The sequence below is a fragment of the Marmota flaviventris genome, chromosome Y, assembly GCF_047511675.1.
Source record: "Marmota flaviventris isolate mMarFla1 chromosome Y, mMarFla1.hap1, whole genome shotgun sequence".
NCBI classification, from domain to species: domain Eukaryota; kingdom Metazoa; phylum Chordata; class Mammalia; order Rodentia; family Sciuridae; genus Marmota; species Marmota flaviventris.
Window position 1 is genome coordinate 18,151,141 of NC_092519.1, and position 68,622 is coordinate 18,219,762.

Genomic DNA, 68,622 nt, shown 5'->3' on the forward strand with positions numbered 1-68,622 from the left:
CGGCGGTGCGGCCCTGGAAACCAGGCGGCCGCGGCCTACACGGGAGAGCCGCAGCCCCGGGCGGACGGCGGCCCGCAGGGCCCACATACCGCGTCCGCGCCGTACGCGGAGGGGCGGGGACCCGGGCCGAGTCGTGCGTCGGGTCGCTCTCTGACGGGCTGCCTGTGGGTCGCGCTGCGTCACGTGCCCGCGATGGGCGGGCGGGAGGCCGAGCCCGGGCCAGTTAAAGAGCCGAGTTCGCTTCCGGCCCAGCTCTGCCTGCGTGGTCTGCTACCGCAGCCGCTCTGGACCGCGGCCCCCTCCGCTGTGCTGAGGTCCGCGATGGGGACTCAGTCCCTCCCCGGGGATCAGGAGGTCCACTGGGGGCTCCTGTCCCTCCCAGGGGTCCCGAGGTCGGCTGGAGGCTCCAGTCCCGCCCGGGGGTCCCCGCGTCGTCTTTAGGGCCTCAAGTCCGGCCGGGGGTGGGGGTGGGGCAGAGTCCAGCCCTAAAGGCCCGGGATTTGAGTTGGGAGATCCGTCCAGCGAGAGGGGAGACCTGGCCACGGAGTTGGAATTTAGAAAACACCGAAGTCCACCTGGTCCCAAAGGAGCCGCCCTCCCCACCAGGCCGTGGGCACATCCAGCTGTCCAGGGCCCAGGTGCTGGAATTCACCGCTGTGGCCCCCTTTCCTCCTCCCTCCCGGGGGCGTGGGAGCTGGGTACCAGGATTGGGGCTGGTGGGTCCCTGAGACTGGCTGGCCCGAGAATGGGCGGTGCCTGTAGTGTGCTCCGCTGTGCCCACTGGTCGTCCCCCTTGATTCCCCGAAAAGAGCGGGTGTCAGTCCACAGTGGCCCCTAATTCTGGGCTGTCACAGTCCTTCAGACCCAAGGACTGGGTTGGGCTTTCTGGGTGACTTTATGTTAACTGTCACAGCAGAGAAGGAAGGAGCAGGCGGAGGACCGAATGGGGGAGAAATGTGGTCTCGAGGGCACGGGAAACCGACCCAGGAATGGGTGTGGGGCGTCGCGGGGAACCTGGGGTGCCTTGGGGCTCCCGGCCGAGTCCCTCGCACACTCGCTTGAGTTGATGATGTCGCGCGGTCGGTATCCTCCAGTTGCTGGTTCCCGGTGCCCTGCGCCCCGTGGCGAGGGCTTCAAGGAGCCCAGGCCAAGGAACCAGGGCTGCTGGCCGCCCAAGAGCGGGGTTCTGAGCGGAGGGCGGAGCAGGCGGGGGACCTGAGCGCCACCTGGCGGGAGGTTTTGGTCGTCACTTCATTCCAAGCCGTGATCCCCACCCGACCGCCTCGTTTCAGGTCTTGAAGCCGCTGTCGTTAGGTTCCAGAGCGCTGGCGTCCAGAAAGTGGTCCTGAGCCACTGGACGCCTGCACTAGGGGCCTTAAGCACTCCATCCTGCTGGACGCGATGGCACATGCGTGTAATCCCAGCACGAGGTGGGGGCGCCCCATCTCCCACACTCATGCCATCTCTCAGCCGCTGCAGTAAAGGGCTCCCATGGGTTCTGGAGTCCTGTCTGAAGCTGTCCCTCGGCCCACTGCTGGGGAGGGACTCCCGGGTGGCAGAGGCACTGGGCGGCAAGGATCCCCAAATCTCTGAATCCACTGCAGGCTGTAGTACTGGGCACGCAGTCCTAGGGACCAGGCAGCCAGGCTGGCAGACACGGCCCCGGACACTGGGGGTTCCCGGGATGGTGCCGTCCATCACAGGAGGGCACCTGGACACTCCCTGCTGCTCTCCTGGGCCAGGAGGCCCCAGGCGCCTGGGCTGCTGAGCTCTAGCAGGTGTGCCCCTCTGGGTGCTGTACCAGGAGTCTGGGTCGTGGCCCTGGGCATGGGGCATGGAGGACCCTGCCCACCCAGCCACACAGGCTCTGGCTTCCTGTCCTCTGAGGACACAGCCTTCATGGTCGAGGACATGACACGGTACTCGTCTCATCTGGAGTCCAGGTCTGGGCCTTCTGGAGGCCGTGGTAGGGAGCCAGGACATCAGAGAGGAACAGTACTGACCAGAAGTGCAGGCGATGTCGGGGGGAGCGGAACACGAGGATGGGGTTCACAGGGACCTCAGCAGGTGAGGCTGGTGGGGACATGGGGGGGTCTGCCATCTCCTGCCTAGGCCCCGGTTGCTGGCTCTGCTTGGCGTCCCTGCCTCGAGCCCCACGGGTGGGAAGGCTCCCTCTTAGGCCAGGGGTGGTGGGCCTCCCAGGTCAAGACCCCTGGAGTCTGGCTCCCAGCTGGACACAGGGACCTCAGGAGCATGGGGTGGGGGGCACTGCATGGTGTGGAGGCCCTGCAGGAGGCACCTGCAGCTGGTCACTGCCCTCCTGCCGGCTCCGGTGTGGACGGCCAGACCCTCCTCCCTTGAACACCTTGGCCTGGTGCTGGGGCACTGGCTCCTCCAGGGTTCCTCTGCCATCCTTCTCTGGGCATGTCCCCATGGGTCTGGGGGGGTCTTCTGACTGAACCGCCCACTCCACCCGTGAGAACACGAGTGGCCTCCACAGCTGCCCGGGGGGCAGAGGCTGTGGCCGCGGTCTTGGAGTGGACTCCTCGGGCGGCAGGCCAGCTGGGCATGGAGGGTGTGGCCACACAACCTGGGTACCACTGGCTCCCGCGGCAGCGCTGTCCCCAGCAGCAGCAGCAGCAGCACTGAGCTTTGCAGCCCTGTGAAGGACCCCGACCCAGGCGCTGACCCTGGGCGGCTGACCACACCCAGCAGGGGCTGAAAATCCTTAAACTCTTTATTCAAAAATACAAACGTGGCCGCGTACCACATGGTAAGCTGCGCTGCACAGCAGATGAAGTCGTCTTTGCACGCCCGTGTGCGCGCGTGACCGCACCCGCGGTGCGCGCGGAATGTTCGCGACCCACACGCTGGGGGAGGGGCGCTCAGCGCGCAGGCGGCGTCAGGGCGCGCGGGGAGGGGCGCCGTCCAGGGTGCGCACCCGGGCGCCCCGCGGCTGACCCTGGCCAGCGTCCGCGCCGGCGGCCTGGAGTTCTTGGCCAGTGTCAGTCCCTCGGGCGGTGGGGACGTGCGTGCGCCGTCAATAACCCTTGACGACCTCCGCGGTGAATAAATAAACATCATCACTCCGTACAAACGCACTCGGTGTCCACGACAGGACAGTTAGCCAACCCGGCCGCTGGGGACGGCCGCGAGGGCCTCACAAGGGCTGCAGGTCGTCGTCGCCACACGCGTACTCGTACAGGTCAACGTCGCCCAGCGGGGTGGGCACCTCGAAGAAGGGCCTCTGGGCCAGCGGGGACCGCAGCGCGCTCAGCTTCTGGTCCACAGGGCTGAGCTCCCCCTCGTACCTGCAAGGAGCGGCCGGTGAGGACCGCGGGCGGGCCGCCCTCTCCCGCTCAGGGCCGCCCTCGCCGGGGCCAGGTTCGCGCCGCGCTGGAGACCGCGGGTTCCGGTCAGCACCAGGCTCCCAAGGGGTGCGCGCACGGGGCCAGGGAGCCGGGACGTCCAGCCCGCAGCCCGCCCGGGGCCTCGGCACAGGAGCTCCCCCAGGGTGGGAACTGGTGGCCTCGGGTCTCCCCCAAAGCCTAAGGCAGCTTGTCAGCTGGTCAGTCCCTGCGAGCTGAAGAGACGACCCCGAGGTAGCAAGACGGTTTCCAGAAAGGGGGGTGACCCGGGTCAGCACAGGTGGCTGCAAGCTGCTGACCCGCACTTCCACAGCCAAGAGGCAGCAGCCGAGCACAGCCACCTGCTCGTGGGCACCGGGCTGCGTCAGGAGGGGAGGGTGGCAGGAGACACACAGGACGTGTCACTGGCCACAGCTGCTCCACAAAGGGAAGGGACAGGGAAGTATTGGGAGCAGGGACCCGAGGGGTCAGTGACCTGGGGGACATGGGGACACACAGCCCGGGAAGCAGAGGGCCCACAGGACAGGACTGGGCCTGCGGTTTACAGGGCCGGTCTCAGGAGCGCTCCTGAGGGTGGAGGACGCAGGCTGGACACCGGCATTTGACCGGCCAGGATGACGGATTCGCTGGCGCATGGATGCCCAGCGATCACCGCCCAGAGACAGGACCCCAGCGTCCACCCCAGGCATGGAGGGGGTCTCTGCAGCGGGAGCCAGGGGACACCAGGGAGGCGGCCCCCAGGGGTTGCTGAGAAGATCCCTGAACTAAAGACCCAGCCACCATGAGCGTGTGGGGTCACTGCGTCCTGCCAATGTCAGGAGTGACCAGGGAGGTACAAGCAAAGACACACGTGGGGACGGACAGACTCCTGGGGGGCAGCTCCCTGCAGTGCTGGTGCCTCATCCAGGTGCCACTTGGTGCCCCTGGAGCCCAGCCAGGTGCCCCAGGGACTTGGACTCCACAGATGGCCCTGGACAGCCAGGAGGGCCGGGCCTTGGAGTCTCCCACACACTGAGGGGCTGAGCCAGGCCCAGGGACCGTTGCGCCAGGGGACCTCAGGCGGAGCCTCAGGCTGCAGTGGGCACCGGGGGCAGCCCATGCAGCTGGCAGAGTGGCGTCGGCTTGCCCTGCCCAGAGCGCCCCAGTGCCCCCAACGGGGTGTGCCGGAGCCTCGGGCCTCAGGAGCTCCCATGCCAAGGCCAGCTGGGCCCCAGGACCGCCAGGAGGCCAGTCACCCAGACCCGGGGCGAGCAGACGGTGAACTGGGTCCAGGTGGAAACAGCCGGTGCCCTCTGACCTGTCCACCTGCCCGCCAGCCCAGGGAGAGGACCCGCGGGCTGCACTGGACTCGGCCTCCCCGTCCATTCCCCTGCCAACACGCACAGCCGCCATTCACCAAGGCCCGGCCGCAGGTGGGTGTTCCCGCTCCCGGGTGCGGCCTGATGACAGGAGTGACGGCCGCCTCGTGTCAGAGGTGACCAGGGCACCAGACCTCAGGGCGCCCCAGGGGCACGCGGCGTCAGGGCCCGGCGCCGAGGTCCGCCCCACATGTCCGACCACACAGGACGGCGGGCCCTGTCCCCTCCCACGCAGCCCGCGGCGCGGCGCTCACCCGTCGTCCCAGGGCTCCCCCGCGGCCTCCTCGGCCACCAGGATGTCGTACTCCTCCGCGGCGTACTTCTCCCAGTCGGACAGCTCGGGGCCCTCGCTGTCGCTCTCCTGCGGGAGACAGGGAGCCGTTGGGGTCGGGAGGCCCCGCGGTCAGCGGCAGCCGGGGGGCGGCCGCCCACTCACCCGCAGCAGGGAGGCCTGCTCTTTCTGCTCGTGGCCCAGGTACTTCTCGATGTTGAAGAAGGTGTCGAAGAAGACGTTGGCCACCTTGCACTGCTTGAGGTCGCGCAGGGTGATCTTGCCTGCCGGACAGAGGGACGACGGACGAGGGAGGGAGGGGCCTTTGGACACAGGCGGGGGGGGGGGGCCGAGGGCGCAGGGGGGGGGGGGCCGAGGGCGCAGGGGGGCGCTTGTGCCCCAGGCGCAGCCGGAGGACTGGCGCGGGCACCCGGCCTGCTGAGCCCCTGAGGCCCTGGGCCAGGCAGCCACCCGGACACCCCAGCCCAAGACCATCTGAGCTGTCCAGGACCCCGGGGGGCCTGCCCAGGGGAGCGGAGGCACTTCAGAGGAAGGGACAGCAGGCGCCTGCGCCGTCCTCAGAGACCTGGTCACCTCCAAAGGGTACGGGAAAAACCAGGTGGTGGTGCGGGGAGCCCTCCTCTCTCTAGGGAGCAGGGACCCCTCCTCTCTAGGGAGCAGGGGGTCCTCCTGTCTCTGGGGTGTGGGGAGCCCCCTCCTCTCTATATAAGGTGCAGGGAGCCCCCTCTCTCTCTAGGGTGCAGGGGGTCCTCCTGTCTCTAAGGTGCAGGGAGCCCCTCCTCTCCAGGCCTGGGTTTGAGGCCACCCCTCCTGCCCTGTGACCTCAGAGGACGGGGAGATGACAGGGCTGGGAGAGCTGGGCAGGACAGCTGGGCGGGACAGTGGACCTGGTGGTGTCCACACCAGGCAGGGCTGAACCCTGCACTCGAGCGCCCATCCCCAGTGATGGCACGTGCTGCCTCCTGGGACACCCTCAGTGAGGACCTGGTCCCAAGTCCACAGGGATGGGCCTTCCCATGGCCTCCTCGGGTGTCCACCCGTGCTGCACATGAGGCCCGGTGCTGGCACCTGGCAATGGGCAGCCCACCTGGGGGTCTCCTTGCAGGCCCTCCTGCTGTCCCTCCCCGGGTCGCCCCGCACGCCTCACCTTCGCTCTGCGGCTTGACCAGGTCTAGCATCTGGCACAGGCAGTCCTCGAAGGGCAGGGCCTCGATGGCCATGCTGTCCAGCCTGCGGCACTGCTCCTCGTAGAAGTACTCCAGCTCGAACATGGACAGCGCCCCGTCCCCGTCCAGGTCCATGCACCGGAACCAGTACTCGATGCTAGTGTTGGGGCCCGTCAGCGGGGCTGCCAGGGACACGCCCACCCAGGCCCAGCCTGACCAGGACGGGACACGCCCACCCAGGCCCAGCCTGACCAGGACGGGACACGCCCACCCGGCACAGGCTGACCAGGACGGGACACGCCCACCCTGCACTGCACAGGCTGACCAGGACGGGACACGCCCACCCTGCACAGGCTGACGAGGACGGGACACGCCCACCCGGCACAGGCTGACGAGGACGGGACACGCCCACCCGGCACAGGCTGACCAGGACGGGACACGCCCACCCAGGCCCAGCCTGACGAGGACGGGACACGCCCACCCGGCACAGGCTGACCAGGACGGGACACGCCCACCCTGCACAGGCTGACCAGGACGGGACACGCCCACCCGGCACAGGCTGACCAGGACGGGACACGCCCACCCTGCACTGCACAGGCTGACGAGGACGGGACACGCCCACCCTGCACAGGCTGACGAGGACGGGACACGCCCACCCTGCACAGGCTGACGAGGACGGGACACGCCCACCCGGCACAGGCTGACCAGGACGGGACACGCCCACCCGGCACAGGCTGACCAGGACGGGACACGCCCACCCGGCACAGGCTGACCAGGACGGGACACGCCCACCCGGCACAGGCTGACCAGGACGGGACACGCCCACCCGGCACAGGCTGACCAGGACGGGACACGCCCACCCGGCACAGGCTGACCAGGACGGGACACGCCCACCCGGCACAGGCTGACCAGGACGGGACACGCCCACCCGGCACAGGCTGACGAGGACGGGACACGCCCACCCGGCACAGGCTGACCTGGGGCCTACAGGAGCAGATGTGGGGGGGGGGGGGCCCGCATGCGCCTCGGAGGGAACCCGAGCTCCTACCTTGTTGGGGTCTTTTTGTCTTCCTCAGAGATCAGAAACCAGACAAAGTCAGCGTAGCTGATCTTTCCTTCCTTCTGGACTTTTCTACCTCTGTGTCCAGGATGGAAGAGAGGATGGTGTCAGGGAGGGAGGGGTGGAGGAGGGAGGAGGGAGGGGTAGAGGAGGGAGGGAGATGGAGGGAGGGGTGGAGGAGGGAGGGGTGAAGGAGAGAGGAGGGAGGGGTGGAGGGTGAAGGGGGGAGTGGTGGAGGAGGGAGGGAGGGATGGAGGAGGGAGGGATGGAGGAGGGAGGGATGGAGGAGGGAGGGATGGAGGAGGGAGGGATGGAGGAGGGAGGGACGGAGGAGGGAGGGAGGAGGGAGGAGGGAGGGACAGAGGAGGGAGGGGCGGAGGAGGGAGGGACAGAGGAGGGAGGGGCCAAGGAGGGAGGAGCCAAGGAGGGAGGAGGGAGGGACAGAGGAGGGAGGGGCGGAGGAGGGAGGAGCCAAGGAAGGAGGGGCCAAGGAGGGAGGAGGGAGGGGCCGAGGAGGGAGGAGCCAAGGAGGGAGGAGGGAGGCGCCAAGGAGAGAGGAGGGAGGGGCCAAGGAGAGAGGAGGGAGGGGCCAAGGAGGGAGGAGGGAGGGGCGGAGGAGGGAGGGGCGGAGGAGGGAGGGGCGGAGGAGGGAGGGGCGGAGGAGGGAGGGGCGGAGCGGGAGAAGGAAGGAGTGGAGGACAGGGAAGGAAGGGCGCGTGGGGGGCTTGGGGGCGGGACATGCGGGGTCCCTCCAGCCCTAGGAAAGGTGCTGCGTGCTGCCTGCTCCCTGTGCGCACAGGAGCGGGCTCCAGGCGAGCATGAGCAGGGCCGCGGGCTCAGGGCGCCCCAGGGGACGGGGCCTCCGGCGGGGCTGAGACACTCAGCGGTGGACCACACACGGGTGCCTGAGCCAGCCCTCGGCAGGACCCCCGCCGACAGGCGGCTCCCCTCTCTGACTGCGTGATGGGGCCCCACGGGAAGCGAGGGCCACGTCGGGAAGGGCGCAGAGCACTTGCACCCGCTCCTGGAAGTCACCCACTCTGGGAGGGCAGGGAGCTGAGGGCCACCGACCTCGTCACGGCGCCCGAGAAGATCCTGTCAATCATCTTGGTGGAAATGGCTGCAAGGGAAGAGTGGGCCGTGAGCACAGCTGCGGGTCTCCGGCACCGGCACCGGCACCGCAGCCGGTGCTTCCCGCGCTGTCCTCGAGCGCAGCCCGGTCACCGTCGCTGCCCATGGAGCCCATGCGCCGTGATGAGGAGACAAAGTCCTTCAGAGAAAACAGCACAGTGAAGCTGTCCCGAGTGCCCAGGACATGACCACACGCCGGGCAGCAGAGCACCGCCGACCCCACACACGGGAACCGCCCAGTCCTGCAGGCCGGAGGCCCTGAGGTCCAGGCTGGGCAGGGCGGGCTCCTCCCGAGGCCTCTCCCCTGGGCTGGCAGCCGCAGTCTTCTCCCTGTGTCCCCCCGGGGCGTCCCTCTGTGTGCGTCTGTGTCCTCATCTCCTCCTCTACGAGGACCCCAGTCCTGCTGGGCCAGGGCCACCCTGGGACCTCCCTGCACCCCACACAGCCCATTCTGAGGTCCTGGGTCAGGGCTGTGACCTCGGAGTTTTGGAAGGACAAAATTCACCCTTAAGAGGCATCATCTACGGGACAGAGAGCCCCAGAGTCTCCCCTGACCTCTAGGATTCACCCTGCTTGACCACCACCCCGACGCGGAAAGACAGGATCAACTCATGTCCTGCCCTGGTCCTGTGAAGGGACCTCGTGGGGAAGCAGGGTCTCTGCAGAGGGACTTAGTGGAGTGGCCTGAGATGGGCCCCTCCTGGGTCAGGGGGCCCTCATGCAATGGCCGTGTCCTCCCCAGAGACAGAGGAGGGGACACAGACCCAGAGGAGGGCCCCGTGGAGACGGAGGCAGAGACTGCAGTGAGGGGCCACCAGCCCAGGGCCACCTGGAGCCCAGGAGCTGGACAGGCAGGAGGAGCCCCTGGAGCCCTGGAGGGGGCTCAGCCGGGGACGGGTCTGCGTCCTCTGCCCGGGGGTTTTTGCCTGCTCCTGAGTGTGGGACCTTGGCCGGAGCCTTGGGGACTGGCGCAGCCCACAGGCGCTCTGCAGGCTAGTGGCCTCGGGAGAGGGGAAGGCCACAGAGGGGACGCCTCCCAGGCAGCTGGCCCGACGCAGCTGGAGCCCGGCCGCCATGGGCAGAGCTGGTGCTGCTGCCCTCACCTGCAGGCAGGCGCAGCCGAGGAGCGCGTGGACGACGGGCAGCGGGGGAAGGACCAACCCTGTGGCCACCAGGGGAGGGCAAGGCCTGCTGCAGCTCTGCCCCACTGCAGGTAGCACACCAGTCACCAGGGTCCTGAGGACGCCCTGGAATCTGACAACAGCGTCACCCTGCTTCACGACTGCAGCCCCGACTGTCCCCGAGCCATGAGAGGACTGGCCAGGGGCGTGGAAACAGGATGGGGGGACTCACAGGGACACTGGGCTCCGATCACCAGGAAGGGGAGGTGACCTGCACACCTGTGGGTCAGTGGTGTCCCTGAGGCTGATGACTAGGAAGGGGAGGTGACCCTGCACACCTGTGGGTCAGTGGTGTCCCTGAGGCTCTGATGACTAGGAAGGGGAGGTGACCCTGCACACCTGTGGGTCAGTGGTGTCCCTGAGGCTGATGACTAGGAAGGGGAGGTGACCTGCACACCTGTGGGTCAGCAGTGTCCCTGAGGCTCTGATCACCAGGAAGGGGAGGTGACCTGCACACCTGTGGGTCAGTGGTGTCCCTGAGGCTGATCACTAGGAAGGGGAGGTGACCTGCACACCTGTGGGTCAGTGGTGTCCCTGAGGCTGATCACTAGGAAGGGGAGGTGACCTGCACACCTGTGGGTCAGTGGTGTCCCTGAGGTTGATGACTAGGAAGGGGAGGTGACCTGCACACCTGTGGGTCAGCGGTGTCCCTGAGGCTGATGACTAGGAAGGGGAGGTGACCTGCACACCTGAGGGTCAGTGGTGTCCCTGAGGCTCTGATGACTAGGAAGGGGAGGTGACCTGCACACCTGTGGGTCAGTGGTGTCCCTGAGGCTGATGACTAGGAAGGGGAGGTGACCTGCACACCTGTGGGTCAGTGGTGTCCCTGAGGCTGATGACTAGGAAGGGGAGGTGACCTGCACACCTGTGGGTCAGTGGTGTCCCTGAGGCTGATGACTAGGAAGGGGAGGTGACCTGCACACCTGTGGGTCAGTGGTGTCCCTGAGGTTGATGACTAGGAAGGGGAGGTGACCTGCACACCTGTGGGTCAGTGGTGTCCCTGAGGCTCTGATGACTAGGAAGGGGAGGTGACCTGCACACCTGTGGGTCAGTGGTGTCCCTGATCACTAGGAAGGGGAGGTGACCTGCACACCTGTGGGTCAGTGGTGTCCCTGACGCTCTGATCACTAGGAAGGGGAGGTGACCCTGCACACGTGCGGGTCAGCTGCGTCCTCTTGAAGTTCTGATTACTGGGAGGGGGAGTAGCCCCGGTGACCGTCTGCGGCAGCCTGAGGGAGAGGGCACTGTCCACAGGCGCTTGTGGAGCTGGGACACCAACGTCAGGGAGCAAGGGGCAGCGGAAAGTGAAGCAACAGGGCAGGGCCTCAGAGACAGCGTCCCCTGCTGGACCCACGTCTCCTGGTTTGGCGGCGACCTCGGGTGAGCTAGCGCCTGTGTGAACCTCTATCCTAGATAACAGGGTCCACCTGAGGAGCAGGACTCCTCAGGGTGGGCAGGAGACCCCGGTGACCACTGGAGAGCAGGTGTCCTGGCCTGGGCAGCCACAGGAGCTCAAGGAGGGGCGGCTGGAGGCACAGCTGGGGACAGCACCCAGGCCGGCTCTGCCTGGGAACCCGACCTGAGGTTCCTCAGAGACCAACCACGGGACGGGGCAGGCCCCAGCAGTGACCAGGATGCAGGATGCGTGGCCAGTGAGCTGGGTCAGAGGTCTGGCCACTAGGAACAGGGGTGAAGGGCTGGGGCCACTGGGGATGGACCAGAGACACTGACGCCCGAGCAGCCTGGGGACAGGGGCTTTGAGGACAGGGGACAGGGACGGGGAGGGCAGGGCTGAAGGCTGAGGATGCCCCACTCCACCTCATCGTGCAGCGTGGCCCTCCTACACAGGGACCACGTGTCCCAGACACCACCTCCGTGACAGAGGCAGTGTCCTGGGTCAGGACAGCAGGCAAGGAGCACGCAGGCAGGGGGAGGCCAGGAGCGCAGGGCCAGGGTGGACGCCAGGCTCCCTGAGCCGTGTGCGGTGTCACCTGGGCCTGCACAGTGCCCTGCCCCAAGTCCTGCAGCCAGGCTCACCGTGGTCATTGTGTCGGGCCAGGTCCTGCGCGTCGATGAGGAGGTCGTGGTCTGTGTCCAGCTCCCAAAACTTGCAGTAGATGACGTAGAAGTGCTCGTAGGAGAAGTACTCCGTCAGCTGGTTGATGTCCGCCTCCTCCTCCAGCAGGGCCACGTTCTGCAAAGGACCAGGAAGTGGCTGAGCAGGGTCCTGAGGGGAGGAGCCTGCACGGGTGGGAGGGGCCTCCGGAAGATGGAGCAGTGGGTGGGAGGGGCCTCCGGAAGATGGAGCAGTGAGTGGGAGGGGCCTCCCGAAGATGGAGCAGCGGGTGGGAGGGGCCTCCTGAAGAAGGAGGAGGGTGGGAGGGGCCTCCTGAAGATGGAGCAGCGGGTGGGAGGGGCCTCCTGAAGATGAGGAGGGTGGGAGTGGCCTCCTGAAGATGGAGCAGCGGGTGGGAGGGGCCTCCTGAAGATGGAGCAGCGGGTGGGAGGGGCCTCCTGAAGAAGGAGGAGGGTGGGAGGGGCCTCCTGAAGATGGAGCAGCGGGTGGGAGGGGCCTCCTGAAGATGAGGAGGGTGGGAGTGGCCTCCTGAAGATGGAGCAGCGGGTGGGAGGGGCCTCCTGAAGATGGAGCAGGGAGTGGGAGGAGCCTCCCGAAGATGAGGAGGGTGGGAGTGGCCTCCTGAAGATGGAGCAGCGGGTGGGAGGGGCCTCCTGAAGATGGAGCAGTGAGTGGGAGGGGCCTCCTGAAGATGAGGAGGGTGGGAGTGGCCTCCTGAAGATGGAGCAGCGGGTGGGAGGGGCCTCCTGAAGATGGAACAGTGAGTGGGAGGAGCCTCCCGAAGATGAGGAGGGTGGGAGTGGCCTCCTGAAGATGGAGCAGCGGGTGGGAGGGGCCTCCTGAAGATGGAGCAGTGAGTGGGAGGGGCCTCCTGAAGAAGGAGGAGTGGGAGGGTGGGGCCTCCTGAAGAAGGAGGAGTGAGTGGGAGGGGCCTCTTGAAGAAGGAGGAGTGGGAGGGAGGGGCCTCCTGAACATGGAGCAGTGAGTGGGAGGGGCCTCCTGAAGGAGGAGTGGGAGGGTGGGGCATCCTTAAGAAGGAGCAGCGGGTGGGAGGGGCCTCCTGATGATGTTGGATGGGTGGGAGGGGCCTCCTGAAGGAGGAGCAGTGGGTGGGAGGGGCCTCCTGAAGGAGGAGCAGTGGGTGGGTGGGGCCTCCTGAAGGAGGAGCGGCGGGTGGGAGGGGCCTCCTGAAGGAGGAGCGGCGGGTGGGTGGGGCCTCCTGAAGGAGGAGCGGCGGGTGGGTGGGGCCTCCTGAAGGAGGAGCGGCGGGCGGGTGGGGCCTCCTGAAGGAGGAGCGGCGGGTGGGAGGGGCCTCCTGAAGATGGAGCAGCGGGTGGGAGGGGCCTCCTGAAGGAGGAGCAGCGGGTGGGAGGGGCCTCCTGAAGGAGGAGCGGCGGGTGGGAGGGGCCTCCTGAAGGAGGAGCGGCGGGTGGGAGGGGCCTCCTGAAGGAGGAGCAGCGGGTGGGAGGGGCCTCCTGAAGGTGGAGAAATGGGTTGGTAGAGCTCGTGAAAAGGGGCCCGGAGCCTCTTGTGTCTAGGGGACGGGCTCTGCTCTGAGGAAGGGGCGGCTTCAGAGAGAGGGCAGCTTCCTCAGGGGTGAGTGGAGGAAGTCTGCAGGGAGGCCAAGGCGCAGGGCAGGCACACATGTCGGGCCATGCCGAGGACAGGCTGGCCATGCTGGAGACTCTGTGTCCCCTGATGGGACTTGGTGCTTGGTGGCCTGAGGGTCCTCTGTGCCGGGGCCCGCACCCGGGTCCTCCAGCAGAGGAAGGAGCCCACCTCCCCGGGCGCACCTGCAGGAAGGTGCTCCTCCGGAGCTCCGTGCAGGTGATCCTCCCAGTCCAGGACCTGTTGACGGTGTAGAATATCCTCTGGATGACCTGCGGGAGGAGGACCCTCAGCACAGCACCGGCGGGTCAGGAGGGGGCCTGCGCAGGGCTCCAGCCACCAGCAGAGGGCGCCCGCCCCCACAAGTCAGGCGGGGCCTTTCAGAACCACAGGGGCCCAGCTGCCTAAGGGCAGAGCCTTGCTGTGCTGGGGCTGCCCTGGGGGACGCAGCAGGGCAGGGCTGTGCTGGACAGGGACGGAGTGCTGCCCGGGCTGCAGGGAGGGATGAGGAGGGCTCTGCAGGCCCAGGGCTGCGTCTGAGCTCTCAGGGCAGGAGGTGAGCTGGGGGCCAGGGCGGGACGGCAGAGGCTGAGGACAGTGCCAGGTGAGCCTGGGGTGAGAACCTGCGGAGACTTCCACAAACAGCCCGGCACCGTGCGGAGGCACACGCGGTGGCCGCGACCTCCTCCCACGTGGCACAGCCAGCCTGACCTGCGGACGGGGCTAGCTCTGCCCCAGGGCAGGGGCGGCCGCAGCTGATCCCAGGACGCGCCCCCTGCTCACCCCCGCCCTGGCGCTGCCACGTCTCACGCCCCGAGCCGCAGGCTGCCTCTGGAAATCCGGCCCCTCTGCTCATGGGCAGTGCAGACCCACAGCCCCGTGAGTGGGCAGCAGGGTCAGCTGAGCTCACCAGATGCAAGGAGGGCAGCGCTCCAAGGAGTCCACTCTGCCCCACCCACGACCCCCCCGGGGCAGACATGTCCCTGCCACCCATGGCCCCGGGACAGGAGACCTCACCACGTCCCTGAGCCCTGCCGGACACATGAGCACTGTCACCACCCAGAAGCCCGAGGCCAGCGGACGCTGCATTCAGGTGCTCCAGTGTCATGAGGCCACGTGCTGTCCCTCGGGGTGGCAGCGCCGGTGCCTGGCCCACAAGCTCGTGATTGATATGTCTGACTCTGACTCGGTGGCGGTCGCAGCAGGGGCGGGGCCGAAAGCCTGCGGGAGCCCTGGTCACCCCGCAGCTGCTCTCCCAACACTGGCCCGGCGAGGGGGGCTCTGGCGCTGGGACTCACCGTGGTGATGTAGCGGGAGTGGAACTCGGACGCCTCCTTCAGGAAGGACAGGCCAGGGTGCGTGTTCACCACGTCCTGCAGGCACAGGGACAGAATGAAGGCCGAGCCACCCAAGCCAGTGCGGTGCGGGTCGCCCTGCCAGACTCGGCCGAGCCACGCCAGGGCCGTGGGAGAGGCTGCAGGTCCACCCAGGCAGCCTGGCACCGCCTCTCACGACCCCGCGGGCTGCGGGGAGCACTCCACCTGTGGACCCCACCGGCTCAGCCACTCCCCACGAGGCCCCTCAGTGCCCCGCCCTCCACGGGTGAGAAGAGCCGGGCAGCCACGCCCAGGGAGCCAGCCCAGCAAGGAAAAGGGCCCCAGCAGCGGAGAGGAGCCCCAGGGGACCAACTGACCCTGCCCCGGCCCCCAGGCCCCAGGGACCCCAGGCCCAAGTCAGCAGTCCGCACCCACACGGAAGGCTCTGCAGCTGGGGATTCGTGGGGCAGCACGGGGCGGGGCCCAGGCCTGTGTGGGAGGAGCCCCAGGTGAGCGGCCTCCCCTGACCCCCAGGCCACACAGCCGAGGGGACCCACATGCGCAGTCCGCACCACACGGAAGGCCCTGCAGCGGGGGTTCTGGGGGGTTCCTGGGGCAGCAGGGGGGCGGGGCCCAGGCCTGTGTGGGAGGAGCCCCAGGTGAGCGGCCTCCCCTGACCCCCAGGCCACACAGCCGAGGGGACCCACATGCGCACTCCGCACCACACGGAAGGCCCTGCAGCGGGGGTTCTGGGGGGTTCCTGGGGCAGCGGGGGGCGGAGCCCAGGCCTGTGTGGGAGGAGCCCCAGGTGAGCAGCCCCGCCCCCTGCACTCCCAGGACAGCAGCCCACGGGACCCACATGCGCAGTCCACACTGCGCTGGGGGTTCCTGGGGCAGCGGGGGGCGGAGCCTAGGCCTGTGTGGGAGGAGCCCCAGGTGAGCAGCCCCGCCCCCTGCACTCCCAGGACAGCAGCCCACGGGACCCACACGCGCAGCCCACACTGCGGCTGGGGGTTCCTGGGGCAGCGGGGGGGCGGGGCCCAGGCCTGTGTGGGAGGAGCCCCAGGTGAGCAGCCCCGCCCCCTGCACTCCCAGGACAGCAGCCCACGGGACCCACATGCGCAGTCCACACTGCGGCTGGGGGGTTCCTGGGGCACCGGGGGGCGGGGACCAGGCCTGTGTGGGAGGAGCCCCAGGTGAGCAGCCCCGCCCCCTGCACTCCCCTGACTACAGCCCACCGGACCTACATGCGCAGTCCACACTGTGGCTGGGGGGTTCCTGGGGCAGCGGGGGGGCGGGGCCTAGGCCTGTGTGGGAGGAGCCCCAGGTGAGCAGCCCCGCCCCCTGCACTCCCAGGACAGCAGCCCACGGGACCCACATGCGCAGTCCACACTGCGGCTGGGGGGTTCCTGGGGCAGCGGGGGGCGGGGCCCAGGCCTGTGTGGGAGGAGCCCCAGGTGAGCAGCCCCGCCCCCTGCACTCCCAGGACAGCAGCCCACCGGACCTACATGCGCAGTCCACACTGTGGCTGGGGGGTTCCTGGGGCAGCGGGGGGCGGGGCCCAGGCCTGTGTGGGAGGAGCCCCAGGTGAGCAGCCCCGCCCCCTGCACTCCCAGGACAGCAGCCCACGGGACCCACACGCGCAGTCCACACTGCGCACTGCGGCGGGGGTCCTGGGGCAGCACAGCGGTGGGGCCCAGGCCTGCGTGCATCTGGACACGGTGTCCCTCCAGGTGCGACGCTCACCTGCAGGAAGGGGACGAAGTCTTCCTGCACCAGGTAGTTGCAGCCGGGGTTCATGAGCAGGTGGACGAATTTGGCGGCTTCATCGTGGCAGTTTTGCAGGATCCTGGGGACAGGAGGAGGTCTGAGCCACCCTCCTGCCCCAGACGCGGGGGTGGGTGGACAGAGTACAGATGAGCGAGGAGGCTGGGGTGGACAGGAGGCCGGGCCATGGATGCGCACCTGTGAATGACCCAGCTCCAGGGGATGGCTACTGGGGAGGAGGACCCAGGGACCCTGCCCCCTCTGTGCCCTCCCTGGCCGGGACTCACTTTCTCCACATGGCCACGAACTTGTGGACGGACACTGAGCCTGTGCGCTCCCCGCCGGCTCCATAGAAGAGAGGCCCCTTCCAGTACAGTGGGCAGCCGCAGGCCTGAGGGACAGAGGGAGCGGTCAGCGGGCCCTGGACACACGGCACACACTTGAGCAGAGAGGGAGGGCGCTGCCGCAGACCACGCAGCCCTCCGCCCCCAGGGAGCAGGGAGAGCTGCCCTTGTCCTGCCGCAGGGCGACCGCCAGCCCTGGGGGTGGGAGGGGTGGCGCTGGCTCCAGTGCTCGGTGCACAGTACCCCACAGCACACAGCACTTGGTGTCCCTGGAAGGAGCCTGGCTGTGCCCAGGCCCAGGGGCCCAGCAGCACACGCAGAAGAGCCCCACCTTCGGCTGACTGCCCCAACCCAACAAGACCAGCAACCACACACTTCAAACGCGGGGCTGCAACAGGGCCAGCCACAGCAGGGCACAGCACAGTGGGAGGCCACCTCAGGCCCGGGTCCCGCCTCGCAGCCGCAGGAGGGCAGCAGGGCCACAGCACGTCCACGGAGCTCTCCACACGGCCAACCCAGCACCGGGGGCCTGAGACCAGGGAGCCCTGCGCTCTCCCAGGACAAGCAGAACCGCAGTGGGCCGGCTGGGCTCCGGCAGGGCGCTTGGCCAGCGTGGCGGGCCCTGGGTCCCCCTCTCAGCACCCCGTAAAGATAAGGAAACAGAGAACAAAGGTCTTGTGTCCACTGCAGCTGAAACGGTAGAGATCACAAACGAGAAAACACACCAGGCCTAAGGGGCCCGGCGCCAGCCATGCGGCCACGGAGCCCACGCAGGGTGGTCGCGTGTCCAGCAGGCTGGCCTTCGGGAGGCTGGGCTGGCATGATGGCCCTCTTGCCCAAAGCCGCCTGGGCACAGAAACCGCCCCCAGCAGTAGAAAGGCCCCAGGGCTCCGCAGGCCCGAGGCCCCGGACAGCCCCACCAGGCACCGAGGAAGGGACCACGCCAGGCTCCTCCCGGTTCTGAGCAGCGAGACCCGAGGTCCCCACCTGTCAAGGACCCCAGCCTGCGAGAGTGCAGCCACCGCACCAGGACAAAGGGCAAAACACCTCCAAAAATGGCTTCTGCACAGAACGCGGAGCAGGAACCCAGAAGGTGGGGGACACCCTCATCCTGGAAAAGGGAGCTGAGGTCGGCAGGGGTGTCCCCAGGTTCCCGGGTTGACCCTCACCCCGGTGCTGCTGTGGGGGGGCTCTGGGAGGGCGGAGCTCCTAGGAGCAGCCCATGAAGAGGACGAGGGTCCTCACCAGAGACCCGAGAGCCCCCTGCCCGTCCACCATGGAGGACCCAGGAGAAGGCACCTCTGGGAGCAGGAGCAGCCTCAGCTGACCCCGGTCGGCCCCGCCTGGACCTCGGGCTGCAGCCCAGAGCTGACCTGTCCCTGCCTGCTGCTCTGAGCAGCCGCGGTCACTGGTGACAGAATGGCACGGACAGAGTCGTGACCCACGGAACCCACAGGTCACCAGACACAGTGCAGACTGTGAACACTCCGTCCCTGTGTCGTGACAAGAACCCAAGTCACCGTGGACGCTGGGCTGGACAAAGAAGCTGACACAGGATGGGGAAGGAGGGGACCGTCACCATCTGCGTCACACAGCGAGGACGGACAGCTCCAGAACAGCGACGATGTGCCGGAAGTAGTGACCATCTCCAGCACAGCTGCTGGACCCAGGAGGACAGCCACACAGATGGCCAGTGCCCCAGCACAGGGCTCAGCCACCAGGAAGGGGCATTTAGTCGAAGGCTGCTGCTCTGCAGTGCTGCGCACAGTCCTCCAGGGCGCTGCTGATCAGAGACGGACCGCGGGCCACCAAGAGGGCCCAGGACACGGCCCTCCCCGCACACAGGTCCACACCAGGCTTGGCGGATGACCCGCCCGTGTGAGCAGCACGCGAGACCATGGCCACCCAGAACCTGCAGCCTCAGACAGCCCAGGAGCAGAGCAGACGCGCGGGGCCCAACAACAGGCCCCGGGGGCCCAGCCAGGCCCCGGCCTCCTGAAACCTGCCCAGAGACCTCCAGCAACGAGGCCCAGATGGTTCCTGCCCAGGAGTGCCCACGAGACGGCTCTGAAGGCGTGCACCTCGAAGAACCTGCGCCATCCTCCTGCACCAGGCAAAGCAGATACCAGGAGGGGAGGGGCCTCATGCCACACCAGGTCACCAGCACCAAGTGTCCAGGTGCACCAGGTCACCAAGACTGCACCAAGCCAACCTGCAGGAGCAGTACTCAGCTCACAGCACCACGTGCTCACAGGGGAGAGGAGCAGCCTCAGCTGTACACCAGGTCACCAGGACTGCACCAAGCCAACCTGCAGGAGCAGTACTCAGCACGCAGCACCACGTGCTCACAGGGGCGAGGAGGAGCAGCCTCAGCTGTGCACCAGGACAGCATGACTGCATCAAGCCAACCTGCAGGAGCAGTACTCAGCACACAGCACCACGTGCTCACAGGGGAGAGGAGCAGCCTCAGCTGTACACCAGGTCACCATGACTGCACCAAGCCAACCTGCAGGAGCAGTACTCAGCACGCAGCACCACGTGGTCATGCAGGCTGCCCGTCAGCCTCTGTCGGTCACCTGCGTGAGTCACCTCCATCGGTCACCTCCGTCAGTCACCTCCGTCAGTCACCTCCGTCAGTCACCTCCGTCCACTGAGGTGTGAAAAGCAAGCGGGTAACCCTGTCCGCACAGGAGGCCCCAGGTACGAGCCCGCCTTCCTGACCGTGTGTGGCCGGCAGGAGGCTAGAGACGGGCGTCCAGCTGCAGGCAGCGCTGAGCCAGAGCCGAGGACACGCAGCAGCCACGTGCAACAGGGCCCCGGGGCCACGCCACAAATGGGCACCACCTCGGAGGGCGCCAGGAAGTCCCGGGCCCGCCCCCGTGACATCAGAAGGTGCTGGAACCGCGGGGCTGCCTGTGAGAAGCTCGCCTGCCTCCCACGTGCCCGCCAGGACCGCCGGACTCCAAGGCTGCCGGCCCTCAGGCACCCCACAGGCACCCCACAGGCACCCCGCCTCCCACGTGCCCGCCAGGACCGCCGGACCTCAGGTGTCCCGACTCTGATGCTGTCTCCCACCACTCGCCACGTGGGCTGAGGGGTCCCTGCTGTCCACCTGTGACGCTGGCCTCCTGCCCATCTCCTGTGCCTGGTGGGCTGAGGGGCGCCTGCTGTCCACCTGTGACACCTGCCCTCCTGCCCACCTCCTGTGCCTGGTGGGCTGAGGGGTCCCTGCTGTCCACGTGTGACGCTGGCCTCCTGCCCACCTCCTGTGCCTGGTGGGCTGAAGGGTCCCTGCTGTCCACGTGTGACGCTGGCCTCCTGCCCATCTCCTGTGCCTGGTGGGCTGAGGGGTCCCTGCTGTCCACCTGTGACACCTGGCCTCCTGCCCATCTCCTGTGCCTGGTGGGCTGAGGGGTCCCTGCTGTCCACCTGTGACACCTGGCCTCCTGCCCACCTCCTGTGCCTGGTGGGCTGAAGGGTCCCTGCTGTCCACGTGTGACGCTGGCCTCCTGCCCATCTCCTGTGCCTGGTGGGCTGAGGGGTCCCTGCTGTCCACGTGTGACGGTGGCCTCCTGCCCACCTCCTGTGCCTGGTGGGCTGAGGGGCCCTGCTGTCCACCTGTGACGCTGGCCTCCTGCCCATCTCCTGTGCCTGGTGGGCTGAGGGGCGCCTGCTGTCCACCTGTGACACCTGGCCTCCTGCCCACCTCCTGTGCCTGGTGGGCTGAGGGGTCCCTGCTGTCCACCTGTGACACCTGGCCTCCTGCCCATCTCCTGTGCCTGGTGGGCTGAGGGGTCCCTGCTGTCCACCTGTGACACCTGGCCTCCTGCCCATCTCCTGTGCCTGGTGGGCTGAGGGGTCCCTGCTGTCCACCTGTGACACCTGGCCTCCTGCCCACCTCCTGTGCCTGGTGGGCTGAGGGGTCCCTGCTGTCCACCTGTGACACCTGGCCTCCTGCCCATCTCCTGTGCCTGGTGGGCTGAGGGGCCCCTGCTGTCCACCTGTGACGCTGGCCTCCTGCCCACCTCCTGTGCCTGGTGGGCTGAGGGGTCCCTGCTGTCCACGTGTGACGCTGGCCTCCTGCCCATCTCCTGTGCCTGGTGGGCTGAGGGGTCCCTGCTGTCCACGTGTGACGCTGGCCTCCTGCCCACCTCCTGTGCCTGGTGGGCTGAGGGGTCCCTGCTGTCCACCTGTGACACCTGGCCTCCTGCCCACCTCCTGTGCCTGGTGGGCTGAGGGGTCCCTGCTGTCCACCTGTGACGCTGGCCTCCTGCCCACCTCCTGTGCCTGGTGGGCTGAGGGGCCCTGCTGTCCACCTGTGACGCTGGCCTCCTGCCCACCTCCTGTGCCTGGTGGGCTGAGGGGCCCTGCTGTCCACCTGTGACGCTGGCCTCCTGCCCACCTCCTGTGCCTGGTGGGCTGAGGGGCGCCTGCTGTCCACCTGTGACACCTGGCCTCCTGCCCATCTCCTGTGCCTGGTGGGCTGAGGGGTCCCTGCTGTCCACCTGTGACGCTGGCCTCCTGCCCACCTCCTGTGCCTGGTGGGCTGAGGGGTCCCTGCTGTCCACCTGTGACACCTGGCCTCCTGCCCACCTCCTGTGCCTGGTGGGCTGAGGGGTCCCTGCTGTCCACCTGTGACGCTGGCCTCCTGCCCATCTCCTGTGCCTGGTGGGCTGAGGGGTCCCTGCTGTCCACCTGTGACACCTGGCCTCCTGCCCACCTCCTGTGCCTGGTGGGCTGAGGGGTCCCTGCTGTCCACCTGTGACGCTGGCCTCCTGCCCATCTCCTGTGCCTGGTGGGCTGAAGGGTCCCTGCTGTCCACGTGTGACGCTGGCCTCCTGCCCATCTCCTGTGCCTGGTGGGCTGAGGGGTCCCTGCTGTCCACCTGTGACACCTGGCCTCCTGCCCACCTCCTGTGCCTGGTGGGCTGAGGGGTCCCTGCTGTCCACCTGTGACGCTGGCCTCCTGCCCATCTCCTGTGCCTGGTGGGCTGAGGGGTCCCTGCTGTCCACCTGTGACACCTGGCCTCCTGCCCATCTCCTGTGCCTGGTGGGCTGAGGGGTCCCTGCTGTCCACCTGTGACGCTGGCCTCCTGCCCATCTCCTGTGCCTGGTGGGCTGAGGGGTCCCTGCTGTCCACCTGTGACACCTGGCCTCCTGCCCATCTCCTGTGCCTGGTGGGCTGAGGGGTCCCTGCTGTCCACCTGTGACGCTGGCCTCCTGCCCACCTCCTGTGCCTGGTGGGCTGAGGGGTCCCTGCTGTCCACCTGTGACACCTGGCCTCCTGCCCACCTCCTGTGCCTGGTGGGCTGAGGGGTCCCTGCTGTCCACCTGTGACGCTGGCCTCCTGCCCATCTCCTGTGCCTGGTGGGCTGAGGGGTCCCTGCTGTCCACCTGTGACACCTGGCCTCCTGCCCATCTCCTGTGCCTGGTGGGCTGAGGGGTCCCTGCTGTCCACCTGTGACGCTGGCCTCCTGCCCATCTCCTGTGCCTGGTGGGCTGAGGGGTCCCTGCTGTCCACCTGTGACACCTGGCCTCCTGCCCATCTCCTGTGCCTGGTGGTCTGAGGGGCCCCTGCTGTCCACCTGTGACGCTGGCCTCCTGCCCATCTCCTGTGCCTGGTGGGCTGAGGGGTCCCTGCTGTCCACCTGTGACACCTGGCCTCCTGCCCACCTCCTGTGCCTGGTGGGCTGAGGGGTCCCTGCTGTCCACCTGTGACACCTGGCCTCCTGCCCATCTCCTGTGCCTGGTGGGCTGAGGGGTCCCTGCTGTCCACCTGTGACGCTGGCCTCCTGCCCACCTCCTGTGCCTGGTGGGCTGAGGGGTCCCTGCTGTCCACCTGTGACACCTGGCCTCCTGCCCATCTCCTGTGCCTGGTGGGCTGAGGGGTCCCTGCTGTCCACCTGTGACACCTGGCCTCCTGCCCATCTCCTGTGCCTGGTGGGCTGAGGGGTCCCTGCTGTCCACCTGTGACACCTGGCCTCCTGCCCATCTCCTGTGCCTGGTGGGCTGAGGGGTCCCTGCTGTCCACCTGTGACGCTGGCCTCCTGCCCATCTCCTGTGCCTGGTGGGCTGAGGGGTCCCTGCTGTCCACCTGTGACGCTGGCCTCCTGCCCACCTCCTGTTCCTGGTGGGCTGACGGGCGCCTGCTGTCCACCTGTGACACCTGGCCTCCTGCCCATCTCCTGTGCCTGGTGGGCTGAGGGGTCCCTGCTGTCCACCTGTGACGCTGGCCTCCTGCCCATCTCCTGTGCCTGGTGGGCTGAGGGGCCCCTGCTGTCCACCTGTGACGCTGGCCTCCTGCCCACCTCCTGTGCCTGGTGGGCTGAGGGGTCCCTGCTGTCCACCTGTGACACCTGGCCTCCTGCCCACCTCCTGTGCCTGGTGGCCTGAGGGGTCCCTGCTGTCCACCTGTGACGCTGGCCTCCTGCCCACCTCCTGTGCCTGGTGGGCTGAGGGGTCCCTGCTGTCCACCTGTGACACCTGGCCTCCTGCCCATCTCCTGTGCCTGGTGGCCTGAGGGGCCCCTGCTGTCCACCTGTGACGCTGGCCTCCTGCCCAGGCGCCCCGTGGCTCTTGGTCCTCTCACTGTGGGGCGCCCCACTCACCTTGGCCACCCTGCCCATGTCCTCCAGGGTGGCCCTCTCGTGAGGGAACTGGGTGAAGGTGCGCTCGATGCAGGTGATGACGGCGTCCACGTCCACCGTTTCCTTGGGGCGCCCTCTGGGGAAGTAGAAGGCTGGGATGCTGCGGCTGGCGGCCGGGGGCAGCGGCTCCGCCTTGCGTGCCTGGACCTGAGGGATGAAATGGCCACAGCTCATCAGACCCTGGGACTGTCCACCCTGTTTCCTAGCTATGGTCATGACAGAGGGACTGCATGGACAGGAGTGACCACGTCCTCCTGGATGACCCCTGAGGTGGACTGACGGGACCCTGCGTGAGGTGCCCCCACGGGTGACATGACCCTGCGTGAGGTGCCCCCACGGGTGACAGGACCCTGCGTGAGGTGCTCCCCACGGGTGACGGGACCCTGCGTGAGGTGCTCCCCACGGGTGACGGGACCCTGCGTGAGGTGCCCCCACGGGTGACGGGACCCTGCGTGAGGTGCTCCCCACGGGTGACGGGACCCTGCGTGAGGTGCTCCCCACGGGTGACGGGACCCTGCGTGAGGTGCCCCCACGGGTGACGGGACCCTGCGTGAGGTGCTCCCCACGGGTGACGGGACCCTGCGTGAGGTGCTCCCCACGGGTGACGGGACCCTGCGTGAGGTGCTCCCCACGGGTGACATGACCCTGCGTGAGGTGCTCCCCACGGGTGACGGGACCCTGCGTGAGGTGTCCCCACGGGTGACGGGACCCTGCGTGAGGTGCCCCCACGGGTGACGGGACCCTGCGTGAGGTGCCCCCACGGGTGACGGGACCCTGCGTGAAGTGGCCCCACGGGTGACGGGACCCTGCGTGACGTGCCCCCACGGGTGACGGGACCCTGCGTGACGTGCCCCCACGGGTGACGGGACCCTGCGTGACGTGCCCCCACGGGTGACGGGACCCTGCGTGAGGTGCTCCCCACGGGTGACGGGACCCTGCGTGACGTGCCCCCACGGGTGACATGACCCTGCGTGAGGTGTCCCCACGGGTGACGGGACCCTGCGTGAGGTGTCCCCACGGGTGACGGGACCCTGCGTGAGGTGTCCCCACGGGTGACGGGACCCTGCGTGAAGTGGCCCCACGGGTGACGGGACCCTGCGTGACGTGCCCCCACGGGTGACGGGACCCTGCGTGACGTGCCCCCACGGGTGACGGGACCCTGCGTGAAGTGGCCCCACGGGTGACGGGACCCTGCGTGACGTGCCCCCACGGGTGACGGGACCCTGCGTGACGTGCCCCCACGGGTGACGGGACCCTGCGTGACGTGCCCCCACGGGTGACGGGACCCTGCGTGAAGTGGCCCCACGGGTGACGGGACCCTGCGTGAAGTGGCCCCACGGGTGACGGGACCCTGCGTGACGTGCCCCCCCACGGGTGACGGGACCCTGCGTGAGGTGCCCCCACAGGGTCAAAGTCCTGGGGTGAACCGTGGCACTGAGCAGGTCTCCCAGCCCGGTCCCTTTGTGGCCACTCCGAGGACAGCAAGCTTGGCAGTGGGCCATGCAGACGGGCATCGACCCCTGGAGGGCCGGGCCCCAGGGCACCCAGGAGTGGGCAGCCTCAGACCTGGACACACACAGCTACCAAGTCCTGACCCACAAACCCCCGTGTCAGTGAGGGCCAGCAGAGGGACGGCCACAGACGGAGCCGGCGGACCTGGGCCAGGGGACAGCGAGGGCCACAGGAGGACCCAGAACAGCTAGGGAGAAGACAGGACCTGCCCGTGGAAGGGCGGCCGCCCCAGGACCCACCTGGGGAGAGGCCACCAGGAAGGCAGGCCCCCACCCGTCCAGCCACCCCCAGGGAGCCCCGACGCTCTCGAGACGCACACACGGGGCGGGGTGGTGGCCCGGGGTGGGGTGCATGCTGACCATGCTGGATACCTGGGCCGACCCCCAGGACCCCCAGAGAAACGCACGGACAACGTCACAGAACCCAAGCCCACCCAGAGTCCTACAGAGTGACCCCTGGCCCCGCAAAGCCCTCCCTGGCCACCCCAGATCTAGTGCACGCAGCTCCCCGACCTCAGTGACCGCAGAAGACCTCACAGGCACAGTGGACACGCACTGAGATGCTAGTCCCACCGTGACAGTCCCCCGTGCCCCTGGGGAGGGCCCAGCTCGCCTCAGGGACGTCCTCATGAGCCGTCCCAGCCTGGGCCCTGGTGGCTAGGGCCACCCCTTCTGCAGAGGCCAGCGCACACGTGCCCCTCCCACTGGCAGTGAAGGCTGCACGTCCACTCACCACCACCCACGGCACTGAAGGCCCTGCACGTCCACTCACCACCACCCACGGCACTGAAGGACCTGCACGTCCACTCACCACCACCCACGGCACTGAAGGACCTGCACGTCCACTCACCACCACCCACGGCACTGAAGGCTGCACGTCCACTCACCACCACCCACGGCACTGAAGGCCCTGCACGTCCACTCACCACCACCCACGGCACTGAAGGACCTGCACGTCCACTCACCACCACCCACAGCACTGAAGGACCTGCACGTCCACTCCCACCCACAGCACTGAAGGACCTGCACGTCCACTCACCACCACCCACGGCACTGAAGGACCTGCACGTCCACTCACCACCACCCACGGCACTGAAGGACCTGCACGTCCACTCACCACCACCCACGGCACTGAAGGACCTGCACGTCCACTCACCCACCCACGGCACTGAAGGACCTGCACGTCCACTCACCACCACCCACAGCACTGAAGGACCTGCACGTCCACTCACACCACCCACCGGCACTGAAGGCCCTGCACGTCCACTCACCACCACCCACGGCACTGAAGGACCTGCACGTCCACTCACCACCACCCACGGCACTGAAGGACCTGCACGTCCACTCACCACCACCCACGGCACTGAAGGCTGCACGTCCACTCACCACCACCCACGGCACTGAAGGCCCTGCACGTCCACTCACCACCACCCACGGCACTGAAGGCCCTGCACGTCCACTCACCACCACCCACGGCACTGAAGGCCCTGCACGTCCACTCACCACCACCCACGGCACTGAAGGACCTGCACGTCCACTCACCACCACCCACGGCACTGAAGGCTGCACGTCCACTCACCACCACCCACGGCACTGAAGGACCTGCACGTCCACTCACCACCACCCACGGCACTGAAGGCCCTGCACGTCCACTCACCACCACCCACGGCACTGAAGGACCTGCACGTCCACTCACCACCACCCACGGCACTGAAGGCCCTGCACGTCCACTCACCACCACCCACGGCACTGAAGGACCTGCACGTCCACTCACCACCACCCACGGCACTGAAGGCCCTGCACGTCCACTCACCACCACCCACGGCACTGAAGGCCCTGCACGTCCACTCACCACCACCCACGGCACTGAAGGACCTGCACGTCCACTCACCACCACCCACGGCACTGAAGGACCTGCACGTCCACTCACCACCACCCACGGCACTGAAGGACCTGCACGTCCACTCACCACCACCCACGGCACTGAAGGTCCTGCACGTCCACTCACCACCACCCACGGCACTGAAGGCTGCACGTCCACTCACCACCACCCACGGCACTGAAGGACCTGCACGTCCACTCACCACCACCCACGGCACTGAAGGACCTGCACGTCCACTCACCACCACCCACGGCACTGAAGGACCTGCACGTCCACTCACCACCACCCACGGCACTGAAGGACCTGCACGTCCACTCACCACCACCCACGGCACTGAAGGTCCTGCACGTCCACTCACCACCACCCACGGCACTGAAGGCTGCACGTCCACTCACCACCACCGACAGCCTGCAGTGGGGACATGGAGCAGGGGTTGGGCAGGGCAGCGGGCCGGCCGTGGGCAGGGGTGGCCAGGCTGAGCTCAGGCGTCAGTCCTGCAGGGCGTGAGGGAAGGAAAGCCCGAGCGCGGCTGACCTGGCCCCGGGCTGGACCAAGGCAGGCCGGGCAGTGCCAGCCGATGCTGGAAACCGGGAGCAAGGCCACGCCTCCAGGTCAGTGGGCCTCGCGTGCCCAGCCCCGGGCGGGACAGAGCCAGACACAGTGGCCGCCGCTGGGCGAGGCCGTGGCCAAGGCTGGCGTCCCAGGGCCTTTTCCCGGAGGCAACACTAAACACAGTGCCCAGCCACCACGGCCACGCTGAGCCGTGTCCCCCGGTAAAGGTCAGCAGGCAGATGGGGTGATCCCGGTCAGGGTGACCTCGTGCTGTAGGTGGGGTGGTCCCGGTCAGGGTGACCTCGTGCTCTAGATGGGGTGGTCCCGGTCAGGGTGACCTCGTGCTCTAGGTGGGGTGATCTCGGGTCAGGGTGACCTCGTGCTCTAGATGGGGTGATCCCGGGTCAGGGTGACCTCGTGCTGTAGGTGGGGTGGTCCCGGTCAGGGTGACCTCGTGCACTAGATGGGGTGATCTCGGGTCAGGGTGACCTCGTGCTCTAGATGGGGTGGTCCCAGTCAGGGTGACCTCGTGCTCTAGATGGGGTGATCTCGGGTCAGATGAGTGGATAAAGAAAATGTGGTCTGTGTGTTCAATGGAACATTACTCAGCCTTGAAGAAGAATGAAACTATGGCATTTGCCAGCAGAGGCTGGAGCTGGAGAACATCATGCTAAGAAACTCAGCCAATCCCAGACCCAGGCCAGACGTTCTCTGACGTGCAGATGTCAATCCACCACGGGGGGCAGTAGGGACAAGGGAGTCACCTTAGACTAGGAGAGGGGCGGGCGGGAGAAGAGGGATGTGGGCACAGGAAGGCCGTAGAAAGAGACATGCTGTTGCTGTGTGTGTGTGTGTGTGTGTGTCCGTGTGTGTGCGTGTGTGTGTGTGTGTGCCTGCAGGACCCCCGCGGCCCTGCAACCTGCACACTCAGAACCTCAGGACCCATCACCCCATCTGCGTAGGACACACCAACGGGCACAGACCCACTGGGGGTCCTGCACAGCAGACCACACAGACACTGAACTAGAAAAAAAGAGGCGGAGGCAGAAGAGGAGACCCAGAGGGGGAGCCCGGAGACAGGCAGAGACCGCAGTGAGGCCACCTGGGGCCCAGGAGCTGCCCAGGCAGGAGGAGCCCCTGGGGCCTTGACCCTGGTGGGGCCTGGACCCTGGTGCAGCCGCGGCCCCCAGGATGGGAGAGGATGCTCCCCACCCCCACAGCAGGGACACCCTCCCCTCCCTGAGGGTCTCCGGAGAGGCCTGAGGAAGCAGCGGGTCTCACGAAGCCCTCTGGGTGGGGCCTGTGGCCTGGTCACCAAGAGCTCACACACACAGGCCCCGCCCTGAGCCGCGGCTCAGCAGTGGGCGGCCGACCGCAGGTGCACACCCTGCCGGGTCAGACAGGCCCAGGGGCCACCACGGGCCTCCCCAGCCTCTCACAAGTGCTACTGCCCACACAAAAGGCCCCGAGTGCCCTCACAGGAGAGGTGGGCAGTGCTGGACCAGTGTAATGCCAAGGAAGACCCCGTGGGGCTGAGGGTCAGCGAGGGCGCGGGAGAGTGCAGAGGGCCCGGCGGGGGCTCAGGGCCAGCGAGCAGGAAGAAGGGCCTCCTCGTCCACGGGTGGCTGTGTCCACCGGTGGCTGACGCACGGCCGCAGCGCAGAGGGGGTGGCTCTGCCTGGGGAACTGGGAGTCCGGGGACACAGGGACAAGGGCTGAGCCCGGCCGCCCAGCAGACTGCAACAGGTGGGCGGGAGGACAAGACCAAAACAGCCTGCGGACGGACGGACGGACGCGGGGATTTACCAGCTCAGTCTCCTGGACGTAAATAGACCGGCCGCACAGCTGCAGGACATTCCTCTGACACAGGACACGCGGACAGCTGGGGAGGGGCACTTCCCAGCCCTAGGCGGGTCTCGGCGGATTCCAGAGGGTGTGCAGACACTTCCCTGACCACACTGGCCGTGGTCACGCTGCGCATCGTGGGCAACGCCCCGCAGAACGTCTGTGTGTGCGTGCAGAGGGCCTGGCTAGGTCCTGCTCTTGCCACTGAGGACCCGCTAGGGAGAGCCGCGGCCAGTCGCCCCACTGCCCGGCTTGGTCGGCGCTGTGCAGAGCGTGCCCTGACCCCACCGACACAGATGACCCCACCTCAGGGGGCCAGTTCTGGTCCTGCCCAGGGCACACTCACTGCGCCCGCCCGCCCACCACGGACCCACCTCGGACCCTCTGGCCTCAGCACACACACGTCCAGGCACTGCAAAACCACAGCCCTGCGTAGGGTGAGTGCCACCTCCTCAGGTGCACGGACAGGTGCCCCCGAGGGCAGAGACAAGGAAACAGCTGCAGGCACCTGGCCACCCTGGCGGCAGCGCCTCTGCAGACACCTGTCTCACCAGGCTGGCCTGGGGGGGGGGCAGCACAGAGCGTGAGCAGGACGCGCAGCAGAGACCCTCGGCACCACCCGAGGAGGGGACGCTGGGCAGGGCTACGGCGCAGGGGACGCCCCACAGAGGCCCAGAGAGATGCTCGAGGTAGGCTCAAGGCACGCAGCGTCCCCACTGTCCCCAGGAGGGGCCACTCTGAGGGGCAGTGTGAAGCCCGGGGTCCCTGGGTATGTGACGAGGGAGGTGGGCCGGGGGACACCCACGTCTTCTGGGCTGTCGCCCAGGCGGTGGCCACTGTTGGGCGGGAGGACCCGCTGCAGGCCAGCAGCTGTCCTCTCGGCCCGGAGACCAGCGCCCCCGGGAGCACCTTGCCGCAGCTGGGCACAGGCAGCACCCACGGCCTGGCGCTCCTGCAGCGCTGGGGACCGAGCCCCGGGACCCAGGCAGACTCCTCCCACCGAGCCCCAGCCCCAGGGGAAGCTGTGACCAGGAGCACAGCGAGGACGCGAGGGCCACCTCCCACCAGGTCGGGGCACTGGGTGAAGGGTCCATGCAAAGGTGCACACAGCCCAGGGCTTCACGTCCAGGGGAGCTGCCCAGGGCAGGTGAAGGACACCGGGGGGACGAGTCCCTCTGGACTGAGGCGGGGGGCGAAGGCCCTGATCCACACGAGGACACGGCCTGGCCCTGACCCCTCTGCAAGACGGGTGACACGTGCACCGGGCTGGGGGACTCACTGACGAGTCTGGGTGGACCCCACTGTGGAAGACAGGCGAGCACGGAGGACGCCCGTGTCCACCACCCAGGGAGGGCGGGGTGGCGATGGGCTCCGGGTGCCAGGAGCCAGGAGGGTGGAGAACCAGCGCGTCCCCACGGGAGCCCCGAGGCCAGGTGCCGGGCAGAGCTGGGGCTGGGACGCAGACTGCACTCAGGGCACAGTGCTGCGCTGCGTGCCGGCCGCAGGAGACCCAGGACCGTGTCTGCGTGACCAGGACATGTGACAACACGGGGAGAGTCGCACGGGCCAGGGCTGGGGAGGGCAGCACCCACACAGGCCCCCCAGGCCCGGGCAGGGCAGCAGGGTCCCGAGGACAGCGTCTGCAGAGCCTGCAGGCCACTCCTGTGCTGGACACTGCGGCCTGCAGGCCCACCTGGTGGCCGCACCACCTGGCCCACGGAGGGGGACGTGGGCGGTCATCAGGACAGGGTGGAGCACAGGCGCGGACAGAGCTGGAGGGGCGGGCGGAGGTCCGGGCTTCGCAGCTGTGACAGCCGTGGGCTCGCCCAGGGCCAGCCCCCCAAGGCCCACAGGCGCCCAGGCCCCAAGCCGGGCTGTCACAGTGGCGGGGACCCAGCAATGGCGGGCAGTGGACGAGCTCTGGCCTCTCCGCTCCTGCAGGACAGGACAGCAGCAGGGTCAGCTGCGAACAGGACAGGGCTGAGGCTGCGGGCAGCCAAGCAGAAGCAGGGCCTGTGGCCCACAGGTGCTCCTAGCTGCAGGGGCCAGCGCAGCACCCCAGAGCAGCACCACGCAGCCACCCAGGGCGGCAGCTCTGGACCCCCGAGACGGCACAGGGCCACGGCTGGAGCGTCTGGGCCTGCTGAGCCCCTGCCCACGGGCCACGTCCAGGCAGACAGGCCTGGGCCCCCGACAGAACCCCGATCTCAGGTGCTGGCAGCGACGGAGGCCAGACACCTCCCCGGCACCTTGCCGTCACCCGCCACCGCAGTAGAGAGCACCCATTCCCAGCCCGGGTCTGAGGCCCACGCCCAGGCAGCCGCCTGCCAGAGCCGTCCAGCTTCCAAACGTGACCTCTAAACTGCCATCCCCCACGGTCCCCACTGTCCCCACAGGCTCCGCCTGGAGTTGGGGACCCTGCGGTAAACATCCCCACGCAGTCACGGAGCCTGAACCAAGGACACAACCAGAAGCCACCACACTCCAGGTATGGCGGGCAGAGCGGCCGCTTACCTGCCCAACGCAGGCCTCCTGCCCTGGACACTTCCCCAGGCCCCACCTGGTCAGCCCCCCCCATCAGCAGGGCGGGAAGGAGACTGGCCTCCAAAATAACTCAGGACCCCCGCCCCGAGAGGAGCCCCCAGGCCGACGGAGAACTGCCGAGTGCACAGGTGAAGAACTGAGTGTGCAAGGAGAACTCCTGAGCGTGCGAGAACTGAGCGTGCAAGGAGAACTCCTGAGTGCGCAGGGAGAATTCCTTAGTGTGTAAGAACTGAGAGTATTAGGAGAATGCCTGAGTGTGCGAGGGGAACTCCACCATGTGCAAGAACTCTCGAGTGTGCAAGGAGAACTCCTGAGTGTGCGGGATGCGGGAGAGCTCCTGAGTGTGCAGGCAGGGAGAATCGAGTGTGCAAGGAGAACTCCTGAGTGTGCGGGATGCGGGAGAACCCCTGAGTGTGCAGGCAGGGAGAATCGAGTGTGCGAGGAGAGCTCCTGGGTGCACAGGAGCCAGAGGCCGGCAGGGAGCTGCAGGCAAGGCAGGGCGGACGGCAGGGTGGACGGCAGACGGGTCTGCCCCACAGTGAGGCTCCCCTGGACACTTCAGCCAGGGCCGCCTCCCACAACACCAGCTGCCCGTGCCCGGTGCCCCAGCCACATGAGGCCGCGGAGGAGCCCAGCCCCGCAGCCCCCGCCCCTGCCCCCCAGCATCCTGTCTCTGCCCCCCAGCAGCCTGCCCAGCTGCCCACAGGAGATCCACGTGCAGCCAGACCCACAGGGCAGCAGCACTGGTGGGCCCGGAGGACTCACGCGAGTCACGTGACGCCCTAGGGCCGTGGGTGACACAGGCACAGACAGCGCTTCTCTGAGCGCTCGTGGGAAGCAAGGTTCAAGTTCAAGTGCACTGCCCACTGACCAGCGCTCGACTGCACACCCAGCCGGGTGACCGGGCCTGTGACCGTGGCTGTGACGGAGGTCTCCAGGAGCTGTTAAGCCCAGCTTGGCCAGGACTGAGGCACGGCACTCGGGAGGGTGACCAGGCGGGTGTCTGCAGTGTTTATCACACGGCCGCCTCCTATTCACATCCACCCTCCTGCAGTCGGCGGCACTCAAAGGTCCCGGGGCCCAGGCTCTCCTCTAGGGGCTTGGCCGGCGGCCTGCGACCACCTGGCCCGGGGTCCTCCAGGTTCCCCAACTCCAGGGGACAGGACGGCAGGGGGCCTGACCCACCCGCTGGGAGCCCCTCAAGTCCCTGGACACAGCTGTTGGAGCCCTCAGGCCTCTCCCGGGCACAGGACAGCTGGCCCCCGCCCCACCTGCTGGGAGCCCCTCAAGTCACGATGTGCCCACTGCTGGGAGCCTCAGGCCCCCGCCCCACCTGCTGGGAGCCCCTCAAGTCACGATGTGCCCACTGCTGGGAGCCTCAGGCCCCTGCCCCACCTGCTGGGAGCCCCGCAGACCCCTCCAGTGAGGCAGGACCGCAGGCCCCCGCCCCACCTCTTGGGAGCCCCTTCCTCACCCTCCCTTGGCGAGGACACAGGACCCCCAGACCCTTCCTGGGGCCGGCCCTCAGCGCCCACCCACCTGCTGGAAGGCCTTCAACCTCTTCTTGAAGCGGGAGGGCAGCACAAAGTCACAGCCCCGGGCCAGCGAGGCCAGCTCCTGCCGCAGGTCCGGGTCTTGGCGAAGGGACAGGTCCCTGAGCCGCATGCCGTCGGCTCGCATGGGCCTCCGGGGGCCAGGCCGGGCACCGCGCTCTCGGGACGGGGCAGAGCCGGGGCCGGTGGTCAACTCGGGGGGGCCGCCAGGCTCAGCAAGCTCCATGCGTCCCCGGCCGGGCGCTCTGGGGACCGGCCCTGGGCCGCGCGCACTCCACAGGCTGAGAAGGGCGCATGGCGAAGGCGGGCGGGGGAGGCAGCGGCAGGCGGCAGGCGCCCCTCCCAGGCCCGGCCGAGCTGAGGGAGCGGGCAGGACGCAGGACGCAGCAGCAGGACACAGCAGCAGGGCCCAGCTGCCTGCACTGAGCAGGGCGTCTGCTCCTCCCCTCGGTGCCCCTCTCCCTCCTGTGGGAGGGGCCGCCCAGCAGCGGGAGCTTCAGGCGGTGACCCTGAGTCACGTGGCTCCTCCCCTCGGTGCCCCTCTCCCTCCTGTGGGAGGGGCCGCCCAGCAGCGGGAGCTTCAGGCGGTGACCCTGCGTCACGTGGCTCGTCCCCTGAGCACAAACAAGTCTCCCTCAGGGGGGCCTGGCCTGGCCACAGCACGGGGACCTCTGAGGCCCGTCCGCGCCACGACCAGACCCTGCGGCCTGCACCTGGGGCCAGACGCGGCTGGCTCCTTCCCCGCAGGCCCCTGGGCCCCGCCCCACGCTGGACACAGGGGCCCACCTGCCTGGCCGCACCCTCCCTGGCCAGCCCACTGCAGCGGAAGGCAACACGTCCTTCTCAGCCTGAGAGGGGTCAGCGCCCAGCGTCTCTCTGAGGTCCAGTTCACACACTGCCAGGAGCCCAGGGCCCAGCCCACATGGGGGAGAGCAGGGCCGTGGGCAGCTGGCTCAGGGCACATCGAGGGCAGCACAGGGGCCTCCCGCTTGTCCCCAGCAGGAGGAAGATGCATGTGCCCACGCTGGCTGCCCTCAGCAGGGCCTGGCCCTCAGGCTGCTGACCAACCCTCAGAACCAGTCCAGGCCAGGCTCACAGACAGACAGACGGACAGAGAGCAGGACAGGGCACCTGCAGGGGCCAGGCACTGACCGAGGGGGGGCCCTGAGAGGGAGCCCAGGCACTGACCGGGGCCTGCGAGGGAGCCCGTGCCCCATCTAGGGAGCCGCGCCGCCCAGCCCCGGCAGGCCACCCAGCCCCTGCAGGCCGCCCAGCCCCGGCTGCCCCAGGAGAAGGCGCCCCTCAGGAGGGGGAAGCCGGGCACACCCCTGAGGTCCCAGGCCGCGAGGCCGAGGCAGGAGGACCACCAGGAGGACCGCCGTCTGTGTCAAAGAGCAACAGGGGGCTGGGGACCGGCTCAATGGCGCGCTCGCCTGGCCTGCACGGGGCGCTGGGTTCCATGCTCAGCGCCGCGTAAAAAACACAATAAACACGTGGTGTCCAGCAAAACTGAAAACCCAGAACACTAAAAGAAAGCAAGCAACAAGGGCTGGGTCGCGCCCAGTGGAGGAACCGAGTGCAACCGTCACCCGACAGCCAGCCAGGGGCCCAGAGCCTCAGGTCCCCAAGAGCCCTGGCGGGCACCTGACCAGAGACACAGCCCCCTGGCCCCCGGGACAGCGGGTGCAAGACAGTGGCCTGACTCCAGGCAGCGGTGCCCTGGGCTCTGCCCTCCCCTCTGTCGACAGACTTCGCTTTCCGTCCTGTCACGGTCCCTGTCCTTCCGACCTGGGGGACTCCTCTCGTTAGCACAGGGCCAAGGTCTCCCGGCCGCGCTGCGTCCCGGGTCTGCAGAGGGGCAGGGGCACATCTCCTGCCCAAGCACGCCCCTGCCCGCTGCTCCTCAGCCCACCCAGGGTCCTCCACGCCTGACCCCTGCTCCTCAGCCCAGGGTCCTCCACACCTGACCCCTGCTCCTCAGCCCAGGGGCCTCCACACCTGACCCCTGCTCCTCAGCCCAGGGTCCTCCACGCCCCTGACCCCTGCTCCTCAGCCCAGGGTCCTCCACGCCCCTGACCCCTGCTCCTCAGCCCAGGGGCCTCCACGTCCCTGACCCCTGCTCCTCAGCCCAGGGGCCTCCACGCCCCTGACCCCTGCTCCTCAGCCCAGGGTCCTCCACACCTGACCCCTACTCCTCAGCCCAGGGTCCTCCACGCCCGTCCCCTGCTCCTCAGCCCAGGGTCCTCCACGCCCCTGCCCGCTGCTCCTCAGCCCAGGGTCCTCCACGCCCCTGACCCCTGCTCCTCAGCCCAGGGTCCTCCACGCCCCTGCCCGCTGCTCCTCAGCCCAGGGTCCTCCACGCCCCTGACCCCTGCTCCTCAGCCCAGGGTCCTCCACGCCCCTGACCCCTGCTCCTCAGCCCAGGGTCCTCCACGCCCCTGACCCCTGCTCCTCAGCCCAGGGGCCTCCATGCCCGTCCCCTGCTCCTCAGCCCAGGGTCCTCCACCCTGACCCCTGCTCCTCAGCCCAGGGTCCTCCACCCTGACCCCTGCTCCTCAGCCCAGGGTCCTCCACGCCTGACCCCTGCTCCTCAGCCCAGGGTCCTCCACGCCCCTGACCCCTGCTCCTCAGCCCAGGGTCCTCCACGCCCCTGACCCCTGCTCCTCAGCCCAGGGGCCTCCATGCCCCTGACCCCTGCTCCTCAGCCCAGGGTCCTCCACGCCCGTCCCCTGCTCCTCAGCCCAGGGGCCTCCACACCTGACCCCTGCTCCTCAGCCCAGGGTCCTCCACACCCGACCCCTGCTCCTCAGCCCAGGGGCCTCCACGCCCGTCCCCTGCTCCTCAGCCCAGGGGCCTCCACGCCCGTCCCCTGCTCCTCAGCCCAGGGGCCTCCACACCTGACCCCTGCTCCTCAGCCCAGGGTCCTCCACACCTGACCCCTGCTCCTCAGCCCAGGGGCCTCCACACCTGACCCCTGCTCCTCAGCCCAGGGGCCTCCACGCCCGTCCCCTGCTCCTCAGCCCAGGGGCCTCCACGCCCGTCCCCTGCTCCTCAGCCCAGGGGCCTCCACACCTGACCCCTGCTCCTCAGCCCAGGGTCCTCCACACCTGACCCCTGCTCCTCAGCCCAGGGTCCTCCACGCCTGACCCCTGCTCCTCAGCCCAGGGTCCTCCACGCCTGTCCCCTGCTCCTCAGCCCAGGGTCCTCCACCTGCCCAGCCCAGGGTCCTCGTGGCCTTCGCCTTCCCGGCTGGGCTGTGGCTGGCCGTCTTAGCGCGGGGCCTCTGCAGCGGCACATGTCCCCATGCCCCACCCCCGCCCTTCCCGAGCTCTCGTGGGGACCTGGGGACCCCACCCTCCCACCCCTCTGCCCGTCCTTGCGGCAGGACCCAGGCTGCCGCAGCGCCCACAGCCTCAACCCTGAGCCTGGGTGCGCCAGACCCCGGGGAGGAGCCCTGCGCCTGGGCTGACCAGCCCCAGGAGGCGGGTGGCACGGCTCAGCCCGTCACCCCACACTGGGCTCTGGCCATCCTAGGGGACGGGCCACCCCACGGGCGTGAGGCCCACCTGCACCTGCTTCCTGCAAACCTGAGGAGCCGTCCGTGTGCTGGAATCCACAGCCAGCCCCACCCTGACCCTCTGCAGGGTGCCCAGCCTCACCCTGAGACCTGTCCAGGGGTGGCCGCTGCCCGGGGTGGCTGGGCCACAGGGCGTGGTGCGGAGCAGGGCAGTATGGGCGGGCTCCACTGTGGGAGGCCCCTCTGCTGCTCTGAACCTCATCCCCGTGACACACCCTGGGGACCAGAGCCCACGGCAGTTGTGCCCGCCATCTGGGTGACCAGACCCACGGCAGTTGTGCCCGCCATCTCAGTGACCAGAGCCCACGGCAGTTGTGCCCGCCATCTCGGTGACCAGAGCCCACGGCAGTTGTGCCCGCCATCTCGGTGATCACAGCCCACGGCAGTTGTGCTCGGCATCTGGGTGACCACACATGTGAAGGAGCCTGCTGAAGACCCCCCAGCCAGAGCCCAGACGCGTCCCAGAGGGGTGGCTGGGCAGTGAACTGTGGTCACTAAGCGCTGGCGGGGCTCACGCAGCCAGCGCCACTGACCCTCCCGCAGGGGCTGTCGTGGTTTGGACGAGTGCCCAAGGCTCGCGGGAGAGACGCAGGAGGTGCAGACCGGCCAGAGCCAGGGCCTGGTCAGTCATGGGTCCCCAGCTGGGTGGCACCTGGAGGCCGGGGTGTGGCAGGAGGAAGGGGTCACTGGGCCGTGGGCTCTGGAGAGTGCAGTCTGCTTCCTGATGACCCGTGAGCTGCGTCCCTCCGCCACGATGTCCTGCCTGACCGCAGCCCTGAGGAGGGGAGCTGGCCCTCCGTGGACAGACCTCTAGAGCCCCGAGCGCCACGCAGACTTGCCCTCCTCTCCAGCTGACCTGCCCTCACATCACAGAGGTGGAGGCTGACTAGAGCAGGGGAGCACAGGGGACAGCGGGAAGCCACCCGCTTGGCATCTCCACGCGACGCGCTCAGCCACGTCACCACGCGACACGCGCTCAGCCACGTCAGCCTCCTTTCTTGGGCTTGAGTTGCAAATTTCTGCCCCAGGTACAAATGCACACAGAGGACCAGGGGTGGGCGGAATGAGGTCAGCCCCGAGAGAGGCCTGACGCACCCTGACTCACCACACAGGCCAGGGGGCCCAGGAGCCCTGGACCCACTCCTCAGGCCAGGGGCCAAAGGAGCCCTGGACCCACCGCACAGGCCAGGGGCCAAAGGAGCCCTGGACCCACCGCACAGGCCAGGGGGCCCCTGAGGCCCTGGACCCACCGCACAGGCCAGGGGGCCCCTGAGGCCCTGGACCCACCGCACAGGCCAGGGGGCCCCTGAGGCCCTGGACCCACCGCACAGGCCAGGGGGCCCCTGAGGCCCTGGACCCACCGCACAGGCCAGGGGGCCCCTGAGGCCCTGGACCCACCGCACAGGCCAGGGGCCAAAGGAGCCCTGGACCCACCGCACAGGCCAGGGGCCAAAGGAGCCCTGGACCCACCGCACAGGCCAGGGGACCCCTGAGGCCCTGGACCCACCGTACAGGCCAGGGGGCCCCTGAGGCCCTGGACCCACCGCACAGGCCAGGGGGCCCCTGAGGCCCTGGACCCACCGCACAGGCCAGGGGGCCCCTGAGGCCCTGGACCCACCGCACAGGCCAGGGGGCCCCTGAGGCCCTGGCCTCTCTGCGTGGCTGTCCAACGCAGACGCAGGCGGCTGACTCCCCAGAATCCCCCCACACTGGGCCAAACGCTGGCCAGACAGTAAAAGATTTATTTCCGCAATTTGCCATAAATAAATAACTTGCCGAAAGCAGCCCAGGGACGTTTAGCCCATCGCCCGGGGGGCAGGCAGGCAAGAGGCCCTCGTGCAGGTCACCTGGCCTGGCCGCCTGGGCTGTGGGCACAAGCTCTGCAGGCTGGAGGCAGCGCCCGGGAGAGGGGGAAGGCGCCGGCTCCTGGGGCCCCACCCTCCTGGGGCCCGGCAACCCTCTGGGACCACGACCATCGAGGAGCCGTCCAGCCCACGCTGACCCTCCCAGCACGCTGCTGAGACGCGGCCTGAGGAGCCGTCCACAGCCCAGACGGCTTCCGCAGACCAAGGGGAGGCCCTGCTGCCAGGGGAGGGGGACGGAACAGAGGCACCTGCCCGTTCTCGAGGGAGGGGCCACGCGGGACACCATCCTGCACCGTGTCACCCAGAGTGGAGACCGAGGGACCACTGCAGGCTCACACCCGAGGCCAGCTCACCCAGGCCGAGGCCAGACGACAGAAGCCAGTGGGGGTCCCTCACCGCACAACGGAGAACTCCGTGAGGTCCAGCACAACCAGGTGGCACCCAGCGTCCACCTGTCAGAGGGCCCCTCCAGGCCGAGCCGCTGTCCCCCACGTCCCCACAGGAGCCTCACGCTCAGCACCTTCACGCTCCAGAGGCCGGGTGGCCCCCGCTCTGACTCCGGCCAGAAAGGGCCGCGTCCAGGAGACCCGCGCCACACGCGGACACCATGGCAGGACCCAGCCGTGAGCAGCCCCAGCCCCACTGACCTCAGGTCCCCAGCACAGGAGGCAGGAGGACGGCCCGGAGTCCAATTCAAGGAGGACGCACTGCCCTGAGAAGGGTCGCGAGCGTCCCCCGCAAGCCTGGACACAGGCGAGTCGCTCCCAGCGCGCTGGGCCGAGGAGGGAGGTTCTGCCAGAGGCAGCGGTGGCAGAGCAGCGAGGGGCACGGGGCACAGGAGGAAGTAGCGTCCTCTCCACAGGGGACACCTGTGTGGAGACACCACGCCTCCGAGGCTCGCGGCGGGAGAAAGCAGGACCCAGAGTCCCAGGAGCTCATCCCCGGCGGGACTCAGCACCCAGAGGGGCCCAGCCCTCAGCAGCAGACCACAGCCACTGGGCAGCGTGGGGGTGAAGGAGAGCTGACCGAGACACCTGGGGTGCACGCAGGCCGGCGCTCAGCCTCAGGAAGTGCACCCAGCGCCAGAGCCAGGGCCACCCCTGGTTCCAGTGGGCACTGGGGAGCGCCCTCGGCACCCACGTGGCGGTGAGGGGCCCCCCTGCAGGCACGTGAGGCCGGGGCCACCTGGGGAAGTGACCACAGTGCTGGTACCCACTGCAGGTCTACCCCAAGGCGCGGGCAGCCGCACGGAGACCCTCCCACCTCCCTGGCAGCACCAGGCGCCCTCGGCTGGGAGAACCCACCCAGCCACCCAGAGGCCGGGAGGTGCACCCACCAGGGAGGCCTGGGGACCAGGCAGGCCACCCCAGAGCCACGGTGGGTGGGGAGGTGGCCTTGACCTTGGACCCCAAAGCCCAGGTGCCTCCACAGCCACACCCACAACCAACAGAGCCCGGCAGACCCTCACCTCCCATGAACACTTCCACACCCCACTCCCGACCGAGCCCTGCAGACCCCTCCACACCCCTCACTTCCTAACAGAAGCCCCCACACCCCTCACCTCCCCATGGACCCCCCCACACCCCTTACCTCCCCATGGGCCCCCCACACCCCACCCTCTCCCCCTCCTCAGCAGGGTGAGCGTGACCCTGACTGTCATCAGCAGGGTGAGCGTGACCCTGAGTGTCCTCAGGAGGGGTGAGCGTGACCCTGAGTGTCCTCAGGAGGGGTGAGCGTGACCCTGAGTGTCCTCAGCAGGGGTGAGCGTGACCCTGAGTGTCCTCAGCAGGGGTGAGCGTGACCCTGAGTGTCCTCAGCAGGGGTGAGCGTGACCCTGAGTGTCCTCAGGAGGGGTGAGCGTGACCCTGAGTGTCCTCAGGAGGGGTGAGCGTGACCCTGAGTGTCCTCAGGGGGGTGAGCGTGACCCTGAGTGTCCTCAGGAGGGTGAGCGTGACCCTGAGTGTCCTCAGCAGGGGTGAGCGTGACCCTGACTGTCATCAGCAGGGTGAGCGTGACCCTGAGTGTCCTCAGGAGGGGTGAGCGTGACCCTGAGTGTCCTCAGGGGGGTGAGCGTGACCCTGAGTGTCCTCAGGGGGCTGAGCCAGACTCCATCCCTCACCACCCACCCCTGCTCAGTCCCCCTGGCGCTCTCCCAGGCCCCCCCCACTTCCTGGCCACACGCACTCCCTGACCACGTCTGCATGCAGAGACACGGCCTCTCCCTGCTTTGCACACCTGTGGAGCTTTGCACACCTGTGGAGCTTCACTTCCACTCCCAGGCTGCTCGCGGCAGCTCTGCAGAAGGCAGAGGTCACAAGTGCCCTCCCTGAAGAGCTGTGCATATTTCAGCCCTCGGGCCTTCCCCACAGTCTCAGGGTCAGGGGCTACGAGTGGCTTCTGGCTTTGTCACTGAAAATAACCACGGCTCTCCCCTCTAGCCCCTCACTCCTGAGGGACCCCTCTATCCCCGGCTGGCAGCTCATCAGCAACCCATGACTCAGAGTGCCAGGCCGGGCTGGGAGGACCAACGGCCGCGTCCCGTCCACAGCGAATGGGGATCCAGGCGGGATTTCGCGGTGCCAAAGCTGGGCAGCTTCCTGGGAAAGGGCACTGGCCCCGAGCTCAAGGGAGGGTCCTGGGCCTCGCGTTCTACAGGCCGAGACAAGCCCCCTGGCGGACACACCAGGGTGGGTGGGGGCTAAGCAGGTGCTCCCCAAGGCTGCCGCCAGCTGTCACTCACTGCCCCGAGCCCTACTTTCTGTAAAGGGTCCCAGATCAGGTCACAGCAGACCACCACCAGAGCCTTACAATGACAAGCTCTCTTCTGCAAATGACTCCGTCACTCCGCGGGCAGACCCTCCGGGCTGGGAAGGGGACTACGGGGTGCATCACAATCCCTTCCTGACGTGCTCAGGGCGGCCGGGCACTGCCAAGTGGAAGCACTGTCCGTGTGCCAAAGGAGCTCAAGGGACGGTCCTGGGTGTGCAAGGCGCACCAAGCACACCTTTCTCTGTCCCGCCCGGGGCCACGGTGCACTCCGTTAAACTGATACAGCGTTAAATGACAGGAGGCGCCTTTAACGGAGGAGCAACACACTGTGTCGAGTTCCCGGAACCGGGCACCGGACCCCAGACACACTCGGGCAGGAACCCTCGGCTCACTCCTGGGGCCGGTGGAAACGACTTCTGGGAAGGGGACGAGGGCTGCCAGCCCGGGGAGCTGGACTCTCCAAGCGCGTGCACCCTGGGACGGCAACTGTCACGACAGCGCCGGGGACGCGGGGCCACTCGGCGGCGGGCGGCGGCGGGCAGGGGCTCGGCGCGGGCGGGCGGAGGGGCGAGAGCGACTTACTGCTCTGGGGCCCGCGGACCTGCGGGCGCCGCGGGCGTGCGGCCCGGGCCGGGGGCTGGCGGCGGCTCCCAGGGGCAGCGCGGGCGCGGGCCCGGGCGTGGCGGCGGCGGCCCCCGGGGGCTCGGGCGCGCCGGGCCTGCAGGCGGGCGGCCAGGCTCCGGGCGGGCCCGCGTCGCCGGCGCCCAGCGCGGCGGGGCCGGGCGCCTTGATGCGGTGCAGGCCGTCCTGCAGCATGCGCTGCGTGCTGGCCTCGCTGAGCCAGCACAGGAACAGCTCGTCCACCTTCATCTTCAGCACCGGCTGCAGCACCTTGCCCGGCGGCATGGTGGGCGCGGCCCGGGCCGCCCCGGCCTCCCGGGGCTCTGCCGCCCGGGGGCGCGGGCCGAGGCGGGGGCGCGGCGGCCGCGAGCGGGCGGCCCGGGCCCGGCGGGGGTCGCGCGGTGGGCCGGGGCGGCGGCCCGGGCCCCGACGACGCCCGCGCCGCTCAGCGCCGCTTCAAAACGGGCGCGCCCGCCGCGCTCCCCCACCCGGGCGCCGCGTCGCGCGTCACCGCGCCGCGCGACGTCACCACGGCGGACACGTCATCACCACGGCGACGCCGCCGCTCGGCGCGCGGGCCTCGCCGTCCTCCCGGCCTCCGCAGGGGGCTGGGTCGGGCTGAGGGGCTGCAGTGGGATGAGAAATGGGCGGCGATGGCCGCGCCGCCCGAGGCCGCTCGGCCTTCCGGGAGCTAAGGGGGGGCGGCACACGACGCCTCAGGACAGGCAGTGGTGGGAGCAGGCGCGGCGCGTGCCCGCCGGAGTAGGCGGGGCAGGCCCCTGGATCGAGCATGCGCGGAGCAGACCGCTGAAGACCAGAGTCCGAAGGCCTAGCGGTCGAGCAGGCGCAGTGCAGGCCCGCGAGGAGCGAGCCAGAGGCACCGCTGAGCTCGAGCGGGAGGGCGGAGAACGGCCGCGGGCCTGCGCAGTGGGTGTGCGCGGAAGCGGAGGAGCACGCGCGGTGCGTGCCCGCCGATCGCGGGAGCGAGCCTGGGCTCCAGGAGTGCGAGTGGGGCCCGAGGTCGGGTTTGCGATTCGGCGGGCGGCCTCGGACACCGAGGGCCGTGTTTCGGTTGGTTTCACGTATCAAGCAGAATGGCAGGCCGGGGAGTGCGAGTCCTTCCACGCAGGCTCTCTAGGGTGGGCATAAACTGCTCTGATGGCCACAACGTAGCCCGGCCGCCGGAGGAGACAGGGTTTTCTGGGCGTGCCACCGGGGCCCCGCCCGGCACCCGAGCTGACCGCAGCCCCGCTCACCCTCTAGACCTAAGTGACGCCCAGGCGACCTTCCCGGCCGGGCCTGCTTGGCAGGGAGTTAAACTGCACGGTCCGGCAGGAGCTGAGCTCCCCCGCAGCCAGGCGCCGGCCTATTTGGAGGGCGAGGGTCTCACACTTGGGCCTCGTTTCTTGCTGGGTGTGACCGTGGCGCGCTCGTCCCGGGGCGCGTCTCGCAGGGAGGCCGAGGCCGAGGCGAAGTGCTGAGGCTGTGTGCGCTCCGCTCCCCGGGGCGTGCGCCCAGGCGTGCGCCCAGGCAGGTCCGCGTCCGCGGAGCGCAGACCCACCTCTGCCGGGAACAGGGGCGCTTTTCACCATGCGCCTTGACAGGAGCCGTTTGATTCATCGCTGTGGTTTCGGGGAAAGGGCTCCTTTGAGCGCCTGCAGAGCTGGATTTATAGACGCGGGCACCGCGGAGACGCCAGGGCAGGGCCGGCGCGGGGCAGACACAGTGGGCCTTCAGGCCCCTGCGGGCCTGGGGTCCCCTCGGGGAGGCCCTGGGCAGGGAGAATAAAGGGGCTGTGGAGCCGGGCTGCCTGGCGGGGCCTGGAGTCTGCAGAGCTGTCCCCAGCAGAAGCCGGGGTCCTCCTTGGCTCGAGGCACAATGAAGCTCTAAGGGTTGGGGCCTCCAGGTGAGGCCCGCCCCCTGCCACCTCAGCCCTGAGCCCCTGTGTCCCCAGCCCCACCTGCAGCTGCTGGGCTTGCAGAATCCCCCTGGCAGCGCCTGTGGCTCAGGAAGTGCCCTGTTTATTTGTGGATCAGGAAGTGCCCTGTTTACCTCCACCCCCGGCCCAGGAGGCTGCTTGAGACCTGGCCAGCCTGGGTGACCTGGCCCTGGGTGAGCCCCAGAGGTGTGGGTCCTGCAGCCGGAGGGGAAAGTGCCACCCAGTCTATGCCACCGCCAGCGTGGCTTGCTGTCCCTCGTCCTTTGCTCTCCTTTAATGCGACGTGTTTCCTCCCGGCATTTGGTTTGGTTTGCAAACCTATAAAAGGTCCCTCGCTAAACGTCTTAAACAAGTGCAGGTGCTAGCTTTTCTGTGGCACTGCCGGGTGGCTCCGTGGGAAGGGGTCAGGCCGCTGGGACATGGCACGTCCAAAGACCAGGCAACCATCAGCCAAGGAGGGCTGAGAATCCCAGACGCCCAGATGGGACCCGGGATGGGCTCAGAGTCCCTTCTCTTCTGTCACCAAGGAGACATTGGATACAGTGACATGGGCACAGGCCCGGGTTCTGCTCCATTTTGATCGGCCTTTACCAGAGCACTCTGACTCCCTCTTGCTTTGTTTTTTAACAGGGCTGGGGTCCAGGGGTGCGTGACCACAGAGCCGCACCCCAGCCCTTTTTATTTTTTACTTAGAGACAGGGTCTCGCTCACTTGCTTAGAGCCTCGCTCAGTTCTTCAGGCTGGCCTCCAACTTGCTGTCCTCCTGCCTCAGCCTCCAGGCTGCTGGGATTACAGGCTTGTGCCACCACATGCGGCTTCTTTCTTGATTCCAACTCCCAGGGGGACCTCGGGAGCCCAAGGGTGTGGGTCAGGCAGAGGGGACCTTCCTGTGACAAGAGGAAGGCTGCACCCCTCACCCTGACTCGTGGTTTGGTGCTGCTTCCGCCGTGGGCCTTCGTATCCCGGGGACCAATTGCTGTGAGAAGCTCTGCCGGTGTCACCCGTCTCAATGTATTTATGGGCTGAGCTGCGGAGAGGAAAGCTGGTGCCGAGCCAGCCTGTGAGCGGGTGCCACAGGCCTGAGAGGTTGGCTCTGGGTGTCCCCAAGGCCCCACGTGATAAAGGCCTGGCTCGTGGCTTGGTGCTGCTGAGAGGTGGTGTAGCCTTTAAGAGGCGGGGCCTGGTGGGAGCAAGTTAGGTCTTTGGGGGTGTGGCTTGGAAGGGGATCCTGGGACCCCGGGCTCTTCCTCTTGTTCTCCACGAGGTGAAGAACTGCTCTGCTCTGTTCCTTGTTCTCGGTCAGTCATCCCAGGAAGTGTTACAGCGACAGGAACGGTCACCACCTGACCAGCTCCCGGCCACCGTGTGGGGGCACAGTGACCACGTGATTTTCATGTCTCTCAGCTTATGGGGGCTCCTGGGCCGGGCCTCACAGCTCATCACCCCGTCTCTGTGGTCACCTCTGACCTCATTGCCTCTGTCTCCCTCTCACTTGGAGCCCGTTGTGACATGGGATCCACTCAGATGACCCAGAGTAATGTCCCCATCTCAAGACCCTTGATTTAGGCACCCAGAAAGGCCTTCATTGTGTTTGCTTGTGTATCTGACTGCCATAGCAAAGCCCCCAGCCTGGGTGGTTGGATCAGCAGAGGTCTATCTCTGTGTCCCGGAGGCTGGAGGGTCCAAGGTCCAGGGTGGGCAGGGCTGGCTCCTCCTGAGGCCTCTCTGTCTCCTGGGCTCACAGATGCCGTCTTCTCCCTGTGTCCTCACAGGGTCGTCCCTCTGTGTGTGTCTGTGTCCTCCTCTCCTCTTCTTACAGGGACCCCAGTCCTGCTGGGTCAGGGCCACCCTGGGGCCACATACCTGCCCCCCCCCACAGCACATCCCAAGGTCCTGGGGCCAGTGGGGGCATGATCAGCCCACAGCAGGGCCCACGTGTGGCCTCGGTGGTGGGAGAGGCTGGTACACGTTGGTGACCACCGTCCCTTGGGAAGCTCAGGATCCCGCAGCAGAGAGCTGGGGAACAGGAAGGCTGCTTCCTGCTGCAGTTCATCGAGTCTGTGTTGAGGCCGTCCATCTGGAGGGACTCCCTCCTCCTCTTGTCCTTTAGCCCTTGGGCACATCACTTTGAGGTCCCGTGTCTGGGCACAAACTGTGCCAATGACCGCAGACAGAAAACAGATTGGTCAGTGCCAGGGCTGGGCAGGGAATGGGGAGGGGTCTCCTGCTGGGGTTGAGCGTGACCTGGAACAAGGCAGAGGTGGTGGCCACAACCTGGAGAGGAAACTGAAGGCCGTGAGCTCCCACCAATGGTCGACCTCACATACAGTGAATTTCACTTCCACAAAGAGGGAGGAGGCTGTGCAGGAGAGCGGGCGAGAAGCCCCTGGAAAGCCCCTGTAGACGGTGTAGGAAGAAGGGGCGCCACGGCAGCTGGAAGGGCGCTGGACGAGGAGGGTGGCCAGCCCCCATCAGAGGGACCCCCGGCAAACCCGCATCTGGAGCGCCTGAGGGTCCCTTTCCCGTATTGGGTGCTCAAGGTGGCTCCTGTCTGGGGGGCTCACAGAGCGCTCCGCGTCTGCGTTCTCCTCGGTTGGCATCTGGAGCGTGTGAGGGTCCGGCTCCCATCTTAGGGGCGCACAGAGCGCTCCGCGTCTGTGTTCTCCTGGGTTGGCACCTGGAGCGCGTAAGGGTCCGGCTCCCGTCTTGGGGGCGCACAGAGCGCTCCGCGTCTGCGTTCTCCTAGGTCAGCACCTGGAGCGCGTGAGGGTCCGGCTCCCGTCTTGGGGGCGCACTGGCGTCTGCGTTCTTCGCTGCCCAGTGGACAATGAGGTTCCAGAGTGATTCTCATTCTGCCCCACCCCCACCCCCAGGGCTGGGCATGTTTTGCGTGGGATTTCCCAGGAAGGGTTTAGGACCGTCTGGTGAGGTGGGGCTGTTCACCGGGACACGAGGAAACCAGGACATCTGAAGAGAGTTGACAGTTTGGCAGTGACGTCGTGAACACTCAGTGTAGCTCGCCACAAGCCAGTTTCCTGTACGTTAGTGTCCTGGCCCCTCGCCAGCCCAGGCGCTTGGGTGCCCAAGGCATGCCCAACCCAACCCCAGAACTGTGGGGGGTTAATTGGAAACAGGGTCTCTGCAGGGGTCGTTAGTGAAGGGTTCTGAGATGGGCTCCTCCTGGGTCAGGGGACCCTCATGCAGTGGCTGGGTCCTCCCAAGAGACAGAGGAGGGGACACAGACCCAGAGGAGGAGCCCCGTGGAGACGGAGGCAGAGACTGCAGTGAGGGGCCACCATCCCAGGGCCACCTGGAGCCCAGGAGCTGGACAGGCAGGAGGAGCCTCCGTGGTGGAGCCCGTGGAGGGAGCTCAGCCTGGGACCCTGGTCCAGCCTCTGCCCTCCAGGACTGGGGAGCTGGACTCCTGTGGTTTAAGCCCTGGGTGTCTGGCACCTGGTCAGGCGGGGCTGGAAGTCACAAGCGGAGCTTGTTTAGACCCGGAGCCTCGGGGAATGGTCTGGAGAGCTGTGCTTCCCACCCAGCCTGGCGGAGGTGCTTTTCTGAGAAACTGCCTGGTGGGTCTATTTTGTCAGTTTGGTGCATTTTAAATGCCAGGCCCAATCAAAGGGAGCCACCCTTCCTCCAGAGAGCCCAGGCCCGCGCCTGTCTCTGGAGGGCCCGCTCTTTGTTTAAGGGTACGTTTGTTCCCTAAGTGGCTCGTGCTGTGGGCCTCTCCTTTCCCCTGTGGAGGGTGCGTCTGCCCCTCAGCAAGTTGCGCATTTGAGTTGGGGGGAGCTGGGGGGCCGCGCCCGGTGCGCAGGATGGTTGAGACCCTGCAGCAGCCGCAGACCAAGGCTCAACCTGCCTCCCTGATACCCCAGAGCCGCAGGACCGCCCTGTGCGTCCTCCGGGGGTCCTGCCGGGCCTGCGAGGGGTTCATGCACCCCGGAGCAGGGCCGGGTCGGGAGCGATGGGGGGTCGAGTCATCCCCGCGGCCTGATTCTCCCGCAGGACCTTGTCGCATCCGCTTCCTCCCGCGCGCACCTCGCGCCACTTGTTTGGAAACATAAGTTGAAAAGGCCCCTTTTTTTTTTCCATTTTCATCTCTAATTGAATTCTCTCCTGACCCTTTCGTCCCCCACGGCTGTGGTTCAGGTTTTGATGATGAGCAAAAGAATTTTGTATTTGGATAATACAATTTTCTCACTTGCCTTCAGCAACCTTCAACTCAATTTCCTCTCCCCGGAGACAGTGTATATTACAGAATAGAATCAGATTCTTTATTCATAGGGAAAAAGTTCCAATTTAATCTGAATATTCAGCGTTTCGCTCCGGCCGGGGTGATGGATGGCGTATGGAAATGCGTAATCAAAAGGCGGAGTGCGCGCTGCTATTGAAAGAAATAATGAAGTCTCCATGATCTTCTGCGAAGGGTCCGGAGCGCACTGGCGGCGCGGGACCCGGGCTTTCTCTTATTACCTTTCCAATAACGTCTCCGTTGTTGGGGGGAGGGAAATGTGGTCAGGAATTAAGAATTAATGCGCGGGAACGTGAAATGGAATCTCTACCAGGGCCAAGGGGCAGGGGGGGTGCCACCGTGAGTGGAGGAATATGGATCGTCTCCTGGACAGAACCCGGGAAGCTGCCGGACCTAATGAGCGCCCGCCTGCCCAGCGAGGATTGGAGCCGGGAAGATGAATCCTTGGGAGGCCGTGCAGAATTGAAAACGCGTCCCCGCAGATGAGGTCCTGGTGCAGGCCCGGGCAGCCTGCAGCGCCCGAGCTGGGCCACAGGTCCGAGGTCTGGGCTTGGATCTGCGGGTGTGCGTTAAAACTAGCAGCTCCAAGAAGCAGACCCTGTCCAGGTGGCTACCTTCTGTCCCCCTGTGTATCACCCTAAGGCACACTGGGAAGAATTCACCAGGTCCAGGGTCCCCACACATTGGGTACCACCCCCGGGAGCTCGATTCCCTGCCATAAATGGTGTGGTGCTTGACTGTGCGCTTTGAGCGGTGTCCGCATGACCTGTGAGACCCGACGCCATGTAAATGTTCTGTGCAGAGTGTCACATTGTATCGTTGAGGCAATAAGGAGAAGGCAGAAATCTATACCTGTTCAATACCAAGGCCACCTCACTTCCCTGAGTATTTCTGACCCCAGCTGGGCTGAATCTACGGATCCGGAGCCTGCAGATGCCGACGGCTGGCTGCATTTTAAATGCGTGTTCAAGGGGCACCTTGCGTCTTCAGTTCACACTCTAAGTGGCGGTAATTCCCATTTGCCATCTCTGATTAAACACGGCCCACCAAAGGGCTCATTGTGAATATGATTTTGTGTGTCATCCCTCAGCACGGCTCCGTGGGCTACAGTGTCCTCGGCAGATTCTTCAGAGCACCGCGATGCCGCCAGACAACCTCTCAGGCTCTGTCTGAAATTCCCCTTTCCAGATTTTGTACCGACAGATTTTGTGACGTCGGCAGAACATGCAAGTGGCCCTCTATTGATTTCACTGGTTTTCAGCCAGAGGGTCATGGAGTGGTCAGACGTCTCCAGGTCCCACTGAGCCACACCCGCAGCCCCCTTTATTTCTTATTTTGAGACAGGGTCTCACTAAGTTGCTCAGGGCCTCGCTCAGTTGCTGAGCCTGGCCTCCAACTTGCCATCCACCTTCCTCAGCCTCCCCGCTGGCTGGGCCCGGGGTCTGCCCCACACGCCCGTCTCTGATCTCTTTAAAAGGAGCAGTGCGGGCATGAGAGGTTTCAGAGTGCCTCGGGCCCCCTGTGGGACCCTGCCTCTGCCACGTGCAGCCCGTCCCTTGCTGGGGGTGACTGTCCTGGGAGGAGCCGCTGTGCGAAGGCACTTGCTGTCCCTCGGCCTCTGGGGGAAGCAGGTCCTCAGCCCCCGCGAGGTGCCCTGCTCTGGGTGAGCCTGCGCCTTTGGTGGGCTTCTGACCCCGCTGACCCTCAGCATGCTCCCCACTGCACACGTCCCCGGGTCCCAGGCCCACCCTCCTGCTGACCAAACGGTGGTCACTTAGGAGCTCCCACGGGCCTCTCGGGGCTGGACGTTGCTAGAACAGCTCTGCACCTCTATCAGGGAACCCCCCACGCGGGACTCGATGGATGTCCACTCAGCAGGCCTGACCCACTCCATTACTGCCCGGTCTGCAGCCCGCGCCCACCTGTCCCTGGGGTGGACCTGAGCGTCCCACCCCTCATGACACGCTGGCAGAGGAGGGAGGTCAGGGGCACCCCACCCCACGGATGTCGGGGGCTCAGAGGGGACAGCGGGGTCTGTACCAACTCTACGCGGGCCGGGTCCAGCCTGAAGTGAGCCGCGGGCCCCCCCGTGTGTCCCCGAGCTGCCGAGGGGGCCCCCGGGACGCGGCCCACAGCTGTGTTGGAAGCCGCCGGCGGGTGGAAGGCTCAGACCCACCGCGCTTTAAATAGCCACATCCTCAGGGCTCAAAATAGCCCCGTGGGGAAGTGGCCCTGGACGCAGGCCGAGCTGTCCAGGCGTCCCGGGCCTGTGGCTCCCGCAGGAGGGCCCAGGGATTCCCAGGGACAGGCAAGAAAGGAGCACCCTGCTGCTGGCTGCAGGTGTGGACTGAACGGAGGATGCTTGTGGGATCCCCAGTCGGTGGACCCCGCAGGGGCAGTGACCCCGGCCAGAGGTGGACCCCGGGGTCTCCCAGGCACTGTGGACCCCATGACTGAGGGTGTCCACTGGCCCCGTCCACAGGGCCAAAACTGAGGTCCCTTCAGGGGACCCGGGGTGCTGAGCCCTAGGTGTGGCAGTGAGTCTCCCAGAGAATTCACTCTGTCATGCTTCAGGGGACCGTCCCACAGAGCAAGAGAGGAGTGGCCCAGGGTGGGCAGCTGGGGCCACACACGGGGTGAGTGTGCACAGAGCCGCCACGTTCACGATGCCCCTGAAGGAGAAACAGCCACGATGCCTCTGAACTGGGGAACGGATAGAGTGGGGTCCATCCGCGCAGTGGAATATTACTTGGCCGTGAAAAGGAACGGCTGCTCCACCATGACTGACCGTCAAGGCAGGGTGCTCAGCGACGGCAACCCACCCGGCCAGGAGATGTGCAGGACAGGCACCCACGGGGCGGAAAGCGGAAGGACACCTCCTTCATCGCTTAGGCACAAGGAGGTAGGGGTGGGGGACAGCTTCTTCTGCAGGCTCCGCACTGCTCTGAGTGGACTCGATGGCCTCCCACCCTGTGAGTGACCCCGGGCTGCCGAGCTGTGCCGTAAACGGGGGGACTGTGAGGTCTGTTTTCAAGAATGAACCAGGAAAGACGGGCGAGGGGTGGGGCGGGTCTGGGGGGTAAGGGGGTGGGGCGGGTCTGGGGGGTAAGGGGGTGGGGCGGGTCTGGGGGGTCCATGCCAGAGGGCACGTGTGGTGGGGTGAGCAGAGGGGTCGGTCACAGGCTCCTGAGGTGCACAGGGGGCTGGGTCTCCACAGGCTTCCAGCTGGCACCGTGGCCGAGAGTCGTGCACCCACTGACTCTGCACCCCACTAAGCACCCCACTGACTCTGCACCCCACTAAGCACCCCACTGACTCTGCACCCCACTAAGCACCCCACTGACTCTGCACCCACTGACTGTGCACCGCACTGAGCACCCCACTAAATCTGCACCCACTGACTGTGCACCCCACTGACTCTGCACCTGCCGCAGTCCGGCTGCAGCACTCTAACATGCACCCACTGAGTGCACGCCACTAAGCACCCCACTGACTCTGCACCCCACTGAGTGTACCCCACTGATTGTGTACCCACTGAGTGCACCCCACTAAGCACCCCACTGATTGTGTACCCACTGAGTGCACCCCACTAAGCACCCCACTGACTCTGCACCCACTGAGTGCACCCCACTAAGCACCCCACTGACTCTGCACCCCACTAAGCACCCCACTAAGCACCCCCTGACTCTGCACCGCGAGGCCTCGAGGTGGGCGGCCTGCTGCCCGAGCGGCTGTGGCCCCTGGAGGCTGAGAGGAAGGAATGTCCAGGGGCGAGCAGCTGCGGGCTCAGGGCTGGTATTTGGGGCTGGCTCCTGTCCCGGCTGGGAGCCGCCGGACGGTCAGGAAGCCGCAGCCCCGGGGACCGAGCCCAGATGCCCTCCTGCAGAATCCCAGGAATGCGCTCAGCCCTGGGCTACGCGGCTGGCTGCGCAGGACGTGCGCGGGGTCGTCCGCGGGGCGCAGGCTGCAGGGTGCTCTGCAGGGCCACCCGAGGGGCATCGTGGCCGAGGGGCCTGGTGGGCGTCCTGGGGACCACCCAGCCTTGCGAGACGCGGAGGCCCCCGAGCCTTCAGCAGGAGGCCCACGTCCCCAGCCCCGTCCACCGCGTGGGGAGGGTCATCTCGGAGCCTCAGGCCCTGCACGGTCTGCACTTCCTGTGAGGTCGACGTTGGCTGGGGACAGGGACGGGGCAGCGTGAAGACGGGGTCACTAGGTCACGAGTCCTCCCCACGCAGCACCCAAGCCCCACGCCACCCCCAAACAGTGTCTGTCCCCCTGGGAAGGCACCAGGGGTGGGCAGCAGAGACCCCGAGGGCCACTCTCGGACCAAGGAGGGGGTCTGTGGGTCGGGACAGGCTGGTGACGGATGGACAGAGGGATGGGTGATGGACAGAGGGATGGGTGATGGACAGAGGGATGGGTGATGGACAGATGAATGATGGACAGATGGACAGATGATAGATGGATGGATAGTGGACACATGGATGGGTGATGGACAGATGGATGGGTGATGGACAGATGGGTGATGGACAGATGGATGATGGACAGATGGATGGATGATAGATGGATGGGTGATGGACAGATAGATGGGTGATGGACAGAGGGATGGGTGATGGAGCGCAGGCAGAGGAAGACCAGATGATGGACAGACAGATCCCTGATGGACAGGTAGACCACTCAGGTCCACAGAGGACGGACAGACGCAGGCAGACAGGACAGGTAGATACGTGATTGACAGATGCCAAAGGGCCGGGTGCATGGACGACATAGGGCTTGGTGGCAATGGACCCATGGAACAGAGATGTAGGGGACAGAGGCAGGAGTTGGGGGGACGTAGGGCAGGAGGTAGGTGACAATAGGCAGGTGCACAGAGTCAGGTGACAGGGACAGAGAGCAGGGCTCCGGGCAGCAGGAGTGAGGCCAGGTGCCCAGGGACTGGGTGGACCTCGTGCCCCGGGGAAGGCAGGAGGGGACCTGGGGCTCTGAGGACAAGGATAAGTGTCCAGCGTCTGTCACGTGCCTCCTTCCACATCAATACGCCCGGCTGCTTGTGACCCAGGCTGTCCCAGAGAAGGGACCAGAAAACCCCCCGTTAGGCAGCCAGCGGAGGGCGCTCTACCCCTGAGGTGACCGCACCCTTTATTTCCTTTTGAGACACAGTCTCCCCGAGTTGCTGAGGCTGGCCTCCCACTTGAGGTCCTCCTGCCTCAGCCTCCTGACACTGTGTCTGGCTCAGACGGACGGTTTCTTTTTCTCTTCCTCCTCCTCCCTCTCCTCCTCCTCCTCCTCCTCCTTCTCCAGGGAAGGAACCCGGGGTGCTGACCGCGGAGCCCCGTCCCCAGCCCTTTTTCTTTCTCCCTTGAGACAGGGCCTCCCTAGGTTGCTCAGCCTCACTCACTTGCTGCGGCTGCTGAGAACCCGTGATCCTCCTGTCGCAGCCTCCTGAGCCGCTGGGCTGACAGCATGGGCCACGTGCTGGGCAGTGGAGGTTTCCACTGGCCAAGGCTCCCTGAGACCACACGTGTGCAGACAGACACGCACCGTGTCACTTCTACAGCGGCTGTCACGTGCACTACTCTAGTGACGCTCACACCTGGCTTCCTCCCGCACCTACCCACGGAGCCCTGGGCTCCAGTCCCTGTCCTGCCGTCCAGCTATGGCCTCCTGCTGTCTGTCTGTCCCCCAGCTACCTGCTGTCCGTCACCTGTCTGTCCAGGGGCACCAAGGTCCCCTGCCTGGCGGGCACTTCCGACCTGCAGGGGAAGGAGGGGCCCCCAGCCTGGTGCGTCTCTTGGGGGTGCTGAGCTGCACCCTGCCCTTGGCCACCACGTGCCCGAGGAGGAGGAGCAGGGGGGCAGACCGGGTGTCCCAGCCCGGCTGCCCGGGGACCTGGTGCATGTGGATGGAGAGGCTGGGGTCTGGAGGAGGTGGCAAGGGTCAGGGATCGCACGCCTGGTGACACTGCGTCCCTCTCTCCTTGGAGCCTCCCGCCCCAGCTCAGAGCACAGCCAGCCTCCGTGGGGACATGAGGGCGGGGACCGAGGGACGAGGGCCGTCCCAGGGGATTGATTTTCTGCACTGGCTGCTTCTGTCTCCCCACTGGGCCCGGAGGTGGCCGACCCCCAAGTCCCCTGCACCCCGGGTGCTGGTGACGGGGACCCTGAGTGGCATCCCAGACCTCTGGGACCTGCCGGCTGCTTCCGAGAGCCGGGCGTTCTCCGGAGGTCTCCCGCGGCATCCAGCTGCCAGAATCTCCCACGCGCACAAGCTGCTTCCTCCCTCTGACCCGGGCGTCCAGCTCCGCAGAGCAGCTGACGGCTCCCGGGGTCCAGCGCTCAGGAAGAGGTTGATGGAACCCGGGGGGCGCCCACCCGGCCCTGCCCCATGGGACACCGGCGCCCGGGGACCCTCCGCCAGGGACAGGGCGAGATTCCTGGACTTCAAGGAACCAGGTGGCCCTCACTGGGCCGGGTCCAAGACCTTTCCAACACCCCAGGACCTGCCAGTGGGAGACAGAGGCAGGGTGGACGGCCCTGCCCAGGGAGTGTCCACAGCCTCAGAGGCAAGGAGGAGGCGCCTCGGGAGGGCAGGGAGGGCGGGGAGCTTCATAGATGGGACACACCAGCGGGGAAGGAGCTGTGTGGGTCACCTATGAAACAGGTGACGTGGTGGCCGCGTTGGTGCCAGGGATGGACCCCAGGGTGCTCTAACTGGGCCCCGTCCCCAGGCCCCTTTTTACTTTTTATTTTGAGACAAGCTCTTGCTAAGTTGCTGAGGGTCTGGCCAAATTGCTGAGGCTGGCCTCCACTGCAATCCTCCTGCCTCAGCCTCCCAAGCTGCAGAATGACAGGTGTGGCCACCGTGTGGGGTGCTGGGCAGTCAGTCCCTAAAGGAACAAAGACACCTAAATCAGGCTTTGAGGTGTGTGGCAGGGTGGTGTCTAGCACACTCACCATGTGGCACAACTGTCACCTCTGTCAAGTCCCAGCACGTTCCCTCCACCTGGTACCTTAGGTAGCACCCACTCCTGGCTCTCCTGCCCGGCCCCTGGCGACCCTGACCCGTGTCCTCTCTCTTTGAGTTTCCTGTTGTGAACCTTCTGAATGGACAGATTCACACCCTGTGGGGACCTTTACGTGTGATTCTCTCACTGAGCACCTCCAGGTCCTCAGGGTCTGTCCACCCTGTGGCCGGTGTCAGATCGTCACTCCTTTTCATGGCTGCGTACTACTCCACTGTGTGGACCAAGTTCTGCCTGGGACTCTGCCTCTCAGCACCAGGAGAGGATTGGGAGTGTGCAGCTGGGCGGGACTGTACCTGGGAGAGAGGGCGGTCCTGGGAGCTGGGGGTCGGGAGCCCAGGAGGGGGCAGGCTGGACCCTGGGAGATGGTGGAGTGGGTCAGATGTGCATGGACTTGGGGTGTCCTTGGGGCACAGAGCCCCTGATTTGCTGGGGGGTGGAGGCCCTCTGGGGCTTACTGGCTGATGTGGGCCACAGGGCTGCCTTGTAGCAGGAGCGGGATTGCGTTATCTCGAGCGTAAAGTGGCACCTCCCTTGGTGACCTGGAGGGAGAGAGTCTGGTCCGCAAAGAGGACTTGGGAGGAAGAGTGGAGCTCGCTCAGGGCCGTCGCTGACCAGGTCAGGGTGCCCCGCCACCTACAGGAGGACCCAGCGAGGGCAGCCTGCGGCCCGCTGGGCGGAAACAGAAATGGAGCCGGCCCCGGCCCCCGGGCACAGCTGCGGACGCTGCCCCCCAGGCCCGGCACCAGGAATCCCAGAGCAGCCAAGGCCCGGGCTTAGCGGGCTAAAAACGGCCGCGAGGCTGCGGCCAGCAGGGGGGCGAGGCCGCTCACCTGGCGCCGGCGACCTCGCCTTCCGGAGGCCAGCGACGGCTTAGCGCCGGGGCCCGATTTAGACGGGGCGGGTTCAGAGGCCCGGGCTGCGGAGGCCGGGAGGGAGGCCGGAGGCTGGGGGCTAGCGACGCTGCGGGCAGAGGTGGGGACACCGGGCTGGAGAGGCGGGGGCACAGGGCTGGGGGCTGGGGCAGCTGCCACCGCTGTCCCCTCCACCTGAAATGCGTCCCCCTCCCCCGTGGCCAGGTCCCCGGAGCCGCCTGGGCGGAGAGGAGGCGGGACCGGCCCCGAGCTCGGGCTCCACCCACGCCACGCCCTGGGGTCCCAGCCGCAGCCAGCCAGGCCCGGTGACGGTGACGGAGAGCTGTCCCCAGGCAGCCTGACCTCAGCCCCGGGGAATGTCCCACCTCCAAATTAGCTCTGGGTCCGGGAGGGGCTCGGGCTGGCGGCTTGGGGTCGGGTTGTGCCCTGGGGGCCGCGCGGCCAGCTGCGATGTGGGCTGGGGCGCAGGGGTGGACCCGGAGGGAGGGGACCCGGGGGGAGGGGGCCCGGGGGAGGGGGCCCGGGGGAGGGGGCCCTGGGGAGGGGACCCTGGGGGAGGGGACCCGCGCGCTCAGCCGCGCGCTTCCCGGGCTCCTCTGCAGCCCCCGTCGGTGCGCGGCAGCTGCGGGCTGTTGGCGCCGTGGCCGGAGACGCGGGTATTAATAGCCGGGTCAGCCGGGGCCAGGTGTCCTGCGCCGGCTGTCGCCGTTGCCCGGGAACCAGCCCTAACAAACCACGGGGCAGTCTGCGACGTGCCAAGCCCCGCGAACTCGGCAGATCCCGGGGGGACTGCAGGGGACATCTTGAGATTCGGAAACCCGAGGCCAGGGCTGGCCAGGCCCGCGGGGAGGACCCCTGGGCGACCCCCGCGCCCTGGCGTTGCCCCGAGGCAGGGTCTCGCCCGGGCCCCGGCTGCGCGCAGCCTCCTCCTGCCTCCTGCCTCAGCCCCTTGGACCCTCGCGTGTCTTGGGGACCAGGGCCCTGGCACAGATGTGACCCGGGGTCGGCGTCCCCCTCGGCCCCGCCCCGCTGTGGCCACGCAGCCTGGCGGATCCCGCTCTGCATTTTCAGGCTGGGCCAAGTGCACACCGCGGTCAGCTGGAGCGAGGGCGAGGGCGGCGTCTACACCCGCGCGTGGGGGAGTTCGGAACCCCCCCCCCACGTCCGTTGACCCGGCAGCATGTGAATCTCCTCGTTGTTCCCTGAACAGCACAGCGTCCACCCAGTGTCCACGCAGTGTCGAGGCCACTACTGCAGCGGGTCACTGACCCCAGTGGGTGCATGCACGGGATTCTGCACCGTGGGTCATTTTAGGAACACGGAGTGTGCACCCTGGCCTTTCCGGGCCCCAGGACACCCAGGGTGGCTCTGACCTCCGCAGGTCTGCACCCTTTGCCAATGAAGGACCTCTGGCCGGGGGTGGCTCAGTGACAGAGCGAGGGCCTAGTGGTCCTGGCTTCAATTCCCAGCACCGCCGGAAAATACAGCAAAAAAGGGTTAGGGTTAGTGTCCTTTGCCCAGGACAAAGGACGTCTTGCTGAGCTGCTTACGGCCACAGGAAATACCCAGGAAAAAGGAGACAAGTCAAGCTGCCCGAGTTAGCTCCGGAGGACCCTGCTAGAAAGCCAAGTGACCAGTGCCCTTAGGAGGCGAGGGTTGAGGGGCTTGGGTGGAACCGGTCTTCCTGTGCCTGGCTCTGTCAGTTAATGTTCTGCCGTTCATCGATGTTGCTGCAAATGACAAGACTCACCCTTTTCATGGCTGAATAGTATTCCACTCAAATCATATGTGTGTGGGTATATGTAGAGAGAAACAGACGTGTGTGTGGGTGGGTGTGTTTAATATATGTGTACATACATCTCCACATGGTTCACTCATCCTCTGATGGACACTCCAGTTGCTTCCACACCTTGGCGAATAGGTCCACAGTAAACTTGGTGGTTGCTTAGGGCCTCACTAAGTTGCTGAGGCTGGCCTCCAACCTGTGATCCTTCTGCCTCAGACTCCCAGGCCGCTGGGATGACAGGTGTGCCTCACCCCACCTGGCTGGGCTGTGGTCGACAGTGCTTTGGGGTCTCCGGCCATACAGAGGTGAGTGCCAGGTACCTGGGGCGGCTGGTAAAGGGACATCCGGAGACCAACTCGGTACTCCAACACACAGCGATGGCGTCTGGGTTTGTGTCCCCGTCCTCCCCCGCCCTGCGTTTCTGGACCCAGTAGGACATGAACTTTCTTGGCACACACCTCCCTGGCTCTGTGCACGCCTCTCAGAGCCTGGGCCAGCCTCCGGGCTGTAAACTCGGGTTCATTCCAGGTGACAATGAAGTTCCCACCAATAACACGCGGGTGGTACGAACCACCCAGCGGCCGGAGGCACGGACTTGAAAACCGTTAATTAAGACAAGCTCGAGGTCCCTCGTTAGATTTCAGGGCAGACGCCAGATGCCACAAACCATCCTGCGCTTTTTAAACCCGTCAGCCACCTACTGAATGCGGCTGGAGAGAATCCAAAGGCTCAGATCTTTCCCGCGGTGGGACCCAGAGGAAGGGAGGCCGCTCGGTCCATCTCGGGGGGAATTTTTTCATTTTGCAAAACTGGCCGGGCACACCCCACTCCTTCCCTCCAGGATGGTGTGGGTCCGAGGCTGTAGGGGTGGGGTCGTCTGTGCCTGGGTTGTCCCACCAAGCACCACGCTTCAAGGCCCATCTGCAGGTGTCAGAGCGGCAGTCCTTTTCATGGCCGTGTAATATTCCCCTCTGTGGCCGGACTCTGCTCGTCCGTGTGGCCTCTGATGGACATTCAGTTGATTGCTCATTTAACTGCCGTCCATGAGGCTGTTGAGGAGCTCTGTTGGGCTGCGATTCTCTGCAGAGGAGTCCCAGAAGGGAACTTGCAGGTGACCAGTGGACTTCCTCCTCGCTCTCCCCAGAGACTGCCCGCTCCCCGTGCCCTGTTTGCACACGGGGCTGCCATCTCTGCACGTGTCCTCCAACACCGCGTCTTCTGGACGGCTTGGCCATCGCGCTCCTGACCCGCGGGGGCAGCTCCTGGGGGTCCGCGTGCGCGCACGGAGACGGCCCAATCCCTCCGCGCTGGCCTTTCTCGCTGCCCCGGGGCCTGGCCTTGTCCTCTCCTCCGCCAGCCACCCGCCCGCTGAGGGTCAGGGTCTGCGGCGTGGCTTGTGGTCACGGAGCCCAGGTCGGCTCACGTCCGACGGCCTCGGGTGGCTCGCGCGGCTGCTGGGACCCCGCGGTTGTGGGGAAACCCTGGCTAAGTGGACGCGGCCTCGTAAAGGGCGTTTTACGGGCCGGTGGAACCTTTACGAGCCCGGAGCATTCCAGCCGCTGCGGCCGCCCACGGCTCCTCGGGGAAGCGCAGGCCGAGCCTCGCCGCGTCCGCCCAGAGCGGAGGTCACCCCAGAGCGGAGGCCGCCCCAGAGCAGAGGCCGCCCCAGAGCGGAGGCCGCCCCAGAGCCCGGGTCCCCGGCGCGCCCTGCGCAGTGGGGCCGAAGCCCACCTTGCACGAGTGGACGCGGTGCTGGCCGCCCCGTTGGGCAGTCGGGGTCACCTGCGGGCACCTCCTTGATGTCCCTGGTAGGGAGCCCGGAGTCCCCACCCCGAGTGCCAAGCCGCCCTCCTTAGAGGTCACGGCCACTATTAAGGCCCAACACGCGCCTGTCCGTCAAACGTGGCTGGGGACGGACCCCCTGCTCCCCAGAGTCGATGCCGCCCGGGTCACGGAGGAGCACCCCGCTGACCCGGCCTCGGCCCCTTCCCGACAGCGGCCTCCCGCCCGGGTCTCTCTGTGGTGGCCTCCGAGTCCGGAGCCAGGAGCAGCCTCCTCTCAAGCTGCACAAACACCGCGAAGGGGCTCCTGCAAGTGTCCCCAAAGCACCCGGCGGCTCCCACATCACAGGGGCCGTGCTTAGGAAAACACTGGCCCGGCCAAGCTGGCCCACGCTGCCCACAGCTGCAGACGCCGGATGGACGCGCTAATCCTCCGGCCTCGGCCTCCGGCCTCCCCCCCACCCAGGTGCTTCCTGTAAGGAGGCGCGCTGGCCGCGGGGCGGGAGGCCTGGCGGGGCCTGCGGGCAGCTGGCCTGGGACCCGCCCCGGGGGCCGCAGAGGGGAGGCCAGTTCGGATCCTGCTCTGGCCGCAGCCCGTGGGGCTGGGACGGAGAATAACCAGGTCGTGGCCAGGGGCAGCTGCGGCCAGGTCCTCCTCCCTGACCCCCAGGACCCCTTTCCCTCCCGTGGAGCTGGCCGGCACCTCTCTGCGTCTTGTCCCCAGGTTTCTGCCCAACCCTGGGGATCCGTCCCCCCTCTCTGCATTCTCACAGGGACCCCGGGACCGTCCCCATCCACACCTCCCGGCCCTGCGGGGACCCTGATGACGTCACAGGAGCAGAGCGTGGTGGCCGTCCAGCCTGGGGCTCTGCCACCCCGACAGGCCGTGTGCTGTGACCCTGCCTGGTTTCCGTCTGTGACCCTTGAAGAGGGTCCCACGGAGCGCAGGGGCCGGGATGCTGCAGCTGAGGGCACAGGGACCCTTGGTCATGTTTTCAAAGTGACACCATCACATCTTTTTAAAATGCTACTTTTAAAAGGACGTCAGCTCTCTATATTAGGCCATCGCAGTGTCACCAGCGCTCCCGGTTCTGTGCACAGCTCAGCATACGAAGTGACCTCAGTGTCCATCAGCACACGTGCAGACGGAGAAAACAGGCAGGGAATAGTACGCAGCCAGGAAAACAGTGGGCTCCCCTCACCTGTGACAACACGGTTGGACCTGGGGGACGGTATATGGTGACATAAGACCCTCCCAACAATGTCCTCCTAGTGCTGGGACCCAGCCCACACTGGGTGCCTTCCCCCAGGTGGCCTGACTTGGGGTCAGGTCCGGGAGATCACATGAGGACGTCTCTGGGGACACTGTCCCATCTGCACCTGACCAGCCCTGGCTGCTCCCTTGGCTGCACTGTGGACAGGACCCGGGGGCTGGGCTCCTGCCTGTCCGGGCTCTGCAGACCCGGGTGGAGCCACTGTCCCTAAATATCGCCCCCGACGTCTGTGCAGGGCCTGAGGATCGGGTCATCGTCCTCCACAGACGGGCTGGGGGAGGCTGGGACTCAGCCCGTCCTGGGTGGAGGACGCCTCTCCTCTGTGACTCAGGCTCTGGGCACCGGGAGGGGACAACTCGGCGGCCCCAGCGACGTGCCTGCCTGTTCCCCACCAGCCACACGGTGGCGCTGCCGCCCACGGAAAGGCGCGCGCGGGGCTTTGGCAGGACCCGGTTGGTCCCCATTGTTCTCGCGACCCGGACCCGCGGCCCTTCCCGCCTCTGACCCTTCCCGCCCCCGGGGCTCTGGGGTCGAGGTCTTCGGTTGGGCCCAGGTGGCAGGCGCCCCTTGCTGTGCCCCAGGAAGTCGCGGCTTCCCCCCCCAGAGCCCGCGCCCGGGGCCTCACTCGAGGTCAGCGGGGGACACGGGCTGCGGCTTCAGGTTCCAGTGACCCACAGACCCCGGCCCTCCCCCGCAGCCACCGTCCCCATCAGGACACCCTCAGGCCCCGGGGCCGCCGGGCAAAGGTCCCCCCCCCGGCACCCGAGCTCTGCTGGGGACACTCCTGTTGGCATGACGGTGGCCTCTCTGCAGAGCCCGGGGACCCAGGGCCCTTCTGAGGTCACGGATCCGGCCTCCCCTGCTGCCCCGTCCCTCCTGAGCTGCGGGTGGACTTCCAAGCCGGCCACTCCCTGCTGTCGCGGCCCCTGGGGTCGGCTGCCGGGGTGATGTTGGGGCGCCCAGACTCGCTGGCGGCTGGGGGGAGGGCGTTGGGGGGCCTGGGGGGCCGGGCTGGGGCGAAGGCTGCCAACCGGGGAGCCAGGAGCCCGCTGGCCTTGGGGCGAAGCCGTAGCCAGACACAGGACTCTCCCCACCAGCCTGGTCCCGCGAGGTTCCTACCCAAGATGTCACCTGCCAACGCTGCCTTGAAAGACCACCTCCTGATGCATCTCCTGTGAGAAGAGGGAGTCCTCAGAGCAAGGAAGCCTCAGAAATCCCGGCCCTGCTTAACCGGATGTCATAAACAGGCCGCCTCGAACCGCAGCGTGGGCCATCCACGTGGTGGAGTATTATACAGCCAGGAAAAAGGAGCGGAGCTCTGATACCTGCTCCAGCTTGGACCCGGGGGACGTGAGGCTCAGGAGATACGTGAGTCACAAAAGGACCAACACTGCAGATGTCACTCAGGACATCCACAGCGTCCTCAGTGTCGAGGAGACAGAGAGTGGACTGGTGGCTGCCTGGAGCTGGGGGAGAGGACCAGGAATTAGTGCTTACCGGGGTCGGACCTCGAGTTTCATACTGTGGAGGAGGAATCTGGGGGGGTTGGTGGTTTCGTGGTGCAGCCGCAGCCGTGCCAATGTGCCGGACACCTCCGAACGGTGCACAGGAAAATGTTCACGCCAGGGCCCCGGAGAAGAGGCGCCTCCCAGTCCTGGGGACTCTGAGCGGGAACAAAGCCCCAGCCCGGCCCTTGGGACCTTGGGGAGCACGTGTGGCTGGTCAGGGTGGGGAGCAGCAGCCTGGGTCCCCCCACCAGGTGCCAGGAGCAAGCCCACCCCAGGGGACAACCAGCTAGACAGGAGTGGTGGATGACAGAAAGATGGATGATAGGCAGCTGGGTAGATAGATGATAGATGGATAGGTAGACAGACAGAACTGGTGGATGACAGATAGATAGGTAGATGGATAGACAGACAGAACAGGTGGATGACAGATAGATAGATAGATGGATAGACAGACAGAACAGGTGGATGACAGATAGATAGATAGACAGACAGAACTGGTGGATGACAGATAGATAGATGATGATCGATGGATGGATGATAGACGATATATGATTGACAGGTAGATAGATGACAGACAGATGACAGCTGGGTGGACGGATGATGGACAGAGACTCTGTCCTGCAGGTCTCCTCTGCACAGTGGGCCTCTGGGGCTGGGGGTGCTCTGGGGTGGGCTGTGCTGTGCGCTGCAGGAGGTGGAGCAGCCTCTCTGGGCCCAAACACCAGGTCCAGGAGGAATCCTAGTGCTGATTATCAACAATGTCCCCTGCCACTGCTGAGGGTCTGGGAGGAGGGCAGAAGCCCTGGCTGAGAACCTTCCCATCAGGACAGAAAGGACGCTGGTGTCCGGTGGAGGCGCAGACGTCCCAACAAGAATGCCACCCGCTGGTCCAGGCAGACGGGTCTGTGGTCCAGCTGTAGGGGGCGGCTGTGGGCAGCCCTGAGGGACGCAGGACTCACCAGTGTGCACAGACCGCAGCGGCCGTCACCCTCCCCTGGGGCCCTGGGGGCCGAGTCCCCAGCTTACCGTCCCGCAGGGTCCTGGGGAGCCTCGGAGAGAGGGCGGCTGGCAGGGTCACCGTGGCGCCCAGCAGGACGGCTGCTGCAGGGGTTGCTGGGAGCTGAACCCCAGGTCCCTGGTGGCCGGCCACGGCAGGTGACAGCTGGGCTCAGGGAACCGCGGGCTTCTCTCCTGGGGCTGCCAACCAGAGGCCAGGTGACGGGGGCCTGCTCGGTTCAGCCGAGAAGTCACGTCGCTCTCCGTGCAGAGGGTCAGAGTGACCGCGGCCATGCTGAGATCACCACAGCACACCAACCAGGCAGGAAGGGGACAGCTGGACACAGGGTCCAGGAGCTCAGGAATGTCAGCCCCACGGAGGGCGCACCCCATGGGCATGGGGAGGACAGTCCCCGGGCCTGTCCCCACAGTCCTGTCCACGTGCTGACCCTCACCCCATGGGCATGGAGAGGACAGTCCCCGGGCCTGTCCCCACGGTCCTGTCCACTGACCCCCACTGCCCCCCATGCATGGCGAGGACAGTTGGGGAGCTCAGCCGTGCAGCCTGCTGTCCTGGGGTGTGTGTCCAGCGTGGCCTCCGGACCTGGGCCGAGCCTGGGCTCTGCACGCTGCAGGCCTGCTCCAGGGAGCCACGGTCACCCCACACGGTGGCAGTTATGGGAAAAGCTGACCTTGTGCTGCAGGACGCTGGTCATCAGACCAACACGCTGTCCGCAGCGCTGTCCTCCACGTCCAGTGCCCTGTTCGCCTAGAGACGGTTCGTGAGCCTCAGACCCCGGGTGGTCATCACCCGGGGGGGGGGGTCTTGGGTGGCCACCGGGCTCCGGGTGGTCTCCAGCTGGGCGGGACCCTGAGCCGTTGTCGCTGACCCTCGCTGTAGTCCGCAGGCACTGGCCTCGGGTTTCCACGTAGGTTTTTCTTGACGTCAGGAAAGCGTCCCATGCCCACTTTCCAGAAGGGTGGAGAAACAGTGCGGTGGAAACCTGCATTTCCTAGTGACCAGTGACCGCGGCTGCCCCGCGGGAGCTCTTCCCTGTGGACGGACGTGTGTTGCCTCCGTTAAGAGTCATAATGAAGCCGGCGCCGGGGCCCACGCCTGCCATCCCAGAGGCTGGGGAGGCCGAGGCAGGAGGATGGCGAGGTCAGAGCCAGCCTCAGCCACAGGGAGGCCCTGAGCCGCTCAGGGAGACCCTGTCTCTCAATAAAATGCAAAACAGGGCTGGGGACGGGGCTCAGGGGTCGGGGGTCCCTGAGGTCAATCCCTGGTACCAAAAAAAGTGATGATAAATGAGATTATATGGAACCAGAGGCAGAGATTGACAGGTGACGGATAGACACGGAGAAATGATTGACAGACAGAGGTAGACACAGATGACTGACAGATGACTGATAGATGCAGACATAGATGTTTGATAGACAGGTGATGGACAGACACGGATGACCGATAGGTCTAGATAGACGACAGGTGATAGGTAGATGATTGACACGGATGGATGATGGACAGGTATGGACAGATGATGGACAGACAGGGATGTGGAGTGATGGTTCCTAGACACAGAGGTGACAGGGGTCAGGTGGAGGGAAGCGTGGCTTTGCGTGCCCAGTCACAGGCGCGGTCTTGCCCCACAGGCGTGCATTCCTCGAGGTGGACGGTGTGTGGACGGGGCTGCCGCGGGAGGGTGGCCTCTGAGGGAGGGAGTCGGCTTGGTCCAGGCTGGGCAACGGAGCTGGACGGGACATGAGGAGGGGACTCTGTGGAGACGGCCCGTCTGGACGGACCTTAAAGATGCCCGGGGGGACGCGGCGGTCAGCGTTGTGGGGAGGCAGAACTGGGGTCCGCTCTCCTGCCGGGCAGCTGCCACCCTCCCAGGTGTCTCCCGCCGAGGGCGGGTCCTGGGAGCCGCTTCCCGTGTCCCAGGACGATGTCACCCCCAGGGACTTCCCCCCTCGTTCTTTTTCCCTGAAGGACGCTTCGCGGCACAGACGCTCCCTGTGACATGGCTGGTTGTTGAGAGCCACAGCCGAAGGGGCCCCAGCAAACTTCCAGCTGCCAGCAATCCAGCTGCCGGCTGATGATTGGCTCACAGCGGCCCCAGCAACATCTAGCTGATTGGCTCCTCGGCCCCAGCAACATCTAGCTGATTGGCTCCTCGGCCCCAGCAACATCTAGCTGATTGGCTCCTCTGCGGTGATGCTCATTGGACTGTTTCCCTGCCCTTTCAGACCACGGAGCTGCTCATTGGGGGACTTTTTGGCTCTGCCCACGTGACCCAGCCAATCGGCCTCAAGAGCAGGAGGATTGTGGGAGGAAAAGAAGCTTGTGGGGGGAGAGACAGGCTTGTGGAAAGCCAGTGGTGGCAGTTGAGGCTCTGATGATTTTTCCTGAGAGGCTGTTTTGTTTGGCGTGTGTGGTTCTAAAAATAAAGTTAGTTTCTTTTGACAAGTGGCTTCTGATTGTGCCCAGCCAGACTGCGGCAGCTGGTGGCCGTGGGTTGGTCCCTTCTGCAGCAGGACCGTCCACTCCAGTTCTGGTCTCCTCAGGCTTCCTCCTCCTGCACCCTCCCTCCCCCGTCCCCTCAGCTCTGGACACGGGTCCTTCACCCCAAATGCCCCTCGAGGACGGTCACCTGCTCAGCAGCCCCTGACGGTGCCATCTACCAAGACGCCTGGGGGTGGCCCACCCCTGCTGCCTCACGCCTCTCCTGATGTCACTCAGGACCCCTCACCCAGGTGCCCAGAGGCCCCTGGGCTACCTGTGACTCGTCCTGCAGCCCTCGTCCCAATGCGCCCCCCAGCTCCCAGTTCCTCCTCCGTCCAGTCCAGCTTCTCCATCCTGGTCCAGCTTCTCCATCCTGGACCAGCTTCTCCATCCTGGTCCACCTTCTCCATCCTGGGCCAGCTTCTCCATCCTGCTCCAGCTTCTCCATCCTGCTCCAGCTTCTCCATCCTGGACCAGCTTCTCCATCCTGGGCCAGCTTCTCCATCCTGGGCCAGCTTCTCCATCCTGCTCCAGCTTCTCCATCCTGCTCCAGCTTCTCCATCCTGCTTCAGCTTCTCCATCCTGCTCCAGCTTCTCCATCCTGCTCCAGCTTCTCCATCCTGCTCCAGCTTCTCCATCCTGCTTCAGCTTCTCCATCCTGCTCCAGCTTCTCCATCCTGGGCCAGCTTCTCCATCCTGCTCCAGCTTCTCCATCCTGCTCCAGCTTCTCCATCCTGGTCCAGCTTCTCCATCCTGCTCCAGCTTCTCCATCCTGGGCCAGCTTCTCCATCCTGCTTCAGCTTCTCCATCCTGCTTCAGCTTCTCCATCCTGGGCCAGCTTCTCCATCCTGGGCCAGCTTCTCCATCCTGGACCAGCTTCTCCATCCTGGACCAGCTTCTCCATCCTGCTCCAGCTTCTCCATCCTGCTCCAGCTTCTCCATCCTGCTTCAGCTTCTCCATCCTGCTTCAGCTTCTCCATCCTGCTCCAGCTTCTCCATCCTGGACCAGCTTCTCCATCCTGCTCCAGCTTCTCCATCCTGCTCCAGCTTCTACATCCTGCTCCAGCTTCTCCATCCTGGACCAGCTTCTCCATCCTGCTCCAGCTTCTCCATCCTGCTCCAGCTTCTCCATCCTGGACCAGCTTCTCCATCCTGCTCCAGCTTCTCCATCCTGCTTCAGCTTCTCCATCCTGCTCCAGCTTCTCCATCCTGCTTCAGCTTCTCCATCCTGCTCCAGCTTCTCCATCCTGCTTCAGCTTCTCCATCCTGCTCCAGCTTCTCCATCCTGCTTCAGCTTCTCCATCCTGCTTCAGCTTCTCCATCCTGCTTCAGCTTCTCCATCCTGGTCCAGCTTCTCCATCCTGGTCCAGCTTCTCCATCCTGGACCAGCTTCTCCATCCTGCTCCAGCTTCTCCATCCTGCTTCAGCTTCTCCATCCTGCTCCAGCTTCTCCATCCTGCTCCAGCTTCTCCATCCTGCTTCAGCTTCTCCATCCTGCTCCAGCTTCTCCATCCTGCTCCAGCTTCTCCATCCTGCTCCAGCTTCTCCATCCTGCTTCAGCTTCTCCATCCTGCTTCAGCTTCTCCATCCTGCTTCAGCTTCTCCATCCTGGACCAGCTTCTCCATCCTGGACCAGCTTCTCCATCCTGCTCCAGCTTCTCCATCCTGCTTCAGCTTCTCCATCCTGCTCCAGCTTCTCCATCCTGCTCCAGCTTCTCCATCCTGCTTCAGCTTCTCCATCCTGCTCCAGCTTCTCCATCCTGGACCAGCTTCTCCATCCTGCTCCAGCTTCTCCATCCTGCTCCAGCTTCTCCATCCTGTTCCAGCTTCTCCATCCTGGTCCAGCTTCTCCATCCTGCTTCAGCTTCTCCATCCTGCTCCAGCTTCTCCATCCTGGACCAGCTTCTCCATCCTGCTTCAGCTTCTCCATCCTGCTCCAGCTTCTCCATCCTGGACCAGCTTCTCCATCCTGCTCCAGCTTCTCCATCCTGCTTCAGCTTCTCCATCCTGCTTCAGCTTCTCCATCCTGCTCCAGCTTCTCCATCCTGCTCCAGCTTCTCCATCCTGCTCCAGCTTCTCCATCCTGGTCCAGCTTCTCCATCCTGCTTCAGCTTCTCCATCCTGCTCCAGCTTCTCCATCCTGGACCAGCTTCTCCATCCTGCTTCAGCTTCTCCATCCTGCTCCAGCTTCTCCATCCTGGACCAGCTTCTCCATCCTGCTCCAGCTTCTCCATCCTGCTTCAGCTTCTCCATCCTGCTCCAGCTTCTCCATCCTGCTTCAGCTTCTCCATCCTGCTTCAGCTTCTCCATCCTGCTTCAGCTTCTCCATCCTGCTCCAGCTTCTCCATCCTGCTCCAGCTTCTCCATCCTGCTCCAGCTTCTCCATCCTGGTCCAGCTTCTCCATCCTGCTCCAGCTTCTCCATCCTGGACCAGCTTCTCCATCCTGCTTCAGCTTCTCCATCCTGCTCCAGCTTCTCCATCCTGGACCAGCTTCTCCATCCTGCTTCAGCTTCTCCATCCTGCTCCAGCTTCTCCATCCTGCTCCAGCTTCTCCATCCTGCTTCAGCTTCTCCATCCTGCTCCAGCTTCTCCATCCTGCTTCAGCTTCTCCATCCTGCTCCAGCTTCTCCATCCTGCTCCAGCTTCTCCA

The 68,622-nt window shown here is 66.5% G+C and overlaps 1 protein-coding gene across 3 annotated transcripts; it reads right to left on the reverse strand.

The window, feature by feature from the left end:
- Positions 1 to 2,719: 2,719 nt before the first annotated feature.
- On the reverse strand, positions 2,720 to 42,333 carry LOC114106909 (serine/threonine-protein phosphatase 2A regulatory subunit B'' subunit beta-like). 3 transcript variants are annotated; one of them, XM_071606906.1, is made up of 13 exons: positions 41,995 to 42,333; positions 23,276 to 23,461; positions 16,612 to 16,715; positions 16,304 to 16,406; positions 14,540 to 14,614; positions 13,427 to 13,513; positions 11,594 to 11,750; positions 8,316 to 8,364; positions 7,233 to 7,322; positions 6,166 to 6,341; positions 5,163 to 5,281; positions 4,981 to 5,087; positions 2,720 to 3,311 (listed from the first exon to the last, which is right to left on the reverse strand). In XM_071606906.1, exons 1-13 carry the CDS (start codon positions 42,316 to 42,318, stop codon positions 3,161 to 3,163), a joined length of 1,728 nt encoding a protein of 575 aa, XP_071463007.1. In that variant the 5' UTR covers positions 42,319 to 42,333; the 3' UTR covers positions 2,720 to 3,160. The 3 variants fall into 3 exon arrangements, with proteins under 3 accessions (XP_071463007.1, XP_071463008.1, XP_071463009.1); XM_071606907.1 differs by lacking the exon at positions 41,995 to 42,333 and adding an exon at positions 41,452 to 41,547; XM_071606908.1 differs by lacking the exon at positions 41,995 to 42,333 and adding an exon at positions 33,188 to 33,634.
- Between the last annotated feature and the right edge of the window lie 26,289 nt (positions 42,334 to 68,622).

Bases quoted from the DNA above. Each gene is read 5' to 3' on its own strand.
- LOC114106909 (XM_071606906.1), bottom strand. From the start codon at position 42,318: ATGCCGCCGGGCAAGGTGCTGCAGCCGGTGCTGAAGATGAAGGTGGAC. The intron at 16,716-23,275 runs GTGAGTGGGGCG...TCTGTCCCTCAG, and splicing joins ACATGGGCAGGGTGGCCAAG to GCCTGCGGCTGCCCACTGTA. The intron at 11,751-13,426 runs GTGCGCCCGGGG...GGTCCTTTGCAG, and splicing joins GGAGGAGCACCTTCCTGCAG to AACGTGGCCCTGCTGGAGGA.